This window comes from Dendrobates tinctorius, unplaced genomic scaffold, assembly GCF_039654945.1.
Source record: "Dendrobates tinctorius isolate UK_male_01 unplaced genomic scaffold, ASM3965494v1 ptg000232l, whole genome shotgun sequence".
Lineage (NCBI taxonomy): Eukaryota > Metazoa > Chordata > Amphibia > Anura > Dendrobatidae > Dendrobates > Dendrobates tinctorius.
In genome coordinates, this window is record NW_027361899.1 from 12319103 (window position 1) to 12391191 (window position 72089).

General features: G+C 46.9%; 1 protein-coding gene across 1 annotated transcript; it reads left to right on the forward strand.

Moving 5' to 3' along the window:
• The first annotated feature begins 17119 nt into the window (after window positions 1–17119).
• On the forward strand, window positions 17120–52423 carry SLC4A1AP (solute carrier family 4 member 1 adaptor protein). The gene is made up of 14 exons (XM_073556316.1): window positions 17120–19003; window positions 19727–19922; window positions 20263–20385; window positions 21448–21508; window positions 24901–25040; window positions 25582–25742; window positions 26633–26702; window positions 27429–27618; window positions 29703–29802; window positions 30853–31042; window positions 36647–36745; window positions 49229–49314; window positions 49392–49464; window positions 51893–52423. The coding sequence occupies exons 1-14, from the start codon at window positions 17261–17263 to the stop codon at window positions 51940–51942; spliced, it is 3282 nt and encodes a 1093-aa protein (XP_073412417.1). The 5' UTR covers window positions 17120–17260; the 3' UTR covers window positions 51943–52423.
• Window positions 52424–72089: the final 19666 nt, after the last annotated feature.

A 72089-nucleotide genomic window follows, 5' to 3' on the forward strand; every position in this document is an offset into this window, starting at 1 on the left:
AAAAATAATTTTTTCCACAAAAATGATCTTTTCACCGTCAATTCTTATTTTCCCAAGGGTAACAGGACCCTAAAAGTTATTGTGCAATTTGTCCTGAGTACGCTGATACCCCACATGTGGGGGTAAACCACTATTTGGGCGCATGGCAGAGCTGGGAAGGGAAGCAGCGCCATTTGACGTTTTTGGCTGGAATTGAGATCGGACACCATATCGCGTTTGGAGAGCCCCTGATGTACCAAGACAGTGAAAACCCCCCACAATTGACACAATTTTGGAAACTACACCCCCCAAGGAACTTATTTAGATGTGTGGGAGAGCACTTTGAACCCCCCAGTGCGTCACAGAAGTTTATAACGCCCGGGCGTGAAAATAAAAAAATCGTATTTTTTCCACAAATATGATCTTTTAGTCACCAATTTTTTTATTTTCCCAAGGGTACCAGGAGAAATTGGACCCCAAAAGTCGTTGTCCAATTTGTCCTGAGGACGCTGATACCCCATATGTGGGAGAAAACTACTGTATGGGCACACATCGGGGCTCGGAAGGGAAGTAGTGACGTTTTGGAATGCAGACTTTGATGGAATGGTCTGCGGGTGTCATGTTGCTTTTGGAGAGCCCCTGATGTACCTAAACAGTGGAAACCCCCCACAAGTGGCCCCATTTTGGAAACTAGACCCCCCACGGAACTTATCTAGATGTGTGGTGAGCACTTTGAACCCCCCAAGTGATTCACAGAAGTTTATAACGCCCGGGCGTGAAAATAAAAAAAATCACTTTTTTCCACAAAAATGATATTTTTGCCCCCAATTTTTTATTTTCCTAAGAGTAACAGGAGAAATTAGACCCCAAAAGTTGTTTTGCAATTTGTCCTGAGTAGGCTGATACCCTATAAGTGGGGGTAAAACACTGTTTGGGCGCATGGCAGAGCTTGGAAGGGAAGGAGCACCATTTGGCTTTTTCAACGCAGAATTGGCTGGAATTGAGATCAGACGCCATGTTGCGTTTGGAGAGCACCTGATGTGCCCAAACAGTGGAAACCCCCAATTATAACTCCAACCCTAACCCCAACACACCCCTAACCCTAATCTCATCCCTAATCCTAGCCCTAACCCTAATCTCAGCCCTAACCCTAATCTCAGCCCTAACCTTAATCTCAGCCCTAATCCTAGCCCTAAACCTAGCCCTAACCCTAATAGGAAAATGGAAATAAATACTTTTTTTTATTTTATTATTTTTCCCTAACTAAGGGGGTGATAACGGGGGGTTTGATTTACTATTTATGGCGGTTTTTATTTTTGGCAGCTGTCAGACGCTAAAAGACGCTTTTTATTGTAAAAATAGTTTTTGCATCACCACATATTGAGAGCTATAATTTTTCCGTATTTTGACCCACCGAGTCATGTGAGGTCTTATTCTTTGCGGGACGAGTTGACGTTTTTATTGGTACCATTTTCGGGCACGTGACATTTTTTGATCACTTTTTATTCCGATTTTTGGGACGCAGAATGAACAAAAACCAGCGTTTCATGAATTTCTTTTGGGTGGGTGCGTTTACACCGTTCCGCCTGCGGTAAAATTGATAAAGCGGTTTTATTCTTCGGGTCAGTACGGTTACAGCGATACATCGTATGTCTTTTTTTATGTTTTGGCGGTTTTATGCAATGAAAACAATTTTATATAAAAAATTATTTTTGCATCGCTTTATTCTGCGAGCTATAACTTTTTTATTTTTTCGCTGATGATGCTGTGTGGCGGCTCGTTTTTTGCGGGACAAGATGACGTTTTCAGCGGTACCATGGATATTTATATGCGTCTTTTTGATCGCGCGTTATTACACTTTTTGTTTGGCGGTATGATAATAAATCATTATTTTTTGCTTCGTTTTTTATTTTTTATGGGGTTCGCTAAAGGGGTTAACTAATGGGACAGTTTTATAGGGCGGGTCGTTACGGATGCGGCGATACCAAATGTGTACTGTTATTATTTTTTTTTTTTTTTTTATTTCCAAAAAATGAATTTTAGGGAATTTTTTTTTTTTTTTTTTTAATTAGCGATTTTTTTAAAAAAATTATTTTTACACTTTTTTTAAATTTTTTTTTTAACTTTATTACATTGTCCCAGGGGGGACATAACTGTCGTGTGACAGATCGCTGATCTGTCACATCACAGATCACTGTGACAGATCAGCGATCTGTCACAGGCAGTGTGCAGGTTTCCTCTATGCCTGTGCTTTGCAGGCATGAGGAAGCCAGCTCCCTGCAGGCCCCCGAAGGTCCCCGTCGCCATCTTGGATCCGGGGACCTGTAGGGAAAGAGCCCCCAGCAGCAGCGCTGCACATTGCGCTGCCGTGGGGGGCTCAGTCCTAACTCTTGTATTTAAAACCTATGCTTTTACTGGTGGTTCAGTCGCTCTGTCCTTGTTCACATTTACGTCACTTGACAAGTGGAAAGGTTTTAATACAAGGGTTGCCGTGACGTGGCGGGATGGCTTGTACGTTCTTTTGATCAAAATTATGTTTACTAAATACCCTTATTATTACTATTATTACTACCTTCATGCAATTTTTGCAATTTATTTTTTACTTTTTTATTTCAGGATATTTGTTTTTGGATTTCTCTGTGTAAAGGTCATGTGTTTATATGCATTTACATTTTGCATACACATTAATTTACTTTTTCAGCTCAGACCTAGTTTCTCTGCCCTCAACAGGGCAGAGCAGTGTGCCTGCGCCGGAGCCGCGACGGGCAGAAATGAAGAGGACGTATCGCTGCAAGATGGGAGGCGCCGGACCGGACAGCGACTCCCTCCGAACCGGACCGCCCCCGGGTGAGTGTAATATAACTCGTTTTTCTTATCTTTCAGGTTACATCGGGGGCTTATCTACAGCATTACAGAATGCTGTAGATAATCCCCTGATGGTGGTGGCCGCAGCTGATAGGCGAAAAATAGGTGACAGATTCCCTTTAACACAGTCGACTTGCAAAGGTTCAAAGATGATAGCCGTCTCAGAATGCTGCGGAAGGACGGAGCCAGACGCAATGGTTTCCACTCGCGCTTTACCTCTTTGGACCGATTCTGGAGCCTGAGGTCTATTCGGATTTCCAGGGAAATCAGGTCATCTAAGGTAGCAGGAATGTATCAACCGGACAGTTCGTCCTTAATCCTTCCAGACAATCCATCCGAGAAGACGGCTACCAGTGCCTTGGCATTCCAGCCAAGTTCGGAAGACGGTGCGGAATCGGACAGCATATTGGCGTACAGTTAGACCTCCCTGATGCAGTCTGAGAACAGAAAATGCTGCAGAAGACAACAACCTTATAGAATGCCCCCAGGAAGGCTGGAAATTTGATATCACACTATCCCCTCTATGCCACAATGGGATGAGCCACTCCACTAGGTCCTCTCCAGCTAGGTGGGTCTTCAGGAATCCCACTTTAGCCGGATCAGAGGGAAATTGATGTGCTAACATTTCATAGTACAGTGAGCACTGTTAAGAAACCCAAGGCACTGCTTTGGATCCCTGCCTTAACGTGTCGGAGCAGACAGACTAGGCCTGGCTCCAGAGGCACAAGTTGCAGGCTGGGTACTCACTGCCGAGGTTGCTACAACTTGGACTGGAGCGGATGAAGCAGCCAAAGTTAGGGCATGTAAACGGATATTCACTGTTTGCTGATAGGAGAGAATCTCATGGTACAACTCCGAGAGCAAAGGGGTATTGGGATCAGAGGGGTCCATGGCATGAGCAAACTGTTACGCATGTGGATCGTAGACCCAATGTGGCAAGGCATGGGCTTAACCTGGAGGGGCATGGCTACGTGGCTACCTGGTTTTCGCTAAAGCTCCTGATGGTGGAGGTAGGTTTGAGGTAAAGGTAAGTGCCAGGTACCACTCCAAGGGCAGTCCCAAGTACTGCGGCAGCTGACCCCAAGGGTCAGGATTGCAGTCACAGATATGGACTCGGAATCACTGGCAGGACAGGATTCAGAATCACAAGTAGGCTATATGTCAGAACCTGTTGAGACAACATGGATTCTGGGTCACAAGACGGGATGGACACTAGTGCTGGTTCAGGTACTGCCGAGCTGTTTAAAGTTCAGGTACCACCGGAGCGGTTTCAGGCTCAAGTACAACCACAGCAGTTTAAGGTTAAGGTGTTGCCGAAGTGTCAGACTCAGGTACCACTGGAGTGGTTTCAGGTCCAGTACTGCAGGAGCGGTTTCAGGCTCAGGTACCGCCGGAGTGGTTTCAGGTCCAGTACTGCAGGAGCGGTTTCAGGCTCAGGTACCGCCGGAGTGGTTTCAGGTCCAGTACTGCAGGAGCGGTTTCAGGCTCAGGTACCGCCGGAGTGGTTTAAGGTCCAGTACTGCAGGAGCGGTTTCAGGCTCAGGTACCGCCGGAGTGGTTTCAGGTCCAGTACTGCAGGAGCGGTTTCAGGCTCAGGTACCGCTGGAGTGGTTTCAGGTCCAGTACTGCAGGAGCGGTTTCAGGCTCTGGTACCGCCGGAGTGGTTTCAAGTTCAGTACTGCTGGAGCCGTTTCAGGTTTGGCCAACATGGGTAACAGGAACAGGTTCTGGTTTAGACAACATGGTTCACTAGAACAGGGACAGGGGCCTGTCAAATGACTAGATGCACCAACACTAACCAAAGGGGAAGCATTGCTCAGGTTCCTCCCTACAGGGGAGCATGCATTAAATACCTTCAAGAGTGTGCTTGCGGCCCCTATAAGAAGTGGGGAGCCCGCACACTCTAGCGCGTCGCCAGGGAACCTGTGGGTCGGGTGCAGGTCCTATTAAGCAAGAGGTCACAGCAGAGCAAAAACACACCACAGTGTGGCTGGAGCGGTGAGTATGGTGACGTCCCTGCCAGGAAGAGGGAGGTGGACCATGCAAGAATGCCGGAATTAGCGTTATAATATTCAAATTACCTATCCAGATAATTTCTCAAAACCGTCCAGCAGCATAACCAGACATTTAGAAATTGTCACACGGTGGTATAGAGAGGCAAAACTTGCATTTTATGGGCCCCAATGCAGAATCTCCAGCAAGGCTTAGAAATGACACAGATATTTAATAGCAATAGCTCTTTCATATGGGGCAAAGGGACCTTTTGCCCCCCATCCCTATTCTCCAGGATTGGGTACGATTGCAACCCCTGCACCTATTATAGTTACACCCCAGGTGTTATAACAGAGGAAAAGAATATTGCTAGAGCAAACATACCACAGCTTAGCCCAGAGGTAACTGTCCACATTATTCAGCGGGTTATCATATGCCTGTGATGAACCAATTAAAGGCATTAGAGTCTCAAAGCATGTAGAGTAAGTGCAGGCTAGATGATCTGGTTTTCACTAATGTACAGTGTGTCTTATCACCTAGACTTGTCTCACCGAGGCGCTGCTCCCCTAGACTGACAATGCGCACACAGTCCTGTCAATCAAAGGGGATGTGCTAAACACTTCACGGATGCAAAAATTAAGACTTTAGAAGGCACTCCGAGTCGGACTGTACAAGGTGTTCTTCGAGGAACACAACCTCATGTGCTGTGACTCATAGTTCCATTCTTATATAATGACATACAGGGCACCAAAAGAGGGCTCGATCAATATGTGCATTGTATACCAGCTGCAAGTATTTATTAGGATAAGTGCCAAGCGTTTTTGTAACATTGATAAGGCTGTTGGCAATATTTCAGCTTTCAAGCTTGAAAATATCCTCATTGAGGAGTTGAAATGTTGCTTTTATTAAAATAGTTAAATTCACTGTTTTCACTTGATTCTTTGGTGTGTAGCTTCCTTTGCAGAGAGCGGGGTATTTCCTATCAGCCTCTGTAGTGAAGCTCATCATCGAATTTTCCTATGTTAGGTCACGTCGTTGTGCTGAGTTCTATTCACTGCGCTATCACACTTCATGTCTTCATATAGGGTTCTGTCATGGGGATACCGTGACAGAGGGGCCAGTAGATTGTGGTGTCTGATTACACAAAAATCAGCATTGATTAGAACTGCTTCACCTTCCTCTTAGCAGTGCATGTTTCATTTGCTCTGTTATTGCAAGGGTTACCCAGTTTTGTTTATTTCCTGGAGCTCTCCAACCTGAATTGTCTCAGCTGTTTTGTGTTGGCCACTCCCCTTTGGTATACAGTTAGGTCCATATATATTTGGACAGAGGCAACATTTTTCTAATTTTGGTTCTAGACATTACCACAATGAATTTTAATAAAAACAATTCAGATGCAGTTGAAGTTCAGACTTTCAGCTTTCATTTGAGGGTATCCACATTAAAATTTGATGAAGGGTTTAGGAGTTTCAGCTCCTTAACATGTGCCACCCTGTTTTTAAAGAGACCAAAAGTAATTGGACAATTGACTCCAAGGCTATTTCATGGACAGGTGTGGGCAATCCCTTCGTTATGTAATTCTCAATTAAGCAGATAAAAGGCCTGGAGTTGATTTGAGGTGTGGTGCTTGCATTTGGAAGGTTTTGCTGTGAAGGAAACATGCGGTCAAAGGAGCTCTCCATGCAGGTGAAACAAGCCATCCTTAAGCTGCAAAAACAGAAAAAACCCATCCGAGAAATTGCTACATTAGGAGTGGCAAAATCTACAGTTTAGTACATCCTGAGAAAGAAAGAAAGCACTGGTGAACTCATCCATGCAAAAAGACCTGGGCGCCCACGGAAGACAAGTGGTGGATGATCGCAGAATAGTCTCCATGGTGAAGAGAAACCCCTTCACAACGGCCAACCAAGTGACCAACACTCTCCAGGAGGTAGGCGTATCAATATCCAAATCTACCATAAAGAGAAGACTGCATGAAAGTAAATACAGAGGGTTCACTGCACGGTGCAAGCCACTCATAAGCATCAAGAATAAAAAGGCCAGACTGGACTTTGCTAAAAAAAACATCTAAAAAAGCCAGCACAGTTCTGGAAGAACATTCTTTGGACAGATGAAACCAAGATCAACCTCTACCAGAATGATGGAAAGAGAAAAGTATGGCGAAGGCGTGGTACAGCTCATGATCCAAAGCATACCACATCATCTGTAAAACACGGCGGAGGCAGTGTGATGGCTTGGGCATGTATGGCTGCCAGTGGCACTGGGTCACTAGTGTTTATTGATGATGTGACACAGGACAGAAGCAGCCGAATGAATTCTGATGTATTCAGAGCCATACTGTGTGCTCAGATCCAGCCAAATGCAGCCAAACTGATTGGTCGTCGTTTCATACTACAGATGGACAATGACCCAAAACATAAAGCCAAAGCAACCCAGGAGTTTATTAAAGCAAAGTAGTGGAATATTCTTGAATGGCCAAGTCAGTCACCTGATCTAAACCCAATTGAGCATGCATTTCACTTGTAAAGACTAAACTTCAGACAGAAAGGCCCACAAACAAACAGCAACTGAAAACCACCGCAGTGAAGGCCTGGCAGAGCATCAAAAAGGAGGAAACACAGCGTCTGGTGATGTCCATGAGTTCAAGACTTCAGGCAGTCATTGCCAACAAGGGGTTTTCAACCAAGTACTAGAAATGAACATTTTATTTACAATTATTTAATCTGTCCAATTACTTTTGGTCCCTTTAAAAACAGGGTGGCCCATGTTAAGGAGCTGAAACTCCTAAACCCTTCATCCAATTTTAATGTGGATACCCTCAAATGAAAGCTGAAAGTCTGAACTTCAACTGCAGCTGAATTGTTTTGTTTAAAATTCATTGTGGTAATGTCTAGAACCAAAATTAGAAAGATGTTGTCTCTGCCCAAATATATATGGACCTAACTGTATATGCGCACCTCTTGCACTTGAGAGTTGCCAGTCATAGTTTTACAACTACCTGGTTTGGAGTTGTATCAGGAGACATCTGTGTGAAGTTGGTTTGGGCGTTTGTCTCTTTACCCTTATTCCCATTTGATTTGCCTCCCTTTCTCCTTCCCCATTTTGCACTAGTTTGTTTGTAAGTATTTTTGTATGGTTGCTGTTCTCCCTCTGTATCTTTACATTAGAGCAGGACTAGTGATCCTGCTTTCTCACTAGCCAGGGTGTTTCTCAGGGTAAGACATTGATAGGAATTTGATTTCCACATGGGGTGAAAGAACCCGTCTATGGATGCCAGGGGAGCTCAAGGTTGCGCAGGGCAAAAATCAGGAGTGCCCCTAGTTTCCATCCCTAGTGGCAGAGCTCGCTTTCCCAATCAAATTTGCAAATGATGCAAAGCTAGGAGGGATAGCTAACACTACAGAAGACAGAGAAAGGATTCAGAAGGATTTAAATAAGCTTGAACAATGAGCAGCGACTAATAGAATGGTATTTAACAGGGAGAAATGCAAGATTCTACATCTGGGCAAGAAAAACGAAAATTACATGTACAGAATGTGAGGAATCCCTAAGCAACAGCACATGTGAAAGACTTGGGTATACTAATAGATCACAGACTGCACATGAGTCAACAGTTTGATGCAGCAGCAAAAAGGAAAACACAGTTCTAGGATGTATTAAGAGAAGCATAGAGTCTAGATCACGTGAAGTCATTATTTCCCTCTACTCCTCCTTGGTCAGGCCTCAACTGGAATACTGTGTTAAGTTCTCGGCACCACATCTTAAAAAAGACATTGAAAAACTGGAGCAAACTCAGAGAAGAGCTACCAGGATGGTGACCGGTCTGCAAAGTATATACTATGAGGAATGGTTAAAGGATCTGGGAATGTTTAGCTGCAAAAAAGAAGGCTAAGAGGAGACTTAATAGCTGTCTACCAATATCTGAAGGGCTGTCACAGTGTAGAAGGATCATCTTTATTCTCATTTGCACAAGGAAAGACTAGAAGCAATGGAATGAATATGAAATGGAGAAGATACAGATTAGAAATTAGAAAATACTTTTTGGCAGAGTGATCAATGAGTGGAACAGGCTGCCACGAGAGGTGGTAAGTTCTCCTTCAATGGAAGTCTTCAAACAGAGGCTGGACAGAGTTCTGTCTGAGATGGTTTAGTGTATCCTGCATTGAGCAGGGGGTTGGACAGGATGACCCTGGAGAGGTCCCTTCTATTTCTAACATTCTATGGTTCTATGATCTGTCTCACCATGCGTCGTCTTGCTTCCATCAAAAGTGTTACATTATCACTGGCCGCACCTTATCTGGGTCAACTATGGATCCTGTGGCTGCTCTGGCAGAGCAGTTACAAAAACTGTCTGGAGGTAGCAGTCCTGCATTCATTTGCCTTGCAGTGCCCAGCATTTACCCAAGGTTTAGGGTCTGCTGCTCTCAGGCAACACCTGTCTGAGCCTAGACTAGCCTTGCTGGATAGGTTCTCTGGAGGTCGTGACAAGTTTGTGGTATTTAGGGAGGCCTTCAGACTGTACTTTAGGCTACATCCACATTCCTCAGGTACCAAGGAGCAGCGTCTGGGGACAGTCATCTCCCTGTTTCAGGAGGCCCCCAAGCCTGGGGATTTTCTCTTCTGCCTGGTTCCCAATCGCTCCAGATGGTCAAGACATTTTTTAGTTCTCAGGGTCTCATTTATGATGATGCTGACCATGTCTCCCTGGCTGAATCTAAATTATGTCAATTTCAGCAGGGAGATTGCCCAGCGGAGGAGTTTTCTCCAAGTTCGTAGGTGGTCTAAGGACATTGGGTGGAATGAACTCACTCTCTGTAGTCAATTTTGTCAGGGATTTTCTGAGAAGATAAAAGATGCCTTTGTCCTTTGATTCCCTTGTTTCCATAAAGGCTGCCATGTCTTTAGCGTTCTGTGTAGATCGCCGTCTCTGAGACATCTCAATTTTCAGGTGGTCTTGTGTCTAAAGAACCTAGGCCTGATTTCTCTGAGAAGCCCATGCAGTTGAGGGGACTGCAGGCTATGATTGTCAAGTTTTTCTACTTAACACCTCATTTTGCTGGTGACTGGACTTCCTCCTTTTTGTGTATATGTTTGATTCACCTGGGAGTCCGTGCACCACATTCTACTAACTCAGGAGTGACCACAATTGGATTAATGTTTGGTGAGCTGAAATACTTTTTTTTTTTTTTTTTCTGTTTATCGGATTGGGATCATCCTGAAAATGGAAAAGCTTTACAGCGGCTTCTGGATTTTGCCAACTATTACTGCAAGTTCATCAAGGACTTTTCAGTAGTGGCCAAACCACTTACGGATATGACCAGGAAAGGAACAGACTTTTCTAAACGGTCTAGACTAGCCTGTTAAGCATTTGCTACCTTGAAATAATGTATGTTTTTCTTCTACTTTAATTGTCATACATACTAACATCACCCTACCGTTCGTTGTGAAGGTAGATGCGTCGCAGGTAGGGGTTGGGGCTGTATTGTCCCAGGGTTTGTCTACAAGTAAATGGCATCCGTGTGCATATTTCTCAAAAAGATTGTCGTCTGCCGAAAAGAATTATGACATTGGTAATAGGGAACTCTTGGCAACTAAGTTGGCCTTTGAGGAACGGCATAATTTTTTGGAGGGGGAAGTTCAGCCGGTCATGGTCATCACTGATCATAAAAATGTATTATAGCTGGAATCGGCTAAACATATTACACCTAGACAGGCCAAATTGTCATTGTTTTTCACCAGATTCTACTTTTTTGTGACCTATTGGCCGAGGGATAATAACATTAAAGCAGATGCATCGTCTCATTGTTTTCTGAGGGGAAGAAGTATTGGTGAACCTGTTCCCATTTTACAGAAAGGAGCAGTCATTGCTTCTACAGTGGGTACGGAAAGTATTCAGACCCCTTTAAGTTTGCACTCTTTGTTTCATTGCAGCTATTTGGTAAATTCAAAAAAAGTTCTTTTTTTTCTCATTAATGTGCGCCAGGGGTCTGAATACTTTCCGGACCCACTGTATATGTTCTGATCTTGAGAAAGAGATCTTCAAGCCCAGTGGGGCGCCCCTGCCACCTGTCCTCCAGGTAAAGTTTGTCCCTGTGAACCTCCTTCTTAGAATTTTTAGTGAACGTAACGTTTCGGTCCTGGCGAGACATCCTGGTAGTAGAGCCTCCACAGATCTACTCATTCATCATTTTTGGTGGTCAGGGTTGCTCCAGGATGTTCAGGATTATGTGTCTGCCTGCAGTACTTGTGTGCCTTCTAAGATCCCACATACTTGTCTGTGCGGCCTTCTTCAGCCTTTGGTTATTCCCCATAGACCATGGACTCATCTGTCGGTTGATTTAATCACTGATCTACCCATGTCAGCAGGAAAAACTGTAATATTAGTGGTAGTGGATAGATATAGCAAGATGGCTAATTTCATTGCACTACCTGTTCTACCAGATGCCAAGACTGACACAAGTTTTTATTAAGGAGACAGGGAAATTGCATGGGATTCCTTCTGATATTGTTTCTGATAGGGGGGTTCAATTCATATCAAAGCTTTGGAAGGGATTTTGTGCTCATTTGGGTATTCATCTTTCATTTCATCTGCCTTTCATTCACAATCTAATGGGCAAACTGAACGAGTGAACCAGAATCTTGAGACATATCTTAGGTGCGTTGTGATTGAAAATCAGGAGGATTGGGTTTTTTATTTACCATTAGAGGAGTTCGCTGTAAATAAGTTATCATGAATCTACCAGTAAGTTCCCATTTTTCGGGGAATATGGTTTTCGTCATCAATTCTGCACCTTCAATAGGAATCGTCCTTAAGGAGTACCTGAGGAGGAACGATTTTCTTTGGCTAGTACATTGGTGTGGCGAGGTGTTCTTCAGAATTTAAGGTGGATGGGGTCCAAATACAAGAGTATGGGTGATCGAAATGCTTGGTAAGTCCAGATCTCTGTGGGTGATTTGGAGTGGTTGTCCTCGAAGAACATGAAAGTGCCTTATTGGAAACTGGGAACCTAGGTTCATCAGCCTTTATAAGATAGTTGATGTCATTAATCCAGTAGCATTTTGTCTTACTTTGCCACCAACTTTCAAGATTCATAATGTGATTCATAGTTCACTACTCAAAAAATATATTGCTTCCTCAGAACTGTCTCCACCACCATCTTCCCTGGTCACTGTTAATGGTAATATGGAATTCCAGATAGCTAAGATTATCGATTCTCACTTTGTTTTCCACTCTCTTCAGAATTTGGTACATTGGAAAGGTAATGGTCCTGAGGAAACAATGTGGCTACCAGCGTCTGATGTTCAGACAATCAGGTTGGTTTGGTCTTTTCATGCCTCACATCCAGATAAACTTGGTTCGGAGTCCCCGAGGAGGGGAGTATGTCACTGGGGTACCGCAACAGAGAGGGGCCAGTGTTGTGAGTTTATTTTTCCCTTCACCATTGAGGTCTGATGAACTCCCTTCTCTAGTGAAGGAAGGTAGTGAGACTGATTACCAAACACCTGGGCAGGTAGATGATGACTGGGTGGCTGGAATTGAGGACTGGATATAAGGCTGCCGATGCCCTTCTTCCTGGCTGGTGATTTTCCTGCTGGATTCTTGGAGACCAGTCTGATTCCTGCATCTCCAAGCTAAGTTTTTCTGCTCTGCTTTGTACTCTTCAGTTTTGTTTTTGTTTTTGCCTTGTTTTTTGGGAGTTCTGCCATCCCCGGCCGGGGGTGAGCTGAATTCCTTTTTTGATTCTGTTATGATGAGTCACCGAAGGAGGAAAAAAGAAAATACCAGCTAAGTCCAGAAAAACCAGAGAGGTTGGCAGCTATCGGATTGCAGACCCCTGAACCTATCCACAACAACTAGCAGTAGCCGTGGGGGGTTCCTACGGTGCCCTAGACCCCTCGATCACAGCCGGAGAACTATATAGCCTAAAGACAGAAAGGGAAAAAACTAAACTGCCCCAGAGCAGACCCCAAAACAATAGGCAGCCCCCAACATATAATGACGGTGAAGCAAGATGAAAACACTAACACAGATAGAAAGATAGGTTGAGCAAATGATGGGGCCCAAGCTAACTACATAGGACAGGATAGGAAAGCTGCTGTCTGCCATCCGCAAAAACACTATCAAAATGAGCCAACCGACTGATAGGAAAAACAGGCCCTGAAGTCGCTAGGCTTCAAAAGACTATATCAGCACTCAGGTATATTCTGAAGACAGAGCAAAATATCAACAGATCAGAGACAAAAAAGGAATTCAGCTCACCCCCGGCCAGGGATGGCAGAACTCCCAAAAAACAAGGCAAAACAAAAACAAAACTGAAGAGTACAAAGCAGAGCAGAAAAACTTAGCTTTGAGATGCAGGAATCAGACTGGTCTCCAAGAATCCAGCAGGAAAATCACCAGCCAGGAAGAAGGGCGTCAGCAGCCTTATATCCAGTCCTCAATTCCAGCCACCCAGTCATCATCTAGCTGCCCAGGTGTTTGGTAATCAGTCTCACTACCTTCCTTCACTAGAGGAGGGAGTTCATCAGACCTCAATGGTGAAGGGAAAAATGAACTCACAACAGGCCAGTATATTGCAATGTCTGGGTACACGTAAGCTTGCACTGATTAGAACTGCTTCCATTTCCTACTAGCAGTGTAGGTTTCCTCTTCTCTGTTATTGCAAGAGTTAAAACAGTTTTGTTTATCTCCTGGAGCTCTCAATCCTGAATTGTCTCAGCTGTTCTGTTTTTTCCATTCCCCTTTGGTATATATTGTATGCTCACCTTTTGCACTTGGGAGTTGCCAGTAATAGCTTTGCAACTACCTGGTTTGGACTTGGAGAAGTGAGATGAGTTTGGAGCTGTACCAGGAAATATCTGCGTGAAGTTGGTTTCAGTGTTAGTCTCCTTATCCTTATTCCCATGTGATTTGCCTCTCCTTCCCTATATTCCGCTCATTTGTTTGTATTTTTGTATGATTGTGGTTTTCTTTGATCAGTGTCCAATTCCCCTCTTTGTCTTTACATTAGAGCAGGACTAGTGATCCTGCTATCCCATTCACTAGCCAGGGTGGTAGTCAAGACAAGACATGGATAGGAATGTAATCGCCGCACAGAATGAAAAAGCTGTCTAGGGACGCTAGGGGAGCTCATGGTGGCACAGGGCAAGAATCAGGGGTGCCCCTTGTTTTCTTCCTTAGTGGCAGATCTCCCTTTCCCTTCTGTCTCATCATGCGCCATTGTGCTTCAATCAGAAGTGTGACAAGTTCTTTGTTATATTTCCTCCGTCTCCCACAGACTCAGCAAAAAAGCATATTTTTTCCACCAGATCATGGCACAGTTGGTGTCTTGACAAATTGTATAATATAGCACCATTCAAATAAAGTGATGCAACTTCCATTTACTTCTGTAAGGTGATTCTGTCATTGGTTGTCTGGCAGTTCTAAAATGGCTATCATGAACTGGCTTGACGGAACCTACTCCATTTCCTAGAGAGAGCCCTGGGGTTGCTCTGGCCTTCACCCTTTAACTCCTATACAGGGATGTTGACTTACACAATGGTCCCTGGAAGAGTCGGCGTCACCACCTGGCAAACCCAGACAAGTGTCGCGTCCTTGGAAGAACGGCATTAGGGACACCGGGGCGCTATGGAGCCCGTGAGTCGCCCTCAAATACTCACCTGTCCTCGTTGCCCACAGCTCCAATGTCTTTAGCATTGCCATCTTTAGACTCTGTGACGTCTCACGACAGAAGGCACGATGATGTCACTACAATGCACCCTCTGTGCCTTGCAGTGCAGAGAATCAAAAGACACTGGAGACTGGACCTGCGGAGAATTTGATTTTTTTATGTATGGGGCATTATATGGGGCCCATTATACTCTATGGAGCAATATATGGGATCATTATACTGTATGGAGCAATATATGGGGCCCATTATACTGTAAGGAGCAATATATGGGGCCAATAAACTGAATGGAGTAAAGTAAGAGGCCCATTATACTGCATGGAGCTATATATGTGACCCATTATACTGTAAGGAGCAATATATGGGGCTCATTATACTGTATGGAGCAATATATGGGGCCGATAATACTGTATGGAGCAATATATGAGGCCTATAATACTGTATGAATGACTATGTGGAGCACATAATACTGTATGGAGGACTATACTGTCCGGTCTAAAAAGATGTCAGCAGTCAGTCTGTGTTGTGTGAGGATTCGCCGGTTTCTGAGCTATTGTAGAATTTTCAATAGATATCACTCATGTAATGTAAGGAGTGAAATCTTTGTTATTGTACTACACCTATATTTCTTATCTGTGCATCATGAATCGTGATATGTATTAAAGGGGCCCACTGAGATTCTTTTGCCTGGGGCACACTAAAATCTGGAGCCGTCCCAGGGCAAGGCCACAGGGTCAGTTGCTGTTTGATGGCGCAAGCTGGCAAGGATTGTCAGGTAGCTGGGTGAAAACCCAAGATGGCAGAACAGTCAATAAACAAGCCAAGGTTACAACAGGAAAGTACAAATAATACTCAAGAGCAAAAACCACAGACCTAAACCAGGGAAACAAAAAGTTATATCTGGCAGATTCCAGCAATAAGCTGGAAGCTTAACCCCTTCACCACCTTCGGTTTTTCCGATTTTGAGTTTCCGTTGTTTGCTCCCCTTCTTCCCAGAGCCATAACTTTTTTATTTTTCTGTCAACATGGCCATGTGAGGGCTTGTTTTTTTGCGGGACGAGTTGTACTTTTGAACAACACCATTGGTTTTGCCACATAATGTATTAGAAAACAGGAAACAAAAATGAAGTGCAGTGAAATTGCAAAAACAGTGCAATTCCAAAATTTTTTTTTTCACCATGTTCACTAAATGCTAATACTGACCTACAAATATGATTCTCCAGGTCACTACGAGTTCATAGACACCAAACATGTATAGGTTATTTTATATTTAAGTGGTGAAAAGAAAATCCAAAGTTTCTAAAAAAAAAAAAAAGTTGACATTTTCCGAAACCCGCAATGTCTCCATTTTTCGTGATCTTTTTTTAAATGTTTTTTGTGTGCTGAGCTGATGTTTTTATTGATGTCATTATAGTGCAGATACGATCTTTTGATCGCCCGTTATTGCATTTTAATGCAATGTTGCGGCGACTAAAAAACCTTAATTCTGACTTTTTAAAATTTTTTTTTGTTACGCCGTTTACCGATCAGATTATTTTTATATATCGATATATAAACACAGCGATAAATTTTTTTTGTTTTATTTGACTGGGGCAAATGGGAGGTGATTTGAACTTTTATATTTTTATTTTAATATTTTTAAAAACTTTTTTTTTTCTTGCTTCAATAGTCTCCCTGGGAGACTAGAAGCTGCCATCATCCGATTGCCTGTACTACACAGATTGACAGCGGCATTTAACATGTTAACAGCAGTGGGTGGATCGCGACTCCACCCGCGGCTGTTAGGGACACATGTCAGCTGATGAAAAGTTGCGGGCTCATCGCCGGAGCCCGTAGCAAACAGTCTAAGGTGGTAAAGGGGTTAAGTAGGGTGTGGTGCTCTCCAATTGGCTGGAGCAGAGAGCTGATAACTCCAGCTGGCACTACAATTACTGCCACCCAAATCTACGGGGCTGGACAGAGCCTGCGCCATTCTGAGCTTCTGGTTCCAACACCTCTTCTGGCACCACCGCTGCCTTCAGAATGAACATGATGGCGCCTGGTCACAGACGTCACAGGTGCAGGTCTTGGCGGGGATGTGACAATGTCTGTGAGTTACGGCTTGGCGCAGCTGTGGATTCTGGGGTCTCATTGCCCGTAGCTGGCGCCTGGACGCCATGTTCCTTTGGCCGCATCCAGTCTGTTCCATGGATCCCGTTGTGTCGGTGCTCCCAGCACTCCCAGTCCTCGCTTACTCTCTGCACTGGGCACATGTAGCGTCTCGTAGGCCGATCACGCATAGCGCGTGTTCCGTGTCACGTGCAGAGATGAAGCATGTAGTGACTACACTATGGCGCCGGCCGTACTGCGCACGGAGCGTCTGCGGCCAATAAGTCAGGCCTGGAAGGACATCTGTAGGACCATTCTCCATTGTGGCTCTCTACAGCTATGTACATTTGATGCTAAATGTAGCCAGACCCCCCAAAAAGTAATAATCAGCCCCCAATGTGGAATCATTCCCGGCTGGATCACTAGATCTCGCTTTCTATGTCTAGGTGAAGTGAGGAGGCTCCACAGAGGTCACTTCCGCCTGGAATTCCGTTGCCATAACAACAAAATTCTACAAAGTCAGCCGCGCCGGAAGTGAGGTCATCTCTCGGCGCCGTCATGTGACCGGAAAAGGCTCCTTCGTTTCCGGTGTGCTCCTTTTGGCTGCTTCCCGTGACCCGACCGCGTTGTGTACGAATATCAGAGGCTGTGAAAGTGGCGCTGGATATATGGAGGCCGCTCAGCTGTCCCCCCATGATGGGGAACGGCCCTGTGATCCCGGGTCCCTGGCGGCCGGGGATACGGAGCCCATTGGCGGGAATGAGGCCACCTGCCATGGCAATGGCGGGACCCAGGACAGTGAGGGGGCCCGCAATCCCGGGGCCACGGATTCCTGGAGCTGGAATGATGGGACCCCCAGGGCTCAGGATGCTGAGGGGTCCAGGAATCCCAGGGCCCGCACTGATGAGGGATCCGGTACCAGCATCTCTGAGGGGCCCCAGGATTCCGGGGCCAGGACTGGGAAGGGGTATGGGGATTCCAGGACCTGTGGGGATACCGGGGCCTGGAGCATTGAGGGGCCCAGGACCTGGAGTGATGAGACCACCAGGGCTTCCAGGTCCAGCTACTCTCCGGGGACTGATGCAACCTCCGGTGAGGGGGCTCAGACTCATGAGACCGCCTTCACTCCCAGGTCCTCCAAGGGGCCCGAAACAATCTCCAGTGAGGGGCCCCGGACTGGTGAGACCTCCTTCGCTACCAGGTTCTCTACGGGGACCTGCACAATCTCCAGTGAGGGGCCCCGGACTGAAGAGACCTCCTTCGCTCCCAGATCCACCAAGGGGCCCAACACAATCTCCAGTGAGGGGCCCCGGACTGGTGAGACCTCCTTCGCTACCAGGTTCTCTACGGGGACCGGCACAATCTCCAGTGAGGGGCCCCGGACTGATGAGACCTCCCTCGCTCCCAGGTTCTCTTCGAGGACCGATACAGTCTCCCATGAGGGGCTCAGGACTGATGAGACCACCCTCGCTGCCAGGTTCTCTCCGGGGATCGGCACAATCTCAAGTGAGGAGCCCCAGACTGTTGACTCCTGCTTCGCTCACAGGTCATTTAAGGGGGCAAGTGCGACCACCAGTAAGGGGCCCGGGAATCCTGGCGCCATCACCAGCAGCAGTGAGGAACCTGGGAATACCAGGGATGGGGCCGATGCGGTCTCCAATGATGCCAGGGACTATTCACCAGGCCAACGGCTTACCGGGTCCTGTAGGCCTAAGGGGACCTATGCTGCCACGACCTGCAATGAGAGGCCCAATGATGTTAGCTCAGCGGAATCCTGGGATGCTGGGGCCAAGGATCCCCCAAAACAACCCTTTGCAGAATCAAATATTGGGGAAAATGGGTCCAGGTGCAACACCCTGGGGAGCACCTATGAGGGGGCAGAGTCCTTTAAGAAGCCCGTCGCTCCTTTCAGGTCCAGCTGGAATGAAAAGGCCTTGGACCAACATGACAAACCCTGCAGCTCCACCCTTCACTCCATCAGCAGGGAAACGGCCCCGGATCTCAGCGCCCGGCTTCCCTCTGATGCCTACCAATCCAATCCTGCCATTCCCTATCGGGAGCCTGCCTGGTCCGGGTGGCCCGAGGCCATTTACAGCTTGGAAGTGCTGAAGGGCGGGAGCATCCTGTCAACCAAAAGCTTGAATGGCTCTAGCTGGACTGTTTTCGGCAGGCTGCCTACTTGCCACGTGTCTCTTGAACATCCATCTGTTTCACGGTACCATGCAGTCTTACAATACCGCTCGGTCCAAGGGACGGAGCCGGATCAGGAGCGAGGGTTCTATGTATTTGACCTGGGAAGCACCCATGGAACCTTCATCAATAAGCTGCGGATCAAACCCAAGACTTACTGTCGCATCCGAGTGGGGCACGTGCTGAAATTTGGTGGAAGCACCAGACTGTTCATCCTGCAGGTCTGTTAAGTTCTGACAAGATCTCTGCTTTTTTATTTTGTGTCTGGAGTCTCAACTGTCATATGTTTTTAATATTTCTCACAGCTGATTTCTTGCTACAATTGTATCACCTCTACGGAATCCTCCTGGGCTCCAGACTGATACGTTTTCTGCACAGTGATACATTGTAGCAAACCATTATGGCAGGGTTATTGTGAGAGCTCGGGGGGTACATTTAATATTATGGGGGGTGGGTGACATCAGAAGATGTGAAGAAGGGGATATTTAGGAGTATTATCATGGAGGGGTCCGGAATACAGTGCTTCACATGGCTCGGGTATGGTAGGAGAGCAGAGGCCAGATGGAGTATTAAACATTCCAGACGGTTGTCGCCCAATGTCCTCACCTCCAGCTCTGCCTGGCAGCCGGTCACTGTCCAGACTCACGATTGATTACATTTCTCTCGAGCTTCCATCGTGTCTGGCAGCGCAGCTTCCACCTTCAGAGACATCAGTGGGGCAGGAAGTGGTGAACGTCCCAGACACAACACTGTGATGTCCCCAATCGGTTATGATTTTTTCATATTGCCTTTAAATGGGGGTAAAAGGCAACCAAGAGTCTTTTCTGCAGCTGTCCTGGGACTTGGATTCTGCCTTTTGTTGAATTGTAGAGAATATCTAACCCTTTGTGGTGTAGGATTAATGGGCAAGATCTGGTTGAATTTTTTTTTGTTTGTTTGTTTAGGGTCCAGATGAAGATCAAGATGCTGAGTCCGAGCTGACAGTAACGGAGATCAAAGAAGCTCGACGGCAGAAAGAAAGTCTGCAGAAGAGGATGCTGGGAGATGATTCAGATGAAGAAGACAACCTCGAGGAGGAAAAAGAAGTTGAGAGGAAGGAGCGTGGAAGGGCAGACGAAACTGGCTGCACGTGGGGGATGGGTGAGCCAGAAAGTCACATTCAGTTTTAGTCCAACTGTGCACTTGACATTTTATATAGCAGATCCCATCAATATATGATATTTATGGGGTCTTCTATCCACATTCTACATGTTGGCGTTCATTTCCTTCAGTTGCTGCTTGCTGTCTGGATGGGAACAGCTTTGTGAATGAGACGCCTTGTCAGTGCGGGCTGAGTACAGTCAATCCAAACGCTCAGCTGTGAGATGTATTGGATCATGTTGGGTGGAATGTTTCCATTCACTGACTGCAAGCAGAGATTCAGAGTTAGTTTAGAAATTGATACTAAAAATATATTAATATTATTTTTTCCATTTTGCAGGGGAGGACGCGATGGAGGAAGAGAATGACATGAACCCCATTGCCATGGAATATCAGGCGGAGAGGGAAGCGCTGTATTCTGGAAATCCTAAGAAGGCGCTTCAGGGATTCTTTGATAGAGAAGGTAATAATCCAGTGACTCTAGTACATTTCACAGGCTGAGGACATTCATTATTGTTTGTGTTACAAATGGTGCAAGATCCACTTAAAGGGATTTTTGCTTTTCTTAAACACTATTTTTTGGGACTTTCTTTTTAATCAAAAATATATCAGATAGTACTCTGATTCTGGTTTCTGACATCCAGCACCTGCTCTCCGCTCTTGTCTCTGTGTTTTGACTGCAGCACTGACATCACAGCTGCAGCCAGTCACTGAGCTCAGCAGCTTGTTGTCTGTATTGGCAGTGCTGCTGAGCTCAGTGATCGGCTATAGTGATATGAGCTGTCGACATGACGTCACCTCTGCATTCAGCACACAGAGACTGGAGTTAAAGCAACAAACTGGTGCTGGACCTGCGGAAAGGAAATGCTATCAGATTGTTATTTTAGATGATTCTTAATTTGGGAACCCTTCACACTTGTTGTCCAGTGCCACAGATTTCCACATAATGACGTGAGTGACACTGATAACGTTGTTTCAGCAAATATTTGCCAGGATCCGCGCAAAATATCCATCGATCCTGTATTTGTCCTGGCAGTTATCTGCCTAACCAAAGTCATCGTCTGGTGCAAAAGTGAACAACGCAGGACAACATCTGCTGTGTTTTGGATTTGCATTAACACGCTGTTGTAGTGACTGATCCGGTAGCGCTGCTCTTTCCTCTTGTACTCTCATGAAAACTGTAAATTGTATTGGTCTGAACAGTCGTGCAATGTGATGTGATGCCCGTCGTGCATCAGAGATGCCGAGTTTACAGAAACCCGGATGTGACACAATATCAGGGAAGCCTAAAGTTCAGTAACATGATCCTGCCCCTCATCAATCTTTCCTGACCTAGGAGGGTAAAAAAAAATGTTGCCCCCACCACCACAAAAAAAGCAAGACATGTAATGCCTCCCCTGTCCCTCTACCCCCAAAGTGTTCCACATATTATATATAATAGACCTCAGGTGATGACGACCTCCAGTATAATTATTTTTGGGTCATTGGAGCTCATTCGTGTCTGCATTATTCTTGTATCTTGCAGGAGAAGACCTGGACTTCGAATATGAAGGACGAGGCATTGGGTCGTGGCTCTGCAGTGTAAAGTATGTCAGAGCAGTAAATATACGAAGATCTGGATATAAAGGCCCCTCTTCTTCATAGCTACCTTATACCAATGTCATTAAAGATCACAAGTTTTTTTTTTTTCTTCATCTTTTTAAATTTGTTTAATTTTAACCTTTACATGTTTTTTCTGCCTAATTGTATTACTGTGTAAAAGTTTTAGAAAGGTGTGGAAACAATGCTGCAAAGTAAAAACGCCTCAAAAAATAGAAGTTAGTAATTATTTATTAGCAAAATACAAAGCGAATGAACAAAAGAGAAATGTTAATCCTGTCAGTATCTGTCGACCGCTCGTCGCCTCCATCACTTCTTCTCTGTCACTTGTGCACAGTTTCTGAAGGAACTTGGCAGGAGCTGGACAATGACTCCCCCCCCCCCCCCCCCCCCCCGCAAACATCCAGCCAATGTTATTAAGAATGATGAGTCCTGGGGGTGATGATCCCGCTCCACAGATTCCTGGTCTCGCATCATCCCTTCTGTCTGGGATCACATGAAGAGACCGAAGGATCCACACAATCCTCATACAAAGAAGATCTGGGGTCAGGTCTCCGTGATGTTTTGCACAACCTCCTGCCGAGATCCTCCATAACCTGTGTACAAGAGACGAGAAGAAGTGATGGAGGCAACTGGCGGTCACCAGATACTGATGATGGAGGTGATGGGCGGTCACCAGATACTGATGATGGAGGCGACGGGCGGTCACCAGATACTGATGATGCAGGTGACGGGCGGCCACCGGATACTGATGATGGAGGTGATGGACAGTCACCGGATACTGATGATGGAGGTGACGGGCATTCACCAAATACTGATGATGGAGGCGACTGGCAGTTACTGGACAACGAAGGTGACAGGTGGTCACCGGGTGACGGGTAGTCGCCAGATACTGATGGGATTTACGTTTCTCTTTTCTTCATACACTTTCCAATCTGTTAATTGATAAAATAAACTATTAACACTTCTATTTTTTTATATTAAAGATTTCTTCTCTTGCAGCATTTTTCTCACCTGCCTTACTCTTGCACAATACTGTATACACACTTTTTTTTTTCTTAGAACGAGTTTTTTTTTTTCCATTTATTCTTTTTGAATTGTTTATTGACTTTCCTTAATGGGAGCTGATCATGTCCAGAAACTTTTCCTGTAGATATAGGGTTAATCTGCAGGTAAGTGGCCTTAAAAATCCTGCCTGCCTTACTTGGAGCAGTGGCTACAAAGAGAAAAATTACCTTATATCCTCCCTGCAGCTGCTCATTACCAGTGATCAGGGCGGTGCAGGGAGCGATAAGTCACCTCTCCCCATACTATGTGCGTGGCTGTAATCACTCCCTGGGGCTTTGACAGTCTTGGTCTGCAGAGTGTATGTGCACAGGGCAAGCTGTTGAAGTCCTGGGGAATGATTACAGCTGTGCACACAGTATAGTGAGGTGACTCACCTCCCTGATCCCTGGAAACGAACCGCCGCAGGGAGGTTATCTGATGTAGTTACCATATTTTTCGGACCATAAGACGCACTTTTTTCCCCAAAAAATTTTTGGGGAAAGTAGGAGGTGCGTCTTATGGTCGCAATATACTTACATCCGTCCATAGCTGGTGGCGGGTGCCGCGGAGCTTTGTGGTGCGGTGGTGGCAGCGGGCTGTGCTCCGGTGCAGGGGTAGCGGCTCTCTGTGCTCCGTGGGGGGCTCCGCCGACATTTCCTTGAAGCCCGGAGGGCCCCGCACATCCGTTGCTGGCTGCTGCCATGTTGCGGTGGCCGCCGGGAACATGGACACCAGGAAGATGGCCGCCGGTCCGGGGACGGCGCATGCGCTGTTTCAGATCTCGTCCCGAGATCTCATTGCTGAGATTTGAATCTCGTCTCCCGAGATCTCGGGATGAGATGTGAACCTGCGCATGCGCCGTCCCCGGACCGGCGGCCATCTTCCCGGCGTCAATGTTCCCGGAGGCCACCGCAACATGGCAGCAGCCAGCAACGGATGTGCGGGGGCTTCCGGGCTTCGAGGAAATGCCGGCGGAACAGCCGCCCCTGCACCGGAGCACAGCCCGCCGCCACTCTCACCCCACAGAGCCCAACTGCCCCAGCACAACCAACCTGCCCCAGCACAGAGCCGCCGCCACCGCACCAATCTGGACCACTGAATGACCACTCCACCTGTGCCGGATCCCTTCCCAGGTAAGCTGAATTCGGACTGTAAGACGGACCCCCATTTGACACATTATTTTTTTCCCTATTTTCCTTCTGAAAATTGGGGTGCGTCTTATGGTCCGGTGCGTCTTATAGTCCGAAAAATACGGTATCTTTCTCCCTCTGCTTACCATCAGTTACCTTTTTTTTACTGTGTGTCGTTATGATTGCAGATTTTGTTGTGTGGAAGAAACATGAAAAGTATTGTTTGTGTTTTTTTTTTTAATTAAAGTTTATTCATTTTTTTTTTTTTTTTACTTCAACAAATTCATGAGATCTTTTGATCGTGTTAATAATACATGGCAATTGAAAGCATTAAGGTTACACTGTTGGGTGGTCTGCTACCCTCCCAGCTGCCATAGGATTCACCCCCCCAATCCCACCCAAATGTGGTGATAAGAGGAAGGGAACTGTACGCAGTGAGGGTATTTAACCATCTCAGACTGACCATATTGATCGCTGTCATTTTTGTCGTCCGTCTGATTTGCCATCTTCTAAAGCACAGACCAGGGTTGAGCAAAATGATTTGGACTGGCATCCACGTCTGTAGTTTGTGGCCGCTGGACCAGAGCACTGCAAGCCTTCTAGTTGCCACTACCTGGCTACAGAAGAGAAGTCCAGGATGCCAGCAGGTAGAAGAAGGCTCACAGGGCTATGGTCTGGTGGCCGTTGGATCTGCAGGAGCATCAGAAGACGTCGGCTCAATGACTTCAATGAAAACCCTAATCTTCTGTCATAAAGGGTTTAGTTAATGTCAGAGCTCAGCATGGAGGGCTCAGTAATTGATCACGGTGTTGCTGCCGTCCCGACACCTTCACATCTTCATCAATTTAGGATGGGAAACGTGAGCTTTCCCAATACAATTTTTTTTTTATTAACTGGAGCCCGTTTTTGTGTCTCCTCCCCAAGCGCCAATTTACATGGCTGTAAGTAGGCGGCATTACATTTACTTCAGAGCTGCATTCACAATCCTGCGAGCTTCAGAGCTGTAATCTCCCAGCATTTCCTGCTTATTTAGGTCTGATTGAGCAGCCATCATCATAACGCAGCTGTATAGTAACCTAAGGAAATACTTTGTGTTTTTGTTGGGGCTCCCGTCTTCACCTCACTTTTCTATGCAGGTTAGCGCTGTGTTTTATGTTCTGTGACGGAGGCTCTTTATGCTCCTTGTCTCCTTTTGTACACAGGCTGCCCGTGGATGATTCTTCTGGGAAGCAGCTGGTAGCGGAGGTGGTACATTCAGGAAAGAAAAAGGACGCCATGAGGCTGTGCGCCCTGGAGGCCTGCCGCATGCTGGACATGAGAGGGTTACTCCGCCAGGAGGCCGGTGAGTACCAATGCTGTCCAGGAGTGTGTTACAAAGGCTTCTCCATGGATTTAGATATTAAAGCTGAATGTCCGATCTCTTGGACCCCCTGAGATTGGTAGTTGAGGACCCTCACCATATCGACTCGGCCATACAAGGCTGTCATTCTATGGAGCTATTCACATGATAAAATCTGTGGGAGAGTGATGTTATCGGCTCTGCACACAATTTTATTGTTGTTTTAATCCATTCCTCTTTGTTATCAACCATATCAGACTAGGGAGATGCAGAAAAAAAAAGAAAATTCACAACTCACATTCTCTCCAGTGCCAAGAACTATAAAAAAAAAAAGTGTCCATCTGATCAGCCTAACTTCCTCCCATCTCCAGCTTGCAATGGCTGATAACAGAGGACAGCAGACCGCATACCATTACTATTTGTTGCCACTTTTCTCGCCATCTTTTGCTTTTTCCGCAGTTGTAAATTCATGTAAATGCGTTGTATTCTTCCATGTTGGTTGTCTCTTCCCAACAAGAATGATCTAACCTGCCGTTTTCTCTAGTGTCGCGCAAGAGAAAAGCCAAAGAGTGGGAGGCCGAGGATTTCTATGACAGCGACGACGACACTTTCCTCGACCGCACGGGTGTCGTGGAAAAGAAACGACTGAATCGTATGAAGAAAGCCGGGAAGATTGATGAAAAACCAGAAACCTACGTGTCCCTGGTGGGTAATGAAGGAAGACGTGGGCCAGATGTAGGTTCACTCCAATCACATACAAAGCTGCAGTTATGACTAGAGATGAGCAAATCGACTTATAGGACACTCGTTCATCACCACATGAGCGGTCCCTGATCGGTGGACGGGGGAGTCTTGTGAATCGCCTTACACCTGACGGCATCCCGTCACATGTAGTAGGTGGTCTGCAGGACTCCCGTCTGAAGGTCACAGACCACTAATGTGGTCCTGCAAAGTAAGTCACCCCTCTTCTAGTTCTGATAAATGCTAGTTCACCTACCAACATGGAAGTTTTATTCTTGCCCGGAGATGCATCATGTCTTACACTCCAGTCACACTCAAAGCTGCTGCTTGCTTATTCAGTGTGGGCACTGAGCAACCCTTGCTGCAGTGCAGAGTGTGAGGTGTAGGTGGCCATTGTACAGTTTGGAAGCAAAAAGTGTTTAGGGGATCACAGCTGAGGCCAGTCATAGTCTGTCAGAGATGTGCAGCTTTGGATATGACTGGAGTATAAAACACAATGTAGCTGAAGATCAGCATAAGGCAGGTAAAAATAATGCCCAGCAAGTAACACCATGATTGTAGGGAGATTCTTGTAATATTTTGTGCTAATGTCTTTATTATTGTTCTCGTCATTTTTTCAGAGGCAAATGCAGAACTCCAAATCTGCATAGATATTAGAAATCGTTCTGCCTTCATCCAACACTAGGGGGCGTGTATTGCTTTGTGTCTTGTCACTGATGGCAATGTATGCAGGAGGCTCCCCCTAGTGGTGGGGGTCATAAAAAGGGACTAGAACTTGTCATGTTTGAATCCATCGGGCGCCGATCCCGGAACAGATTTTACGGCCAATGATCTGATTTTATGTTTGTCTTTAGATTTCAAAACTGGATGTTGTCGAGAAAGAAATGGAGGAAATAGCGACAAAGCTAAAAGCAAATCGGCAAGGTAATAAATAATGGAGGACCCCACCCTAAATGATTTAGGTCGGGCGCCCTCTAATAATATAGGAGGGAGTCATCCCCCCACTCCCAAATACTACAGGACTGATTTTCTTCCCTCGCTCTGCACCACATTTATATGAATGTATATATGATAGATGAGCGCTTCATAGGACAACACTGATTAAGAGGGCAGTGTATGGTTATCTTGTGGGGCCATGCTGGGAGCATAACACCTGATGCCTGACACCACAAAGGTACGGACCTCCTCCTCCCAAATTCCCGCCGGGGTTCACCGTTAACAAAGAATGGAGAATGAAGGTTACCGGCCGGTATGTGCCTCGTCGAACCAAGAAATGGACAGCGGCGCTTCTTCATCATATTTTATTTATCCACGTGTGCAATAAACGCATTTCAGAGCCGGACTTTCCCTTTTGATTTAAAACGCCATCAAAGCCAGTTTGGCGTACTGGTGTTCTTTACCCTGAAGATGGTCAATCTCCAAAATGCGTTTTTTACTGCACAGCTGGATAAGTAAAAGATGATGGAGGCACCGCAGTGTCAGTAACTATAACAGGGTGGGTAATAAATGTCTGATCACCACCGTGGTGGGAATTGAGTAACGTCGGCGTGATTGCTCGTGCCCCACTATAACCGAGAGCCTCCAGTTCTCTGAGGATCCAGACTCTTGTGACTGTGACCTGGTGTCTCTCACGTGTTTCTTTCCCCCCAGATGAAGCCCAGACGTCCACCCAAGACTCCCTTGACGCCTTCATGACCGAAATGAAATCCAGCTCCTCTTTCGACAGCGTAACTCGCAAGAAGCTTCACTTACAATCCTTGGATCTGAAGAAGGAGCAGCAGAGGCTAAAGAGCCTCATAAAGATCGTTCAACCGACCAAACTCCCTGATCTCAAGCCTAAGTAAGTAATGGCCATTAAAGGGAACCTTACAGAAGACTCGAGACTCGTGTTGCCCGAACCACAGGCAGCATGAACTGTGGACGGCGGCATTATGGCAGCCAAGGATGTTTTACTCTGAAATGCGGCAGCTTCTATGTATTCTCGTTTGGGAACCATGTGTGGATGACTAGTCTGAGGCCGGTCCATCGAGCCTCAGTTTCAATGACTGACTGGTCTCTCCCTATGCACACACACATACGGAGAGACCTGTGTAGAGAAGCCACCGGGACTGGCCTCTAGTACTGGTCATCTGAGACTCGCGGCCCCCGGCCTTTAGTACTGGTCATCAGAGACTCACGGTCCCCCGCTTCTAATACTGGTCATCAGAGACTCATGGTCCCCCGCTTCTAATACTGGTCATCAGAGACTCACGGTCCCCCGCTTCTAATACTGGTCATCTGAGACTCGCGGTCCCCCGCTTCTAATACTGGTCATCTGAGACTCATGGTCCCTGGCCTCTAGTTGTGGTTATCTGAGACTCACGGTTCCCCGCTTCAAATACTGGTCATCTGAAGCTCACGGTCCCCGGCCTCTAGTACTGGTCATCTGAAGCTCACTGTCCCCGGCCTCTAGTACTGGTCATCTGAGACTCACTGTCCCCGGCCTGTAGTACTGGTCATCTGAGACTCACTGTCCCCGGCCTGTAGTACTGGTCTTCTGAGACTCATGGTCCCCGGCCTCTAGTACTGGTCATCTGAGACTCATGGTCCCCGGCCTCTAGTACTGGTCATCTGAGACTCATGGTCCCCAGCCTCTAGTACTGGTCATCTGAGACTCATGGTCCCCAGCCTCTAGTATTGGTCATCTGAGACTCATGGTCCCCAGCCTCTAGTACTGGTCATCTGAGACTCATGGTCCCTGGCCGGTAGTATTGGTCATCTGAGACTCACTGTCCCCGGCCTGTAGTACTGGTCATCTGAGACTCGCTGTCCCCGGCCTGTAGTACTGGTCATCTGAGACTCACTGTCCCCGGCCTGTAGTACTGGTCATCTGAGACTCACTGTCCCCGGCCTGTAGTACTGGTCATCTGAGACTCACTGTCCCCGGCCTCTAGTACTGGTCATTTGAGACTCATGGTCTCCAGCCTCTAGTACTGGTCATCTGAGATTCATGGTCCCCGGCCTCTAGTACTGGTCATCTGAGACTCATGGTCCCCAGCCTCTAGTACTGGTCATCTGAGACTCATGGTCCCCAGCCTCTAGTATTGGTCATCTGAGACTCATGGTCTCCAGCCTCTAGTACTGGTCATCTGAGACTCATGGTCCCCGGCCTCTAGTACTGGTCATCTGAGACTCATGGTCCCCGGCCTCTAGTACTGGTCATCTGAGACTCATGGTCCCCGGCCTCTAGTACTGGTCATCTGAGACTCATGGTCTCCAGCCTCTAGTACTGGTCATCTGAGACTCATGGTCTCCAGCCTCTAGTACTGGTCATCTGAGACTCATGGTCTCCAGCCTCTAGTACTGGTCATCTGAGACTCATGGTCTCCAGCCTCTAGTACTGGTCATCTGAGACTCATTTTCCCCAGCCTCTAGTATTGGTCATCTGAGACTCATGGTCCCCAGCCTCTAGTATTGGTCATCTGAGACTCAAGGTTACCGTCTTCTAGTTCTGGTCATCTGAGACTCATGGTCCTCGGCCTCTAGTACTGGTCATCTGAGATTCGGGGACCCTGGCATCTAGTACTGGTCATCTTAGACTTATGGTCCTCACTGAACTGTTAGAAGTTTGTTTTCTTGAGACAAGCAGCTTTTCAGAGTAAAGCACATGGATTAAATCCGCTGCAGTGACACAGAGGGACGTACCCTAAATGTGTTATTACACAAAAACAAGTTATGACATATTCCCTCACACCCCTAAATACTCTGCGCTACTGCGGAGTCAGTCACTATATTGATCACTTTCTAGAATTTGGCACATTCGCATCCTGAAATACTCTGCACTGCTGAGCTGCCCCAGTCACATTACCGTCCTGTCCTTGGTAACATTACACGTTGGACAAGTCACTGACCGAGCTTTAGTGAAACCTGACCTTGTCATTTCAGCCCTGTATCTCAGGACCTCAAAACAAAGAAGCCGACGTTACCAATGTTTGGAGCGATGAAAGGAGGAAGCAAATTCAAGCTGAAAACTGGGACGGTCGGGGTAAGAGGCGCAGTGTGACTGCAGGTTTATAGTTGGCGCTGGTGAGATTGAGATCTGAGCAAAAGTAGGAAAATTTATTATTCCAAAGTCCTTAATTTAAAGGGGGTAGTCCGGCTCAGCTCCCTGCCGTATCGGGAAGTGAGCTGGGTCAGTGCGGTTAGAAACCCATAACGATGTCTGCTGGTGTCGCTCCCCCAGTCCGGGACGTCACTGGCCTCATTACTTGTGTCTGTTTCTGGGAAAGCTGGGTGCCTAGCAAAGTGCCGACACGTCAGGTCAAGTCACCTTTAAAGGTGTTTTCCATTGTTAGAGATCTTAAAGGTACCCGTAAAATAAGCTCCAATTGTACCCGTCCTCCCCAGATCCAGTATCGGGGCCCTCCACGCTCCGGTTGTAGTATTTGGCTGCAGTGGTGATATCCCATTGACTGCTGCAGCCAATCACAGCTCGTGCCGTCTACATGAGCTGCTGTGGTGATGTGAGCTGGCGAGTGATGTCACTGCTAACACCAATCACTGAAAATGGAGAATTGACGTATTGCGAGTTTCCGACCCCGGGAAGGTGAGGACTACCGGAGCTTATTAGATATCTCAGGAAACGTGGGCTCCAGGAGACCCCTTTATCCCAATATACAGGCCCTTCTATGAGCCACATTACATTGACCGTAGCGCTAATAATGCGCACTGACGCTCTTCTGAAAATGGTCCGTCAATATGACAGCGCCAGTCTAGGTTCTGCGGCTGCTTTATACCGTCCAGTAAAGTAGATTTGCCCTCCAGGACCCTGGGAAAGCTGGGTGACAACACTTATGTTACAGTAATGGTTTACTTGGCAGTTTTCCCAGATATTTTTCTTTAGTGCTTCAGACGCCTCGACATGGTCTAAAGTACTGGTACCCCCCCATCCCCAGACCCCAAGCATTCCTGTACAGCAACTTGTATTCAGCTAAACAGGGAACCACAAGTCCCAGCCAGTTCTGCACATTAGCTTAGCAGTGACTAAGACCCTCCAAATGTTGGATAATTAGATATTCGTATATTCCTGTTACAGAGGCTGCCCCCAAAACGGACTGACCTTCCCTCCAGTCTGTTTACCATGAAAGGCAACGATAACGAGCCAGAAGAGGAGGAGGACGAAGATGACAACATGGAGACCACCAGCTGCACAGAGAACCGACCGGTACAGAGCAAAACTATGGAGCAACCGGAAGACCGCAAACACCCCATCCGGGGGAATGAAGGTACGCCATGCTTGTGAACCTCTCCCAGGACGGGGGCATTATGATGAACTTGCTCACCATTTTTAACCCCGGTATTCATTAAAACTGTGATCAGAAATAAGGGTGTAGCGCACCCCAGAATCGGAAAATCTCCGGGGTTCCAGCTGCCAGGGGTAGCTGAGACAATGGACCTCATGTTCAGAGGAGAAAGAAATGATGTCCCTGAGCTCCCCCCACTGTACCGTTATACCGGATTCATGATCCGCCTCCCAGCACCTTTCCTTCTGCTGCTGAAAGAAAATGGCAGGTTCATGCGCAGTGTGCTCGCCAACATCTACAAGTGTTAGATTAGGTTTAGGTCTCATAGTATTAGATTAGGTTTAGGTCTGGTGGTGTTAGATTTGGTTTAGGTCTGGTGGTGTTAGATTAGGATTAGGTCTGGTGGTGTTAGATTAGGTTTAGGTCTGGTGGTGTTAGATTAGGTTTAGGTCTGGTGGTGTTAGATTAGGTTTAGGTCTGGTGGTGGTAGATTAGATTTAGGTCTGGTGGTGTTAGATTAGGATTAGGTCTGGTGGTGTTAGATTAGGTTTAGGTCTGGTGGTGTTAGATTAGGATTAGGTCTGGTGGTGTTAGATTAGGATTAGGTCTGGTGGTGTTAGATTAGGATTAGGTCTGGTGGTGTTAGATTAGGTTTAGGTCTGGTGGTGTTAGATTAGGTTTAGGCCTGGTGGTGTTAGATTAGGTTTAGGTCTGGTGGTGTTAGATTAGGTTTAGGCCTGGTGGTGTTAGATTAGGTTTAGGTCTGGTGGTGTTAGATTAGGATTAGGTCTGGTGGTGTTAAATTAGGTTTATGTCTCGTAGTGTTAAATTAGGTTTAGGTCTGGTGGTGTTAGATTAGGATTAGGTCTGGTGGTGTTAGATTAGATTTAGGCCTGGTGGTCTTATTTAGGTTTAGGTCTGGTGGTGTTAGATTAGGTTTAGGTATGGTGGTGTTAGATTAGGTTTAGGTATGGTGGTGTTAGATTAGGTTTAGGCCTGGTGGTGTTAGATTAGGTTTAGGCCTGGTGGTCTTATTTAGGTTTAGGTCTGGTGGTGTTAGATTAGGTTTAGGTCTCGTAGTGTTAGATTAGGTTTAGGTATGGTAGTGTTAGATTAGGTTTAGGTCTGGTGGTGTTAGATTAGGTTTAGGTCTGGTGGTGTTAGATTAGGTTTAGGCCTGGTGGTGTTAGATTAGGTTAAGACCTGGTGGTGTTAGATTAGGTTTAGGTCTGGTGGTCTTATTTAGGTTTAGGTCTGGTGGTGTTAGATTAGGTTTAGGTATGGTAGTGTTAGATTAGGTTTAGGTATGGTAGTGTTAGATTAGGTTTAGGTCTGGTGGTGTTAGATTAAGTTTAGGTCTGGTGGTGTTAGATTAGATTTAGGTCTGGTGGTGTTAGATTAGATTTAGGCCTGGTGGTCTTATTTAGGTTTAGGTCTGGTGGTGTTAGATTAGGTTTAGGTCTGGTGGTGTTAGATTAGGTTTAGGCCTGGTGGTGTTAGATTAGGTTTAGGCCTGGTGGTCTTATTTAGGTTTAGGTCTGGTGGTGGTAGATTAGGTTTAGGTCTCGTAGTGTTAGACTAGGTTTAGGTATGGTAGTGTTAGATTAGGTTTAGGTCTGGTGGTGTTAGATTAGGTTTAGGCCTGGTGGTGTTAGATTAGGTTTAGACCTGGTGGTGTTAGATTAGGTTTAGGTCTGGTGGTCTTATTTAGGTTTAGGCCTGGTGGTGTTAGATTAGGTTTAGGTCTGGTGGTGTTAGATTAGGTTTAGGTCTGGTGGTGGTAGATTAGGATTAGGTCTGGTGGTGGTAGATTAGATTTAGGTCTGGTGGTGTTAAATTAGGTTTAGGTCTCGTAGTGTTAAATTAGGTTTAGGTCTGGTGGTGTTAGATTAGGATTAGGTCTGGTGGTGTTAGATTAGGTTTAGGTCTGGTGGTGTTAGATTAGGATTAGGTCTGGTGGTGTTAGATTAGGTTTAGGTCTGGTGGTGTTAGATTAGGATTAGGTCTGGTGGTGTTAGATTAGATTTAGGCCTGGTGGTCTTATTTAGGTTTAGGTCTGGTGGTGTTAGATTAGGTTTAGGTATGGTGGTGTTAGATTAGGTTTAGGCCTGGTGGTGTTAGATTAGGTTTAGGCCTGGTGGTCTTATTTAGGTTTAGGTCTGGTGGTGTTAGATTAGGTTTAGGTCTCGTAGTGTTAGATTAGGTTTAGGTATGGTAGTGTTAGATTAGGTTTAGACCTGGTGGTGGTAGATTAGGTTTAGGTCTGGTGGTCTTATTTAGGTTTAGGTCTGGTGGTGTTAGATTAGGTTTAGGTATGGTAGTGTTAGATTAGGTTTAGGTCTGGTGGTGTTAGATTAAGTTTAGGTCTGGTGGTGTTAGATTAGATTTAGGTCTGGTGGTGTTAGATTAGATTTAGGTCTGGTGGTGTTAGATTAGATTTAGGTCTGGTGGTCTTATTTAGGTTTAGGTATGGTGGTGTTAGATTAGGTTTAGGCCTGGTGGTGTTAGATTAGGTTTAGGCCTGGTGGTCTTATTTAGGTTTAGGTCTGGTGGTGTTAGATTAGGTTTAGGTCTCGTAGTGTTAGATTAGGTTTAGGTCTGGTGGTGTTAAATTAGGTTTAGGTCTCGTAGTGTTAAATTAGGTTTAGGTCTGGTGGTGTTAGATTAGGTTTAGGCCTGGTGGTGTTAGATTAGGTTTAGGTCTGGTGGTCTTATTTAGGTTTAGGTCTGGTGGTGTTAGATTAGGTTTAGGTATGGTAGTGTTAGATTAGGTTTAGGTCTGGTGGTGTTAGATTAGATTTAGGTCTGGTGGTGTTAGATTAGGTTTAGGCCTGGTGGTGTTAGATTAGGTTTAGGTCTAGTGGTGTTAGATTAGATTTAGGTCTGGTGGTGTTAGATTAGGTTTAGGTCTGGTGGTGTTAGATTAGGTTTAGGTATGGTGGTGTTAGATTAGGTTTAGGCCTGGAGGTGTTAGATTAGGTTTAGGTCTCGTAGTGTTAGATTAGGTTTAGGTCTGGTGGTGTTAGATTAGGTTTAGGTCTCGTAGTGTTAAATTAGGTTTAGGTCTGGTGGTCTTATTTAGGTTTAGGTCTGGTGGTGTTAAATTAGGTTTAGGTCTCGTAGTGTTAAATTAGGATTAGGTCTGGTGGTGTTAGATTAGATTTAGGTCTGGTGGTCTTATTTAGGTTTAGGTCTGGTGGTGGTAGATTAGGTTTAGGTCTGGTGGTGTTAGATTATGTTTAGGTCTCGTAGTGTTAGATTAGGTTTAGGTCTGGTGGTCTTATTTAGGTTTAGGTCTGGTGGTTTTAGATTAGGTTTAGGTCTGGTAGTGTTATATTAGGTTTAGGCCTGGTTATGTTAGATTAGGTTTAGGTTTTTTGGTAGGCAGGCGTGTACAATGTAATAATGGCCCTCAGAACATTCACCGTGGAGCAGGCGTTCTCCCTGCTGTACTCCGGCAGTGACACAGAATCTGGCTCTGACGCAGAATAGTTTTCAGCCAGTGATGACGACTCTTCCTCCACGGGATCTGACATCCCTATGGTAGTGGAGTCGGTCATCACTGCTGAAGCGTCAGATTCAGGACCAAGTACCGCAGTCCATTGTGGTATCCTGACAATCCCTTTTCCCCGCACATTCCCCCTTTTTCAGCTGCTCCTGGTGTAAAAGTTGATGTAACTAATTTTACCCTCTTTTGTCTTTTTCAAAATTTTCATTACTCCAGAAGTCTTACAATTTTATATTCCCATCAATAAATTTCCTAAAAACCCACTGCCTTTAATTCCTGTTCCTGGATCCCCACAAATGTCCCTGATATTAAAAGATTTTCAGACATTACCCTCAACATGGGATTAGTAAAATTAAAAACCCACCACACTCCACGCCTACTGGGCAACAACAATCTGTCCCCAGCTCCCTGTATCTGCGGCTGTCATGTCCCGAGCCCGCTATGAATGTTACATTCGACGATTCCTTCATGAGTTTAAAGGGCCGTCTGCCATTTAGCTAATTCCTTCCCTTCAAGCTTCAAATACGGCGTCAAGCTCTACAAAAAATGAGAGCGTGCATCAGGCTAGACATGCATCTTCCTAATATATGAAGTTAGGGGCCACCAAGTTAGCCCCCAAATCTGCCCCAGACAATTTGCACCCCAGGTAAAATAGTCTGGGAGCTGATGACGTCTTTTGTTCATCAAAGTTACCATGCGTATACCGACCACTATTACACGAGTAGCCCCCTATATCAGTCCTGCCACTCTGCAAATACAGGGGCCTGGGGGACAGTCAGGGAAAATCCGAGTGGGGTTTCCATCACAGTTGGTGTCCAGACGTTTGGAGAAGGGGACGTCATTCTCACTCACAAGTGACCAACTTTTTGGAGTGAAACAGAATGACAAGAAGGATATTTACATGCTGTATGTGGACCCCACTGTGATGGACTGAGATGGGGGGCACCACCAGGGACAAGGAAAATGCAGTCTGCATCATAGATTACAATAAATTCATGAGAGGTGTTAATCTGTCGGACCAGGTGCTGCAACCGTATCGGGTAAACCCAGGGCCTGATGTAAAAAGGTGGCGCTCTACCTCATCCAGATTACCTACAACAGCTTCGTCCTCTATAAATGTCACAAGGAGCGCTGCCATGTCTGCAGGTCCAGGAGAAAATTGTGCTGTCGAGTCAAAAAGGAGACACTACAAGAGGCAGTCTGCGAGTCAGAGGATGTCCGGGGACTGTTAAACCGACATTTTATTTGCCTTGTCCCTGCTGCTCCCACCCAAAACCGTCCCCAAAAAAGATGTCGGGTTTGTAGGAAGCACGGTAGAAGGAGTGATTCCCGGTATTATTGCCCCAGGTGCCCATCCCAACCAGGCCTTTGTATCTCCCCCTGTTTTGAAATCTATCACACAACTTCCCATTATTAATTTGACATGAATAACACCAAATCGGGTGGTAGCGTCTTTTTGTTTTTTTTTAATATGTATAGTTTATTTTGCAGATTATAAAACTTACCAGTTTATAAAATGCACCTCAAATTTTGGGGAGGAAAATAGGAAAAAAATGTTTTGTCTTTTTTAATTAAATTTTTCGTCTTATACTTCTCTTTTGTGGTAGCTTACCTGGGGGGCACTGGTGGTGGAGTGAGGTCCCGGGTGGTAGGGTCACTGCTGGCGGGGGCAGGAGATGCTGTGGGCTCCAGGCTGGTAGGACTGGGTGTTCGGTGGCAGCAAGTGATGGCTTGCGAGCCCCAGGCTGGTACCATGAGGTGATAAGTGGTGCGGGGCTCCGCCGACATTTTGTGAAAGCCCAGAGCCCCGCACCTTCCATACTTTCTAATGATCCTCACAGCCCCGCCCATAAATGCGAATCTCAACTGAAAACTGCAAATAAAGATTACACAAGAACCACAAGGCGAATTTCATGACCAGGTATCATTATAATCAGTATAGTGGTGCCGACCTGACTGTCAGTAGATTACTGAGCGGAGGCGGTGCGGTCGCATATTGGGGTGGGGGTGCGGCCATCAATGCTTTTCGTGAGGCGGATGTATGTAACGTCCCATCATCTGTTCTCGTGGTGTTGCAGCTCATGATGTGGAATTGAAAATCCAAAGTCAAGAGCCAAAGAAAAAATCAGAGTCCCCCAGCGCTAGTCCGAGGGCCCTGAAGGGACACAGTCTTTCTGGTAAGCAACAGCTAAAATCGCTCGCATAAAATGTAATTCGCTGTGTGCAGATTATATATGTGAGGTTCCTCTAATCCAGCATCTGATAATCCTGCACATAATGTATACAAAGAGGTTCCTGTTACCTGGCCACTTTGTCCTCTGTGTTGTTCGCGCATTGGTCGCTCTATCCTCTGTGTTGTTCGCGCATCGGTCGCTCTATCCTCTGTGTTGTTCGCGCACCGGCCGCTCTGCCCTCTGTGTTCTTTGTGCCCCGGCCGCTCTCTGTCCTCTGTTGTTTGCGCATCGGTCGCTCTATCCTCTGTGTTGTTTGCGCACCGACCGCTCTGTCTTCTGTGTTGTTTGCGCATCGGTCGCTCTATCCTCTGTGTGGTTTGCACACCGACCGCTCTGTCATCTGTGTTGTTTGCGCATCGGTCGCTCTATCCTCTGTGTGGTTTGCACACCGGCCGCTCTGTCATCTGTGTTCTTTGTGCCCCGGCCGCTCTCTGTCCTCTGTTGTTTGCGCATCGGTCGCTCTATCCTCTGTGTGGTTTGCACACCGACCGCTCTGTCTTCTGTGTTGTTTGCGCATCGGTCGCTCTATCCTCTGTGTGGTTTGCACACCGGCCGCTCTGTCATCTGTGTTCTTGTGCACCGGCCGCTCTGTTCTCTGTGTTCTTTGCGCAGTGGCCGCTCTGTCCTCTGCGTTGTTGGCGCACTGGCCGCTCTGACCTCTGTGTTGTTTGCGCATCGGTCGCTCTATCCTCTGTGTTGTTTGCGCATCGGTCGCTCTATCCTCTGTGTTGTTTGCGCACCGGCCGCTCTGCACTCTGCGTTGTTCGCGCACCGGCCGCTCTCGGCTGCTCTGTCCTCTGTTGTTTGCGCACCGGGCGCTCTGACTCTGTGGTGTTTGCGCACCGGGCGCTCTGACTCTGTGGTGTTTGCGCACCGGGCGCTCTGACTCTGTGGTGTTTGCGCACCGGGCGCTCTGACTCTGTGGTGTTTGCTCTCCGGCCGCTCTGACTCTGTGGTGTTTGCTCACCGGCCGCTCTGTCCTCTGTGGTATTTGCTCACCGGCTGCTCTGTCCTCTGTGGTGTTTGCTCACCGGCCGCTCTGTCCTCTGTGGTGTTTGCTCACCGGCCGCTCTGTCCTCTGTGGTGTTTGCTCTCCGGCCGCTCTGTCCTCTGTGGTGTTTGCGCATCGGTCGCTGTGTCCTCTGTGTTGTTTGCGCATCGGTCACTCTATCCTATGTGTGGTTTGCGCATCGGTCGCTCTATCCTCTGTGTGGTTTGCGCATCGGTCGCTCTATCCTCTGTGTGGTTTGCGCATCGGTCGCTCTATCCTCTGTGTGGTTTGCGCATCGGTCGCTCTATCCTCTGTGTGGTTTGCGCATCGGTCGCTCTATCCTCTGTGTGGTTTGCGCATCGGTCGCTCTATCCTCTGTGTGGTTTGCGAACCGGCCGCTCTGTCCTCTGCGTTGTTGGCGCACCGGCCGCTCTGACCTCTGTATTTGCGCATCGGTCGCTCTATCCTCTGTGTTGTTTGCGCACCGGCCGCTCTGCCCTCTGCGTTGTTCGCGCACCGGCCGCTCTCGGCTGCTCTGTCCTCTGTTGTTTTTGCGCACCGGGCGCTCTATCCTGTGTTGTATGCGCAGCGGCCGCTCTGTCCTGTGCGTTGTTTGCGCACCGGCCACTCTGACCTCTGTGTTTGTGCATCGGTCGCTCTATCCTCTGCGTTGTTTGCGCCCCGGCCACTCTGTCGTCTGTGTTGTTTGCGCCCCGGCCGCTCTATCCTGTGTTGTTTGCGCATCGGTCGCTCTATCCTCTGTGTTGTTCGCGCATCGGCCACTCTGTCTTCTGTGGTGTTTGCTCACCGGCCGCTCTGACTCTGTGGTGTTTGCTCACCGGCCGCTCTGACTCTGTGGTGTTTGCTCACCAGCCGCTCTGTCCTCTGTGGTGTTTGCTCATTGGCTGCTCTGTCCTCTGTGGTGTTTGCTCACGGCCGCTCTGTCCTCTGTGGTGTTTGCGAACCGGCCGCTCTGTCCTCTGTGTTGTTTGCGCATCGGTCGCTCTATCCTCTGTGTGGTTTGCGCATCGGTCGCTCTATCCTCTGTGTGGTTTGCGAACCGGCCGCTCTGTCCTCTGCGTTGTTGGCGCACCGGCCGCTCTGTCCTCTGTGTTGTTTGCGCATCGGTCGCTCTATCCTATGTGTGGTTTGCGCATCGGTCGCTCTATCCTCTGTGTGGTTTGCGCATCGGTCGCTCTATCCTCTGTGTGGTTTGCACACCGGCCGCTCTGTCATCTGTGTTCTTTGCGCAGTGGCCGCTCTGTCCTCTGCGTTGTTGGCGCACCGGCCGCTCTGACCTCTGTGTTGTTTGCGCATCGGTCGCTCTATCCTCTGTGTTGTTTGCGCATCGGTCGCTCTATCCTCTGTGTTGTTTGCGCACCGGCCGCTCTGCACTCTGCGTTGTTCGCGCACCGGCCGCTCTCGGCTGCTCTGTCCTCTGTTGTTTGCGCACCGGGCGCTCTGACTCTGTGGTGTTTGCGCACCGGGCGCTCTGACTCTGTGGTATTTGCTCACCGGCTGCTCTGTCCTCTGTGGTATTTGCTCACCGGCTGCTCTGTCCTCTGTGGTATTTGCTCACCGGCCGCTCTATCCTCTGTGGTGTTTGCTCATCGGCCGCTCTGTCCTCTGTGGTGTTTGCTCTCCGGCCGCTCTGTCCTCTGTGGTGTTTGCGCATCGGTCGCTGTGTCCTCTGTGTTGTTTGCGCATCGGTCGCTCTATCCTCTGTGTGGTTTGCGCATCGGTCGCTCTATCCTCTGTGTGGTTTGCGCATCGGTCGCTCTATCCTCTGTGTGGTTTGTGAACCGGCCGCTCTGTCCTCTGCGTTGTTACCGCACCGGCCGCTCTGTCCTCTGTGTTTGCGAACCGGCCGCTCTGTCCTCTGCGTTGTTGGCGCACCGGCCGCTCTGACCTCTGTGTTTGCGCATCGGTCGCTCTATCCTCTGTGTTGTTTGCGCACCGGCCGCTCTGCCCTCTGCGTTGTTCGCGCACCGGCCGCTCTCGGCTGCTCTGTCCTCTGTTGTTTTTGCGCACCGGGCGCTCTATCCTGTGTTTTTTGCGCAGCGGCCGCTCTGTCCTGTACGTTGTTTGCGCACCGGCCACTCTGACCTCTGTGTTTGTGCATCGGTCGCTCTATCCTCTGCGTTGTTTGCGACCCCGGCCACTCTGTCGTCTGTGTTGTTTGCGCCCCGGCCGCTCTATCCTGTGTTGTTTGCGCATCGGTCGCTCTATCCTCTGTGTTGTTCGCGCATCGGCCACTCTGTCTTCTGTGGTGTTTGCTCACCGGCCGCTCTGACTCTGTGGTGTTTGCTCACCGGCCGCTCTGACTCTGTGGTGTTTGCTCACCGGCCGCTCTGTCCTCTGTGGTGTTTGCTCACCGGCCGCTCTGTCCTCTGTGTTGTTTGCGCATCGGTCGCTCTATCCTATGTGTGGTTTGCGCATCGGTCGCTCTATCCTCTGTGTGGTTTGCGCATCGGTCGCTCTATCCTCTGTGTGGTTTGCACACCGGCCGCTCTGTCATCTGTGTTCTTTGTGCACCGGCCGCTCTGTTCTCTGTGTTCTTTGCGCAGTGGCCGCTCTGTCCTCTGCGTTGTTGGCGCACCGGCCGCTCTGACCTCTGTGTTGTTTGCGCATCGGTCGCTCTATCCTCTGTGTTGTTTGCGCATCGGTCGCTCTATCCTCTGTGTTGTTTGCGCACCGGCCGCTCTGCACTCTGCGTTGTTCGCGCACCGGCCGCTCTCGGCTGCTCTGTCCTCTGTTGTTTGCGCACCGGGCGCTCTGACTCTGTGGTGTTTGCGCACCGGGCGCTCTGACTCTGTGGTATTTGCTCACCGGCTGCTCTGTCCTCTGTGGTATTTGCTCACCGGCTGCTCTGTCCTCTGTGGTATTTGCTCACCGGCCGCTCTATCCTCTGTGGTGTTTGCTCACCGGCCGCTCTGTCCTCTGTGGTGTTTGCTCTCCGGCCGCTCTGTCCTCTGTGGTGTTTGCGCATCGGTCGCTGTGTCCTCTGTGTTGTTTGCGCATCGGTCGCTCTATCCTCTGTGTGGTTTGCGCATCGGTCGCTCTATCCTCTGTGTGGTTTGCGAACCGGCCGCTCTGTCCTCTGCGTTGTTGGCGCACCGGCCGCTCTGTCCTCTGTGTTTGCGAACCGGCCGCTCTGTCCTCTGCGTTGTTGGCGCACCGGCCGCTCTGACCTCTGTGTTTGCGCATCGGTCGCTCTATCCTCTGTGTTGTTTGCGCACCGGCCGCTCTGCCCTCTGCGTTGTTCGCGCACCGGCCGCTCTCGGCTGCTCTGTCCTCTGTTGTTTTTGCGCACCGGGCGCTCTATCCTGTGTTGTTTGCGCAGCGGCCGCTCTGTCCTGTACGTTGTTTGCGCACCGGCCACTCTGACCTCTGTGTTTGTGCATCGGTCGCTCTATCCTCTGCGTTGTTTGCGCCCCGGCCACTCTGTCGTCTGTGTTGTTTGCGCCCCGGCCGCTCTATCCTGTGTTGTTTGCGCATCGGTCGCTCTATCCTCTGTGTTGTTCGCGCATCGGCCACTCTGTCTTCTGTGGTGTTTGCTCACCGGCCGCTCTGACTCTGTGGTGTTTGCTCACCGGCCGCTCTGACTCTGTGGTGTTTGCTCACCGGCCGCTCTGACTCTGTGGTGTTTGCTCACCAGCCGCTCTGTCCTCTGTGGTGTTTGCTCATTGGCTGCTCTGTCCTCTGTGGTGTTTGCTCACGGCCGCTCTGTCCTCTGTGGTGTTTGCTCACCGGCCGCTCTGTCCTCTGTGTTGTTTGCGCATCGGTCGCTCTATCCTATGTGTGGTTTGCGCATCGGTCGCTCTATCCTCTGTGTGGTTTGCGCATCGGTCGCTCTATCCTCTGTGTGGTTTGCACACCGGCCGCTCTGTCATCTGTGTTCTTTGTGCACCGGCCGCTCTGTTCTCTGTGTTCTTTGCGCAGTGGCCGCTCTGTCCTCTGCGTTGTTGGCGCACCGGCCGCTCTGACCTCTGTGTTGTTTGCGCATCGGTCGCTCTATCCTCTGTGTTGTTTGCGCATCGGTCGCTCTATCCTCTGTGTTGTTTGCGCACCGGCCGCTCTGCACTCTGCGTTGTTCGCGCACCGGCCGCTCTCGGCTGCTCTGTCCTCTGTTGTTTGCGCACCGGGCGCTCTGACTCTGTGGTGTTTGCGCACCGGGCGCTCTGACTCTGTGGTATTTGCTCACCGGCTGCTCTGTCCTCTGTGGTATTTGCTCACCGGCTGCTCTGTCCTCTGTGGTATTTGCTCACCGGCCGCTCTATCCTCTGTGGTGTTTGCTCACCGGCCGCTCTGTCCTCTGTGGTGTTTGCGCTCCGGCCGCTCTGTCCTCTGTGGTGTTTGCGCATCGGTCGCTGTGTCCTCTGTGTTGTTTGCGCATCGGTCGCTCTATCCTCTGTGTGGTTTGCGCATCGGTCGCTCTATCCTCTGTGTGGTTTGCGCATCGGTCGCTCTATCCTCTGTGTGGTTTGCGAACCGGCCGCTCTGACCTCTGCGTTGTTACCGCACCGGCCGCTCTGTCCTCTGTGTTTGCGAACCGGCCGCTCTGTCCTCTGTGTTGTTTGCGCATCGGTCGCTCTATCCTCTGTGTGGTTTGCGCATCGGTCGCTCTATCCTCTGTGTGGTTTGCGAACCGGCCGCTCTGTCCTCTGCGTTGTTGGCGCACCGGCCGCTCTGTCCTCTGTGTTTGCGAACCGGCCGCTCTGTCCTCTGCGTTGTTGGCGCACCGGCCGCTCTATCCTCTGTGTTGTTTGCGCATCGGTCGCTCTATCCTCTGTGTTGTTTGCGCACCGGCCGCTCTGCCCTCTGCGTTGTTCGCGCACCGGCCGCTCTCGGCTGCTCTGTCCTCTGTTGTTTTTGCGCACCGGGCGCTCTATCCTGTGTTTTTTGCGCAGCGGCCGCTCTGTCCTGTACGTTGTTTGCGCACCGGCCACTCTGACCTCTGTGTTTGTGCATCGGTCGCTCTATCCTCTGCGTTGTTTGCGCCCCGGCCACTCTGTCGTCTGTGTTGTTTGCTCCCCGGCCGCTCTATCCTGTGTTGTTTGCGCATCGGTCGCTCTATCCTCTGTGTTGTTCGCGCATCGGCCACTCTGTCTTCTGTGGTGTTTGCTCACCGGCCGCTCTGACTCTGTGGTGTTTGCTCACCGGCCGCTCTGACTCTGTGGTGTTTGCTCACCGGCCGCTCTGTCCTCTGTGGTGTTTGCTCACCGGCCGCTCTGTCCTCTGTGTTGTTTGCGCATCGGTCGCTCTATCCTATGTGTGGTTTGCGCATCGGTCGCTCTATCCTCTGTGTGGTTTGCGCATCGGTCGCTCTATCCTCTGTGTGGTTTGCACACCGGCCGCTCTGTCATCTGTGTTCTTTGTGCACCGGCCGCTCTGTTCTCTGTGTTCTTTGCGCAGTGGCCGCTCTGTCCTCTGCGTTGTTGGCGCACCGGCCGCTCTGACCTCTGTGTTGTTTGCGCATCGGTCGCTCTATCCTCTGTGTTGTTTGCGCATCGGTCGCTCTATCCTCTGTGTTGTTTGCGCACCGGCCGCTCTGCACTCTGCGTTGTTCGCGCACCGGCCGCTCTCGGCTGCTCTGTCCTCTGTTGTTTGCGCACCGGGCGCTCTGACTCTGTGGTGTTTGCGCACCGGGCGCTCTGACTCTGTGGTATTTGCTCACCGGCTGCTCTGTCCTCTGTGGTATTTGCTCACCGGCTGCTCTGTCCTCTGTGGTATTTGCTCACCGGCCGCTCTATCCTCTGTGGTGTTTGCTCAACGGCCGCTCTTTCCTCTGTGGTGTTTGCTCTCCGGCCGCTCTGTCCTCTGTGGTGTTTGCGCATCGGTCGCTGTGTCCTCTGTGTTGTTTGCGCATCGGTCGCTCTATCCTCTGTGTGGTTTGCGCATCGGTCGCTCTATCCTCTGTGTGGTTTGCGAACCGGCCGCTCTGTCCTCTGCGTTGTTGGCGCACCGGCCGCTCTGTCCTCTGTGTTTGCGAACCGGCCGCTCTGTCCTCTGCGTTGTTGGCGCACCGGCCGCTCTGACCTCTGTGTTTGCGCATCGGTCGCTCTCGGCCGCTCTGTCCTCTGTGTTTGCGAACCGGCCGCTCTGTCCTCTGTGTTGTTTGCGCACCGGCCGCTCTGCCCTCTGCGTTGTTCGCGCACCGGCCGCTCTCGGCTGCTCTGTCCTCTGTTGTTTTTGCGCACCGGGCGCTCTATCCTGTGTTGTTTGCGCAGCGGCCGCTCTGTCCTGTACGTTGTTTGCGCATCGGCCACTCTGACCTCTGTGTTTGTGCATCGGTCGCTCTATCCTCTGCGTTGTTTGCGCCCCGGCCACTCTGTCGTCTGTGTTGTTTGCGCATCGGTCGCTCTATCCTCTGTGCTGTTCGCGCATCGGCCACTCTGTCTTCTGTGGTGTTTGCTCACCGGCCGCTCTGACTCTGTGGTGTTTGCTCACCGGCCGCTCTGACTCTGTGGTGTTTGCTCACCAGCCGCTCTGTCCTCTGTGGTGTTTGCTCATTGGCTGCTCTGTCCTCTGTGGTGTTTGCTCACCGGCCGCTCTGTCCTCTGTGGTGTTTGCTCACCGGCCGCTCTGTCCTCTGTGGTGTTTGCGCATCGGTCGCTCTATCCTATGTGTGGTTTGCGCATCGGTCGCTCTATCCTCTGTGTGGTTTGCGCATCGGTCGCTCTATCCTCTGTGTGGTTTGCGCATCGGTCGCTCTATCCTCTGTGTTCTTTGTGCACCGGCCGCTCTGTTATCTGTGTTCTCTGTGTTCTGAGCAAACACCACAGAGGATAGAGCGGCCGGTGAGCAAATACCACAGAGGACAGAGCAGCCGGTGAGCAAATACCACAGAGGACAGAGCAGCCGGTGAGCAAATACCACAGAGTCTGTTCTCTGTGTTCTTTGCGCAGTGGCCGCTCTGTCCTCTGCGTTGTTGGCGCACCGGCCGCTCTGACCTCTGTGTTGTTTGCGCATCGGTCGCTCTATCCTCTGTGTTGTTTGCGCATCGGTCGCTCTATCCTCTGTGTTGTTTGCGCACCGGCCGCTCTGCACTCTGCGTTGTTCGCGCACCGGCCGCTCTCGGCTGCTCTGTCCTCTGTTGTTTGCGCACCGGGCGCTCTGACTCTGTGGTGTTTGCGCAGCGGGCGCTCTGACTCTGTGGTGTTTGCGCACCGGGCGCTCTGACTCTGTGGTGTTTGTTCACCGGCCGCTCTGTCCTCTGTGGTGTTTGTTCACCGGCCGCTCTGTCCTCTGTGGTGTTTGCTCACCGGCCGCTCTGTCCTCTGTGGTGTTTGCTCACCGGCTGCTCTGTCCTCTGTGGTGTTTGCTCACCGGCAGCTCTGTCCTCTGTGGTGTTTGCTCACCGGCCGCTCTGTCCTCTGTGGTGTTTGCTCACCGGCCGCTCTGTCCTCTGTGGTGTTTGCGCATCGGTCGCTCTATCCTATGTGTGGTTTGCGCATCGGTCGCTCTATCCTCTGTGTGGTTTGCGCATCGGTCGCTCTATCCTCTGTGTGGTTTGCACACCGGCCGCTCTGTCATCTGTGTTCTTTGTGCGCTCTGACTCTGTGGTGTTTGTTCACCGGCCGCTCTGTCCTCTGTGGTGTTTGCTCACCGGCCGCTCTGTCCTCTGTGGTGTTTGCTCACCGGCCGCTCTGTCCTCTGTGGTGTTTGCTCACCGGCTGCTCTGTCCTCTGTGGTGTTTGCTCATTGGCTGCTCTGTCCTCTGTGGTGTTTGCACACCGGCCGCTCTGTCATCTGTGTTCTTTGGGCGCTCTGACTCTGTGGTGTTTGTTCACCGGCCGCTCTGTCCTCTGTGGTGTTTGTTCACCGGCCGCTCTGTCCTCTGTGGTGTTTGTTCACCGGCCGCTCTGTCCTCTGTGGTGTTTGCTCACCGGCCGCTCTGTCCTCTGTGGTGTTTGCTCACCGGCTGCTCTGTCCTCTGTGGTGTTTGCTCATTGGCTGCTCTGTCCTCTGTGGTGTTTGCTCACCGGCCGCTCTGTCCTCTGTGGTGTTTGCTCACCGGCCGCTCTGTCCTCTGTGGTGTTTGCTCACCGGCCGCTCTGTCCTCTGTGGTGTTTGCTCACCGGCTGCTCTGTCCTCTGTGGTGTTTGCTCACCGGCAGCTCTGTCCTCTGTGGTGTTTGCTCACCGGCCGCTCTGTCCTCTGTGGTGTTTGCTCTCCGGCCGCTCTGTCCTCTGTGGTGTTTGCGCATCGGTCGCTGTGTCCTCTGTGGTGTTTGCGCATCGGTCGCTCTATCCTATGTGTGGTTTGCGCATCGGTCGCTCTATCCTATGTGTGGTTTGCGCATCGGTCGCTCTATCCTATGTGTGGTTTGCGCATCGGTCGCTCTATCCTCTGTGTGGTTTGCGCATCGGTCGCTCTATCCTCTGTGTGGTTTGCGCATCGGTCGCTCTATCCTCTGTGTGGTTTGCGAACCGGCCGCTCTGTCCTCTGCGTTGTTACCGCACCGGCCGCTCTGTCCTCTGTGTTTGCGAACCGGCCGCTCTGTCCTCTGTGTTGTTTGCGCATCGGTCGCTCTATCCTCTGTGTGGTTTGCGCATCGGTCGCTCTATCCTCTGTGTGGTTTGCGAACCGGCCGCTCTGTCCTCTGCGTTGTTGGCGCACCGGCCGCTCTGTCCTCTGTGTTGTTGGCGCACCGGCCGCTCTGACCTCTGTGTTTGCGCATCGGTCGCTCTATCCTCTGTGTTGTTTGCGCACCGGCCGCTCTGCCCTCTGCGTTGTTCGCGCACCGGCCGCTCTCGGCTGCTCTGTCCTCTGTTGTTTTTGTGCACCGGGCGCTCTATCCTGTGTTGTTTGCGCAGCGGCCGCTCTGTCCTGTGCGTTGTTTGCGCACCGGCCACTCTGACCTCTGTGTTTGTGCATCGGTCGCTCTATCCTCTGCGTTGTTTGCGCCCCGGCCACTCTGTCGTCTGTGTTGTTTGCGCCCCGGCCGCTCTATCCTGTGTTGTTTGCGCATCGGTCGCTCTATCCTCTGTGTTGTTCGCGCATCGGCCACTCTGACTCTGTGGTGTTTGCTCACCGGCCGCTCTGACTCTGTGGTGTTTGCTCACCAGCCGCTCTGTCCTCTGTGGTGTTTGCTCATTGGCTGCTCTGTCCTCTGTGGTGTTTGCTCACCGGCCGCTCTGTCCTCTGTGGTGTTTGCTCACCGGCCGCTCTGTCGTCTGTGGTGTTTGCGCATCGGTCGCTCTGTCCTCTGTGTTGTTTGCGCATCGGTCGCTCTATCCTCTGTGTGGTTTGCGCATCGGTCGCTCTATCCTCTGTGTGGTTTGCGCATCGGTCGCTCTATCCTCTGTGTGGTTTGCGCATCGGCCGCTCTGTCCTCTGTTGTTTGCGCACCGGCTGCTCTGTCCTCTGTGTTGTTTGCGAACCGGCCGCTCTGTCCTCTGCGTTGTTGGCGCACCGGCCGCTCTGACCTCTGTGTTGTTTGCGCATCGGTCGCTCTATCCTCTGTGTTGTTTGCGCACCGACCGCTCTGCCCTCTGCGTTGTTCGCGCACCAGCCGCTCTCGGCTGCTCTGTCCTCTGTTGTTTGCGCACCGGGCACTCTATCCTGTGTTGTTTGTGCAGCGGCCACTCTGTCCTCTGCGTTGTTTGCGCCCCGGCCACTCTGTCCTCTGTGTTGTTTGCTCCCCGGCCACTCTGTCCTCTGTGTTGTTTGCGCCCCGGCCGCTCTATCCTGTGTTGTTTGCACATCGGTCGCTCTATCCTCTGTGGTGTTTGCTCACCGGCCGCTCTGCCTCTGGTGTTTGCTCACCGGCCGCTCTGCCTCTGTGGTGTTTGCTCACCGGCCGCTCTGCCTCTGTGGTGTTTGCTCACCGGCCGCTCTGACTCTGTGGTGTTTGCTCACCGGCCGCTCTGACTCTGTGGTGTTTGTTCACCGGCCGCCCTGTCCTCTGTGGTTGTTGGCTCACCGGCCGCCCTGTCCTCTGTGGTGTTGGCTCACCGGCCGCTCTGTCCTCTGTGGTGTTTGCTCACCGGCCGCTCTGTCCTCTGTGGTGTTTGCTCACCGGCCGCTCTGTCCTCTGTGTTGTTTGCGCATCGGTCGCTCTATCCTCTGTGTGGTTTGCGCATCGGTCGCTCTATCCTCTGTGGTGTTTGCTCACCGGCCGCTCTGCCTCTGTGGTGTTTGCTCACCGGCCGCTCTGCCTCTGTGGTGTTTGCTCACCGGCCGCTCTGCCTCTGTGGTGTTTGCTCACCGGCCGCTCTGACTCTGTGGTGTTTGCTCACCGGCCGCTCTGACTCTGTGGTGTTTGCTCACCGGCCGCTCTGTCCTCTGTGGTTGTTGGCTCACCGGCCGCTCTGTCCTCTGTGGTGTTGGCTCACCGGCCGCTCTGTCCTCTGTGGTGTTTGCTCACCGGCCGCTCTGTCCTCTGTGGTGTTTGCTCACCGGCCGCTCTGTCCTCTGTGGTGTTTGCTCACCGGCCGCTCTGTCCTCTGTGGTGTTTGCTCACCGGCCGCTCTGTCCTCTGTGGTGTTTGCGCATCGGTCGCTCTGTCCTCTGTGTTGTTTGCGCATCGGTCGCTCTATCCTCTGTGTGGTTTGCGCATCGGTCGCTCTATCCTCTGTGGTGTTTGCTCACCGGCCGCTCTGCCTCTGTGGTGTTTGCTCACCGGCCGCTCTGCCTCTGTGGTGTTTGCTCACCGGCCGCTCTGCCTCTGTGGTGTTTGCTCACCGGCCGCTCTGACTCTGTGGTGTTTGCTCACCGGCCGCTCTGACTCTGTGGTGTTTGCTCACCGGCCGCTCTGTCCTCTGTGGTTGTTGGCTCACCGGCCGCTCTGTCCTCTGTGGTGTTGGCTCACCGGCCGCTCTGTCCTCTGTGGTGTTTGCTCACCGGCCGCTCTGTCCTCTGTGGTGTTTGCTCACCGGCCGCTCTGTCCTCTGTGGTGTTTGCTCACCGGCCGCTCTGTCCTCTGTGGTGTTTGCTCACCGGCCGCTCTGTCCTCTGTGGTGTTTGCGCATCGGTCGCTCTGTCCTCTGTGTTGTTTGCGCATCGGTCGCTCTATCCTCTGTGTGGTTTGCGCATCGGTCGCTCTATCCTCTGTGTGGTTTGCGCACCGGCCGCTCTATCCTCTGTGTGGTTTGCGCACCGGCCGCTCTATCCTCTGTGTGGTTTGCGCACCGGCCGCTCAGTCCTCTGTGGTGTTTGCTCACCGGCCGCTCTGTCCTCTGTTGTGTTTGCTCACCGGCCGCTCTGTCCTCTGTGGTGTTTGCTCACCGGCCGCTCTGCCCTCTGTGGTGTTCGCTCACCGGCCGCTCTGTCCTCTGCGTTGTTCGCGCACCGGCCGCTCTGTCCTCTGTGTTCGCGCACCGGCCGCTCTGCCCTATGCGTTGTTCGCTCAGCGGCTGCTCTGTCCTCTGTGTTGTTCGTGCACCGGCCGCTCTGTCCTTAGTTCTTTCTTTGGTATTTCACATTTTTAGGTGCCAAGAATGAAGATGGAGAAGAGGAGACGGTGGCTCCGGAGGCCTCAGTAGTGAGACAGAAGAAGGTGCTCGGGCCGAGCCGGGTGAGTATGACTCTGTACTGATAGATATCATCAGTGTGTAATAGAGAATAATTATCCAGAAATGTCCCTGTCTGCAGCCCCCACCAGGAACCCTCTCCTCCAGGTACCCCGAGGACGACCCTGACTATTGTGTGTGGACCCCACCGACAGGTAACGACCGCCTATAAAAGGGGCTGATAACATTCTATTTAATCTTGTTCTCATTTGTGTTATAATGGACGAGTGCAATCTGATAGAAAAAATCTGTATAGCACTCCGCAGTACCGGCTGTATTACACAGTCCACCCCGTACGCCGAAATGCTGGCTGTGTTATGCAGTCCGCCCTGTACTCCGTATTGCCGGCTGTGTTATGCAATCTATCTTGTATTCCACTGTGCCGGCTGTGTTACGCAGTCCGCCCCGTACTCTGCAGTGCTGACTGTGTTACGCAGTCCGCCCCGAACTCTGCAGTGCCGGCTGTGTTACGCAGTCCGCCCCGAACTCTGCAGTGCCGGCTGTGTTAGGCTAGTTTCACACTAGCGTTTATGAGCGCAGCGACGGCCTGCGCACGGCCGCCGCTAAGCCGCGCCCCGCCGGTAGCTCCGCCCACGGCGCATGACGCTGCATGCGCCCTGCGTCCCCTATCTTTATCACAGGGGGCGCAGGCCGTGCGCAGTATGCGTTTGGCGGCGCATGCGTCCTTTTGACGGTGTGCCGACAAGCGCCAAACGCAACCTGCTGCAGTTTGGTTGCATCGGCGCACCGTCAAAAAGGCGCATGCGCCGCCAAACGTATACTGCGCACGGCCTGCGCCCCCTGTGATAAAGATAGGGGACGCAGGGCGCATGCAGCGTCATGCGCCGGTGGGCGGAGCTACCGGCGGGGGCGGGGCTTAGCGGCGGCCGTGCGCAGGCCGTCGCTGCGCTCATAAACGCTAGTGTGAAACTAGCCTAACGCAGTCCGCCCCGTACTCTGCAGTGCCGGAGCCCTGTGTTACGCAGTCCGCCCCGTACTCTGCAGTGCCGGATGTGTTATGCAGTCCGCCCCGTACTCCACAGTGCCGGCTGTGTTACGCAGTCCGCCCCGTACTCCGTGGTGTCGGCTGTGTTACGCATTCCGCCCCGTACTCTGCGGTGTCGGCTGTGTTATGCAGTCCGCCCCGTACTCTGCAGTGCCGGATGTATTATGCAGTCCGCCCTGTACTCCGTATTGCCGGCTGTGTTATGCAATCTACCTCGTACTCCACAGTGTCGGCTGTGTTACGAAGTCTGCCCCGTATTCCACTGTGCCGGCTGTGTTACGCAGTCCGCCCCGTACTCTGCAGTGCTGGCTGTGTTACGCAGTCCGCCCCGAACTCTGCAGTGCCGGCTGTATTACGCAGTCCGCCCCGTACACTGCAGTGCTGGCTGTGTTACGCAGTCCGCCCCGTACACTGCAGTGCTGGCTGTGTTACGCAGTCCTCCCCGAACTCTGCAGTGCCGGCTGTATTACGCAGTCCGCCCCGTACACTGCAGTGCCGGCTGTGTTACGCAGTCCGCCCCATACTCTGCAGTGCCGGCTGTGTTATGCAGTCCGCCCCGTACTCCGCAGTGCCGGCTGTGTTACGCATTCTGCCCCGTACTCTGCGGTGTCGGCTCTGTTACGAAGTTCGCCCTGCACTCCGCAGTGCCGGCTGTGTTACGCAGTCCGCCCCGTACTCCGCGGTGTCGGCTGTGTTACGCATTCTGCCCCGTACTCTGCGGTGTCGGCTGTGTTACGAAGTTCGCCCTGCACTCCGCAGTGCCGGCTGTGTTACGAAGTTCGCCCCGTACTCCGCAGTGCCGGCTGTGTTACGAAGTTCGCCCCGTACTCCGCGGTGTCAGCTGTGTTATCCAGTCCGCCCCGTAGTCCGCAGTGTCGGCTGTGTTACGCATTCCGCCCCGTACTCCGCGGTGTCGGCTGTGTTACGCACTCCGCCCCGTACTCCGCGGTGTCGGCTGTGTTACGCATTCTGCCCCGTACTCTGCGGTGTCGGCTGTGTTACGAAGTTCGCCCCGTACTCCGCAGTGTCGGCTGTGTTACGAAGTTCGCCCCGTACTCCGCGGTGTCAGCTGTGTTATCCAGTCCGCCCCGTAGTCCGCAGTGTCGGCTGTGTTACGCATTCCGCCCCGTACTCCGCGGTGTCGGCTGTGTTACGCATTCCGCCCCGTACTCCGCGGTGTCGGCTGTGTTACGCACTCCGCCCCGTACTCCGCGGTGTCGGCTGTGTTACGAAGTTCGCCCCGTACTCCGCAGTGCCGGATGTGTTACGCAGTCCGCCCCCTACTCCGCGGTGTCGGCTGTGTTACGCATTCCGCCCCGTACTCAACGGTGTCGGCTGTGTTATGAAGTTCGCCCCATACTCCGCAGTGCCGGATGTGTTACGCAGTCCGCCCCGTACTCTGCAGTGCCGGAGCCCTGTGTTACGCAGTCCGCCCCGTACTCTGCAGTGCCGGAGCCCTGTGTTACGCAGTCCGCCCCGTACTCTCCAGTGCCGGATGTGTTATGCAATCTGCCCCATATTACACAGTCCGCAGTTTCTCGATATTTCTGAACGTTTCTCTGCTTTTTTTTAATCAGGACAAACGGGTGATGGACGGACCCACCTGAATGAAAAGTACGGTTACTGACCCCACCCTGCTGATCGTGATCTACTCCCCGACAGCGGGCATCTACAGGTTTGTCTGCGATTGTCCCGGGATGCTGCCGCGTTATGTGTTGCACGGACACCGTATAAACACGTCCAAAGGGACTGGATCCTTCCTCCATCAACTATGGCAGCAGAGAGGCCGGACCCCCGACAGACCACATCGTACTGATCCTCCTGCACCGCTCGCTCCCACCCCATTTTGGTTTTACTAAATTTACTAGTGATGTGTTAATTCAGTTCTTTTTATGAAAAGACTCGTTAGACGGCGCCCCCCGTAGACCCCACAGCTCCTCTAGGACGTTCAATTCTTAGTGTGGATTTGTTATTTTTGTGCTTTTTCGTTTTTATTTTATGGATTTTTTGTTATTGCCATCTTGTACAATTTGGAAGCTGTAAATACCGAATTAATTTGTAGAACTTTCTAAAAGAAGATTAAAAATGTTACATTATTCTGTTTGATATCCGTTGACTCCTCCTTTATAACCTTATTAAACAATTATTCACCGTCTGATTTTTCTTGATATGTTGAGCAAAGAAGGACTGTGTACACATACAACCTACTGGTCCCGAGTTACACCCTTTATTATCCAGAGCTGCACTCACTATTCTGCTGGTACAGTCACTGTGTACATACATTACATTACTGATCCTGAGTTACATCCTGTATTATACTCCAGAGCTGCACTCACTATTCTGCTGGTGCAGTCACTGTGTACATACATTACATTACTGATCCTGACTTACCTCCTGTATTATACTCCAGAGCTGCACTCACTATTCTGCTGGTGCAGTCCCTGTGTACATACATTACATTACTGATCCTGAGTTACATCCTGTATTATACTCCAGAGCTGCACTCACTATTCTGCTGGTGCAGTCACTGTGTACATACATTACATTACTGGTCCCGAGTTACACCCTTTATTATCCAGAGCTGCACTCACTATTCTGCTGGTACAGTCACTGTGTACATACATTACATTACTGATCCGGAGTTACATCCTGTATTATACTCCAGAGCTGCACTCACTATTCTGCTGGTGCAGTCACTGTGTACATACATTACATTACTGATCCTGAGTTACCTCCTGTATTATACTCCAGAGCTGAACCCGAATAAAATTCCAGACTGACAGTGAAGACTGACACATGTAGCGCAGTGGATTTGTAAGCTGTTTGTCATGACATATGAACTTTCCAGTTTGCGGTGCCTAGGATGGACAGCCCCTTTAAGGAGTTCCATGCTGATATAGTATTCCTGTTACCAGGAGAGGGCGCTCCGCTTCTTCCAGCCTCTGTTTCCGGCCTCCCATGGTTCTGACTCCTTATCTGTAATCTTCTTCTTTTTCTCTGTCTTCATAGGAGAAGAATCCATAGAATTAGGGGTTGAAATTTGGTCATTGCTGCAAGTCCTAAAGCCCGATGATCTGGGCCTCTGCCTCCGTGGGGGGGGGGGTCTTATTATTTTGTATCTTACAGACTTGGAGGGTTAATCTTTGTTGGAATATTTACTATACACAATAGATATTTTCACATCAAATGTCAGATGTGGGCGCGGTGCGGCTGCAGCCGTCCGCCACTGTGTACAGTAACCAGGACGCCTCTTACCCCCCACCGCTCACACGGGACCGGGCGAACTCCAGGAATGATGGACACTGGTCTCGTCTATGGAAGGAAAGGCTTTATTTATTTTGCAATTTTCCAATATCAGCTGTCAGTATTCCTGCTTGCTGTCACTGAGCGGCGCCTGTCGTACAACATGGACGTGTAAAATATGCCGGATGTTCCAATCCTACAGCACCATCCGTTTTTCATCTGTTTTTTTTTTCCCAGCCACTCTTTTTCTACAGTCATTTACAGTGTTCTATACCACAGAATGGTGATGTATCCGTTAAACACGGATGGTCTGTTTTTGGTCCGTTTTTTTAATCGCACCCATTGACTTCTATTGATGAAAATCGCTGCAAATCGCAGCATGCTGCTTTTTTTTTTTCTCAGACCGATTTTGGCTGAGAAAAAAATCGCAAGTGAGATGTCACCCATTCACTAGGATGAGTATGAGGCCTTAGGTGCAGAATTCTAAACTGAAATCCGCAGCGTTTTTGTATCTAAAATCCTCATGTATTTTCTGCACTTATTCAGATGTTTTAATGTGTTCTTTTTTGTTTTTTGTTTTCTCTGTTTTTTTTATAGAAATGCACTCAATATCGCAACCAGGGTCTCCACTGGAATGGAGTCAAATCTGCACCAAAAATGTGCGTTTCTGCAAAATAAATTGGAATGTTGAAAATTTAATAAACGCAACATCAACCATTTGTGCCCAGAGAAAAACGCCGCGTGTGAATGAGATGAAGTTACAACTTGTGCATTTTACTAGTACTCTAAAATGCAGAAAATCTGCGCCAAATACGTCACGCGTGAACCTGCCTTAGAGCTGCAGACGGTTTGTAACGTCTTTATTGGTGCGTTTCCAAGAAGAAAACCCCATGAATAATGCACGGATTTTAGCTGCAGATTTCAGCTTAGAAATCTGTGAGTAAAATCCACATCAATCAGAGATCTCACTGCGGGGAGACAATGGAGCGTTAGAGCAGTGCAGGACCCTGGCGAGTGTGTTGGCTCTGTGTTTTATAGTATTATATTGACTCCCTGTATAAGAATTTTTGAGGGTTGTACAGGATTTCAGGATATTACGGTATTATTTAGGAACTGTGTGATGTAATTATATGCACAGTTTGTTACTAATATACAAAAATCATGTAACAGATAGTTGAGGGGCCGTGTAGCACTGTGACTCTCAGAATATTATGGCACTATTATATGGACACTTTGGTAGCATTTTGTTTTAACTCGTTTTTTGGGGGGCTATATAGCAGTGTTAGTTTGTCATGATTTTACAGTATTATCTAGGCACTATGTGGTGGTGTTATATTAATACTGTTTGCTATTATATAGACAGTGTTTATTACTTTTGTGGGGCCCTATATGACTGTGACTCAGGATATTACAGTATTATTTAGGAACTATGTGCTGGTATTACATGGCCACTGTTTGGCTCTATTACATGGACACTGGTACTATTACTTGAGCACTGTTTGGTACTATTACATAATGCATATGTGGTGATTGGTACTATTACATGGTCACTGGTAGTATTACATGGACACTGTTTGGTACTAATACATAGACATTGTTTGGTACTGTTACATGAGCGCTGTTTGGTACTATTACATGGTCACTGTTTGGTACTATTACATGGGCACTGTTTGGTACTATTACATGGTCACTGTTTGGTACTATTACATGGACACTGTTTGGTACTATTACATGGGCACTGTTTGGTACTATTACATGAGCGCTGTATGGTACTATTACATGAGCGCTGTTTGGTACTATTACATGGACACTGTTTGGCACTATTACATGGGCGTTGTTTGGTACTATTACATGAACATTGTTTAGTACTATTACATGGACACTGTTTGGTACTATTACATGGACACTGTTTTGTACTATTACATGGACACTGGTACTATTACATGGGCACTGTTTGGTACTATTACATAGACATTGTTTGGTACTGTTACATGAGCGCTGTTTGGTACTATTACATGGTCACTGTTTGGTACTATTACATGGGCGCTGTTTGGTACTATTACATGGTCACTGTTTGGTACTATTACATGGACACTGTTTGGTACTATTACATGAGCGCTGTTTGGTACTATTACATGGACACTGTTGGGTACTATTACATGGACACTGGTACTATTACATGAGCGCTGTTTGGTACTATTACATGGACACTGTTGGGTACTATTACATGGACACTGTTGGGTACTGTCACATGGGCACTGTTGGGTACTGTTACATGGGCACTGTTGGGTACTGTTACATGGGCACTGTTGGGTACTGTTACATGGACACTATGGTAATATTACATGGGCACTGTTGGGTATTATTACATGGGTACTGTTTGGTACTGTTACATGGGCACTGTTGGGTACTATTACATGGTCAATGTTTGGTACTATTACATAAGCACTGTTTGGTACTATTACATGGGCGCTGTTTGGTACTATTACATGGTCACTGTTGGGTACTATTACATGGTCACTGTTGGGTACTATTACATGGTCACTGTTTGGTACTATTACATGGGCGCTGTTTGGTACTATTACATGGTCACTGGTACTATTACATGGACACTGTTTGGTACTATTACATGAGCGCTGTTTGGTACTATTACATGGACACTGTTGGGTACTGTTACATGGGCACTGTTGGGTACTGTTACATGGGCACTGTTGGGTACTGTTACATGGGCACTGTTGGGTACTGTTACATGGGCACTGTTGGGTACTGTTACATGGGCACTGTTGGGTACTGTTACATGGGCACTGTTGGGTACTGTTACATGGGCACTGTTGGGTACTGTTACATGGACACTATGGTAATATTACATGGGCACTGTTGGGTATTATTACATGGGTACTGTTTGGTACTGTTACATGGGCACTGTTGGGTACTATTACATGGTCAATGTTTGGTACTATTACATAAGCACTGTTTGGTACTATTACATGGGCGCTGTTTGGTACTATTACATGGACACTGTTGGGTACTATTACATGGACACTGTTGGGTACTATTACATGGACACTGTTGGGTACTGTTACATGGACACTGTTGGGTATTATTACATGGACACTGTTGGGTATTATTACATGGACACTGTTGGGTATTATTACATGGACACTGGATATTATTACATGGACACTGTTGGGTACTGTTACATGAACACTGTTGGGTACTATTACATGGACACTGTTGGGTACTATTACATGGACACTGTTGGGTACTATTACATGGACACTGTTGGGTACTATTACATGGACACTGTTGGGTATTATTACATGGACACTGTTGGGTATTACATGGACACTGGATATTACATGGACACTGTTGGGTACTATTACATGGTCACTGTTTGGTACTATTACATGGACACTGTTGGGTACTATTACATGGACACTGTTGGGTATTATTACATGAGCACTGTTGGGTATTGTTACATGAGCACTGTTGGGTACTGTTACATGGACACTGTTGGGTACTATTACATGAGCACTGTTGGGTATTATTACATGGACACTGTTGGGTACTATTACATGGACACTGTTGGGTACTATTACATGGACACTGTTGGGTACTATTACATGGGCGCTGTTTGGTACTATTACATGGACACTGTTGGATACTATTACATGGACACTGTTGGGTACTATTACATGGACACTGTTGGGTACTATTACATGGACACTGTTGGGTACTATTACATGGACACTGTTGGGTACTATTACATGGACACTTAGTTACTGTAACATGGACACTGTTGGGTACTGTTACATGGGCACTGTTGGGTATTGTTACATGGGCACTGTTGGGTACTGTTACATGGGCACTGTTGGGTACTATTACTTGGACACTGTTGGGTACTCTTACATGGGCACTGTTGGGTACTATTAAGAATCATAGAATCGTAGAGTTGGAAGGGACCTCCTGGGCCATCTGGTCCAACCCCCTGCTCAAAGCAGGATTCGATAAATCATCCCAGTCAGATGTCTGTCCAGCCTCTGTTTGAAGACTTCCATTGAAGGAGAACTCACCACCTCTCGTGGCAGCCTGTTCCACTCATTGATCACTCTAACTGTCAAAAAGTTTTTTCTAATATCTAATCTGTGTCTCCTCCCATTCAGTTTCATCCCATTGCTTCTAGTCTTTCCTTGTGCAAATGAGAATAAAGTTGATCCTTCTACAATGTGACAGCCCTTTAGATATTTGTAGACAGTTATTAAGTCTCCTCTCAGTCTTCTCTTTTGCAAACTAAACATTCCCAAATCCTGCAACCTTTCCTCATAAGACAGGGTTTGCAGACCGGTTACCATTCTGGTCGCTCTTTTCTGAACTTGCTCCAGTTTGTTGATGTCTTTTTTAAAATGTGGCGTCCAAAACTGGACACAGTATTCCAGATGAGGTCTGACCAAAGAGGAGTAGAGGGAAATAATGACTTCACGTGATCTAGAGTGTATGCTTCTGTTAATACATCCTAGAATTGCATTTGCCTTTTTTGCTGCTGCATCACACTGTTGACTCATATTCAGTCTGTGATCTATTAGTGTACCCAAGTCTTTTTCACACGTGCTGTTGCTTAGCCCTATGCCTCCCATTCTGTATGTACTTTTTTCATTTTTATTGCCCAGATGTAGTACTTTGCATTTCTCCCTGTTAAAAACCATTCTGTTAGTTGCTGCCCACTTCTCCAGTTTATTTATATCTTTTTGAATCCTCTCTCTTCTGTAGTATTAGCTATCCCTCCTAGCTTTGTGTCATCAGCAAATTTAATCAGTTTACCCTCAATTCCTTCATCTAAATCGTTGATAAAGATGATGAACAATACAGGGCCCAGGACAGAGCCCTGTGGTACCCCACTTGAGACATTCTTCCAACTGGATGTGCAGCCATTTACGACCACTCTTTGGGTCCGATCACTAAGCCAGTTATGAATCCACCTAACAGTTGCCTTGTCCATTCCATACTTAGTCATTTTTTCAATACGGATTGTATGAGAGACTTTGTCAAATGCTTTGCTGAAGTCAAGATATACTATATCTACAGCATTTCCCTGATCCACCCAATCAGTGATTCCGTCATAGAAGGAAATTAAGTTAGTCTGACATGACTTATTAGTTACAAACCCATGCTGACTCTGTTTAATCACTTCATTCTTATCCAGGTACTGACATACATGTTGTTTAATAATTTGTTCAAAGATCTTTCCTGGTATAGAAGTCAGACTCACCGGCCTATAGTTGCCTGGGTCCACCTTCTTCCCCTTATTACATGGACACTGTTGGGTACTGTTACATGGACACTGTTGGGTACTGTTACATGGACACTTGGGTACTGTTACATGGGCACTGTTGGGTACTATTACATGGGCACTGTTGGGTACTATTACATGGACACTTGGGTACTATTACATGGACACTTGGGTACTATTACATGGACACTTGGGTACTGTTACATGGACACTGTTGGGTGCTATTACATGGACACTGTTGGGTACTATTACATGGACACTGTTGGGTACTATTACATGGACACTGTTGGGTACTATTACATGGACACTTGGGTACTATTACATGGACACTTGGGTACTGTTACATGGACACTGTTGGGTACTGTTACATGGACACTGTTGGGTACTGTTACATGGACACTTGGGTACTGTTACATGGGCACTGTTGGGTACTATTACATGGGCACTGTTGGGTACTATTACATGGACACTTGGGTACTATTACATGGACACTTGGGTACTATTACATGGACACTTGGGTACTGTTACATGGACACTGTTGGGTGCTATTACATGGACACTGTTGGGTACTATTACATGGACACTGTTGGGTACTATTACATGGACACTGTTGGGTACTATTACATGGACACTTGGGTACTATTACATGGACACTTGGGTACTATTACATGGACACTGTTGGGTACTGTTACATGGACACTGTTGGGTACTATTACATGGACACTGTTGGGTACTGTTACATGGGCACTGTTGGGTACTATTACATGGGCACTGTTGGGTACTATTACATGGGCACTGTTGGGTACTATTACATGGACACTTGGGTACTGTTACATGGACACTGTTGGGTTCTATTACATGGACACTGTTGGGTATTATTACATGGACACTGTTGGGTACTATTACATGGACACTGTTGGGTACTGTTACATGGACACTTGGGTACTGTTACATGGACACTGTTGGGTACTATTACATGGGCACTGTTGGGTACTATTACATGGACACTGTTGGGTACTATTACATGGACACTTGGGTACTGTTACATGGGCACTGTTGGGTACTATTACATGGGCACTGTTGGGTACTATTACATGGACACTGTTGGGTACTATTACATGGACACTGTTGGGTACTATTACATGGACACTTGGGTACTGTTACATGGACACTTGGGTACTGTTACATGGACACTGTTGGGTACTATTACATGGACACTGTTGGGTATTATTACATGGACACTGTTGGGTACTATTACATGGACACTTGGGTACTGTTACATGGACACTTGGGTACTGTTACATGGACACTGTTGGGTACTATTACATGGACACTTGGGTACTGTTACATGGGCACTGTTGGGTACTATTACATGGACACTGTTGGGTATTATTACATGGACACTGTTGGGTACTGTTACATGGACACTGTTGGGTACTATTACATGGACACTGTTGGGTATTATTACATGGACACTGTTGGGTATTATTACATGAGCACTGTTGGGTATTGTTACATGAGCACTGTTGGGTACTGTTACATGGACACTGTTGGGTACTATTACATGAGCACTGTTGGGTATTATTACATGGACACTGTTGGGTACTATTACATTGACACTGTTGGGTACTATTACATTGGCGCTGTTTGGTACTATTACATGGACACTGTTGGATACTATTACATGGACACTGTTGGGTACTATTACATGGACACTGTTGGGTACTGTTACATGAACACTGTTGGGTACTATTACATGGACACTGTTGGGTACTGTTACATGAACACTGTTGGGTACTATTACATGGACACTGTTGGGTATTATTACATGGACACTGTTGGGTATTATTACATGAGCACTGTTGGGTATTGTTACATGAGCACTGTTGGGTACTGTTACATGGACACTGTTGGGTACTATTACATGAGCACTGTTGGGTATTATTACATGGACACTGTTGGGTACTATTACATTGACACTGTTGGGTACTATTACATGGGCGCTGTTTGGTACTATTACATGGACACTGTTGGATACTATTACATGGACACTGTTGGGTACTATTACATGGACACTGTTGGGTACTATTACATGGACACTGTTGGGTACTATTACATGGACACTTAGTTACTGTAACATGGACACTGTTGGGTACTGTTACATGGGCACTGTTGGGTATTATTACATGGGCACTGTTGGGTACTGTTACATGGGCACTGTTGGGTACTATTACTTGGACACTGTTGGGTACTCTTACATGGGCACTGTTGGGTACTATTAAGAATCATAGAATCATAGAATCGTAAAGTTGGAAGGGACCTCCTGGGCCATCTGGTCCAACCCCCTGCTCAAAGCAGGATTCGATAAATCATCCCAGTCAGATGTCTGTCCAGCCTCTGTTTGAAGACTTCCATTGAAGGAGAACTCACCACTTCTCATGGCAGCCTGTTCCACTCATTGATCACTCTAACTGTCAAAAAGTTTTTTCTAATATCTAATCTGTGTCTCCTCCCATTCAGTTTCATCCCATTGCTTCTAGTCTTTCCTTGTGCAAATGAGAATAAAGTTGATCCTTCTACAATGTGACAGCCCTTTAGATATTTGTAGACAGTTATTAAGTCTCCTCTCAGTCTTCTCTTTTGCAAACTAAACATTCCCAAATCCTGCAACCTTTCCTCATAAGACAGGGTTTGCAGACCGGTCACCATTCTGGTCGCTCTTTTCTGAACTTGCTCCAGTTTGTTGATGTCTTTTTTAAAATGTGGCGTCCAAAACTGGACACAGTATTCCAGATGAGGTCTGACCAAAGAGGAGTAGAGGGAAATAATGACTTCACGTGATCTAGAGTGTATGCTTCTGTTAATACATCCTAGAATTGCATTTGCCTTTTTTGCTGCTGCATCACACTGTTGACTCATATTCAGTCTGTGATCTATTAGTGTACCCAAGTCTTTTTCACACGTGCTGTTGCTTAGCCCTATGCCTCCCATTCTGTATGTACTTTTTTCATTTTTATTGCCCAGATGTAGTACTTTGCATTTCTCCCTGTTAAAAACCATTCTGTTAGTTGCTGCCCACTTCTCCAGTTTATTTATATCTTTTTGAATCCTCTCTCTTCTCTAGCATTAGCTATCCCTCCTAGCTTTGTGTCATCAGCAAATTTAATCAGTTTACCCTCAATTCCTTCATCTAAATCGTTGATAAAGATGATGAACAATACAGGGCCCAGGACAGAGCCCTGTGGTACCCCACTTGAGACATTCTTCCAACTGGATGTGCAGCCATTTACGACCACTCTTTGGGTCCGATCACTAAGCCAGTTATGAATCCACCTAACAGTTGCCTTGTCCATTCCATACTTAGTCATTTTTTCAATACGGATTGTATGAGAGACTTTGTCAAATGCTTTGCTGAAGTCAAGATATACTATATCTACAGCATTTCCCTGATCCACCCAATCAGTGATTCCGTCATAGAAGGAAATTAAGTTAGTCTGACATGACTTATTAGTTAGAAACCCATGCTGACTCTGTTTAATCACTTCATTCTTATCCAGGTATTGACATACATGTTGTTTAATAATTTGTTCAAAGATCTTTCCTGGTATAGAAGTCAGACTCACCGGCCTATAGTTGCCTGGGTCCACCTTCTTCCCCTTATTACATGGACACTGTTGGGTACTGTTACATGGACACTGTTGGGTACTGTTACATGGGCACTGTTGGGTACTATTACATGGACACTTGGGTACTGTTACATGGGCACTGTTGGGTACTATTACATGGGCACTGTTGGGTACTATTACATGGACACTGTTGGGTACTATTACATGGGCACTGTTGGGTACTATTACATGGACACTTGGGTACTATTACATGGACACTTGGGTACTGTTACATGGACACTGTTGGGTACTATTACATGGACACTGTTGGGTACTATTACATGGACACTGTTGGGTACTATTACATGGACACTGTTGGGTACTATTACATGGACACTGTTGGGTACTGTTACATGGACACTTGGGTACTATTACATGGACACTTGGGTACTGTTACATGGACACTGTTGGGTTCTATTACATGGACACTGTTGGGTACTGTTACATGGACACTGTTGGGTACTGTTACATGGGCACTGTTGGGTACTATTACATGGGCACTGTTGGGTACTATTACATGGGCACTGTTGGGTACTATTACATGGACACTTGGGTACTGTTACATGGACACTGTTGGGTTCTATTACATGGACACTGTTGGGTATTATTACATGGACACTGTTGGGTACTATTACATGGACACTGTTGGGTACTATTACATGGACACTTGGGTACTGTTACATGGACACTGTTGGGTACTATTACATGGGCACTGTTGGGTACTATTACATGGACACTGTTGGGTACTATTACATGGACACTTGGGTACTGTTACATGGGCACTGTTGGGTACTATTACATGGGCACTGTTGGGTACTATTACATGGACACTGTTGGGTACTATTACATGGACACTTGGGTACTGTTACATGGACACTGTTGGGTACTGTTACATGGACACTGTTGGGTACTATTACATGGACACTGTTGGGTATTATTACATGGACACTGTTGGGTACTATTACATGGACACTTGGGTACTGTTACATGGACACTGTTGGGTACTATTACATGGACACTTGGGTACTATTACATGGACACTTGGGTACTGTTACATGGGCACTGTTGGGTACTATTACATGGACACTGTTGGGTATTATTACATGGACACTGTTGGGTATTATTACATGGGCACTGTTGGGTACTGTTACATGGACACTGTTGGGTACTATTACATGGACACTTGGGTACTGTTACATGGACACTTGGGTACTGTTACATGGACACTTGGGTACTGTTACATGGGCACTGTTGGGTACTATTACATGGACACTGTTGGGTACTATTACATGGACACTTGGGTACTATTACATGGACACTGTTTATAACATTTTCAGTGGCTGTGTTACTTTACCCGGATGTTCAATATGATTTGAGGACGTGGTAGTTCATTATATGGACACTGTGTATAGCTGCTTTTTGGAGATTATATAGCACTTCCTCTTTCAGGACAGTGCGGAATTATTTGGCGTCCATGTGGCGCTGTTTCCCTTGGACCTGTCCTCGTGCTCTAGTTGATTCCAGCATGTTCTAATGATCAGTTATGATCTATCCCCCATTACATCCCGGATGTGTGGTTAATACACACCAGAGCTCCGATAATCCGAGGTTCATCTTTTACTTCTTTTTTTTTTGCTGAAGCAGAAATCTTGGAGGTGACATTGTCGTAAAACAGATGAATTTTTAATACTTTTGAATGTTTTTGCATTTAGCTTACAACTTGAAGCCCTTCATTTCCTGGCCAGAGAGGTGCGCGGGATCCACAGACGTCCGGGGAGGATTTCTGGCTGAGGACTGACGCCGAGTCCGAGACACTTTATATCTAAACACTGAGACGAAGCATAAAATTGTCGTCAACATTACGGTTTTCATCCACAAATCATGTTCTGCTCCAAACACTTCTGCTACACTTTTGGAGACACGTAATATTTTTCTCTCCATTCACAACCCAAGCAGCGGCACACACCTCCATCCACATCCAAAGCTGCATGCTTTTTTTTTTTTTCTGCTTACCTTTGTTTTATAGGATTATGTGCTGGGGGTCACGTTTACGATCTGTGTGCTGCTCTGTTGGACAGGAGGATATACACAACTTGTATGATGAGGGTCCAGGTCTTTCCCTTGCCCTTGATAACATTGAGCCCATCTAGGTCATCCCTGCTGAGAGAATTGTGTATGCAGCTCTGGATGTAACTAGAGTATTAGAATGCTCCTATGTCTAAACGCATGATATAGAACAGCGGTCAATGTGAACGGAGTCATATGTCACTTAATAGACATTAACACAACACAATCCTGGAGCAACAAATGACGTCTGGTCACTCGGCCAAAATAGGCTGGAATTCAATTTAATGTGGGAATTTAGATTTAAAATAGTTTATTCTCCTGCAGAAACCAGAAACATAAAGACAACCTGACATTACCCTGGGAAATACCACCAGCAGAAAGTACATGGAGCAGCGAGAATATCCACAATCTGTGCAACAAGAGTGACCCACGGTGCCAACATCACCCACTCACCTTCATCATAGCGATCCGACTGTACATAGGGGGCAGTATTATAGTAGTTATATTCTTGTACATAGGGGCAGTATTATAGTAGTTATATTCTTGTATATAGGGGGCAGGATTATAGTAGTTGTATTCTTGTACATAGGGGGCAGTATTATAGTAGTTATATTCTTGTACATAGGGGCAGTGTTACAGCAGTTGTATTCTTGTACATGGGAGCAGTATTATAGTAGTTATATTCTTGTACATAGGGGGCAGGATTATAGTAGTTGTATTCTTGTACATAGGGGGCAGTATTATAGTAGTTATATTCTTGTACATAGGGGGCAGGATTATAGTAGTTATATTCTTGTACATAGGGGGCAGTATTATAGTAGTTATATTCTTGTACATAGGGGGCAGGATTATAGTAGTTGTATTCTTGTACATAGGGGGCAGTATTATAGTAGTTATATTCTTGTACATAGGGGCAGTATTATAGTAGTTATATTCTTGTATATAGGGGGCAGGATTATAGTAGTTGTATTCTTGTACATAGGGGGCAGTATTATAGTAGTTATATTCTTGTACATAGGGGCAGTGTTACAGCAGTTGTATTCTTGTACATGGGAGCAGTATTATAGTAGTTATATTCTTGTACATAGGGGGCAGGATTATAGTAGTTGTATTCTTGTACATAGGGGGCAGTATTATAGTAGTTATATTCTTGTACATAGGGGGCAGGATTATAGTAGTTATATTCTTGTACATAGGGGGCAGTATTATAGTAGTTATATTCTTGTACATAGGGGGCAGGATTATAGTAGTTGTATTCTTGTACATAGGGGGCAGTATTATAGTAGTTATATTCTTGTACATAGGGGCAGTATTATAGTAGTTATATTCTTGTACATAGGGGGCAGTATTATAGTAGTTATATTCTTGTACATAGGGGCAGTATTATAGTAGTTATATTCTTGTACATAGGGGGCAGTATTATAGTAGTTATATTCTTGTACATAGGGGGCAGTATTATAGTAGTTATATTCTTGTACATAGGGGCAGTATTATAGTAGTTATATTCTTGTACATAGGGGGCAGTATTATAGTAGTTATATTCTTGTACATAGGGGGCAGTATTATAGTTATATTCTTGTACATAGGGGCAGTATTATAGTAGTTATATTCTTGTACATAGGGGCAGTATTATAGTAGTTATATTCTTGTACATAGGGGCAGTATTATAGTAGTTATATTCTTGTACATAGGGAGCAGTATTATAGTAGTTATATTCTTGTACATAGGGGCAGTATTATAGTAGTTATATTCTTGTACATAGGGGGCAGTATTATAGTAGTTATATTCTTGTACATAGGGGGCAGTATTATAGTAGTTATATTCTTGTACATAGGGGCAGTATTATAGTAGTTATATTCTTGTACATAGGGGGCAGTATTATAGTAGTTATATTCTTGTACATAGGAACAGTAGTATAGTAGTTATATTCTTGTACATAGGGGCAGTATTATAGTAGTTATTCTTGTACATAGGAGCAGTATTATAGTAGTTATATTCTTGTACATAGGGAGCAGTATTATAGTAGTTATATTCTTGTACATAGGGGCAGTATTATAGTAGTTATATTCTTGTACATAGGGGGCAGTATTATAGTAGTTATATTCTTGTACATAGGGGGCAGTATTATAGTTATATTCTTGTACATAGGGGCAGTATTATAGTAGTTATATTCTTGTACATAGGGGCAGTATTATAGTAGTTATATTCTTGTACATAGGGGCAGTATTATAGTAGTTATATTCTTGTACATAGGGACAGTATTATAGTAGTTATATTCTTGTACATAGGGACAGTATTATAGTAGTTATATTCTTGTACATAGGGGGCAGTATTATAGTAGTTATATTCTTGTACATAGGAGCAGTATTATAGTAGTTATATTCTTGTACATAGGGGCAGTATTATAGTAGTTATATTCTTGTACATAGGGGGCAGGATTATAGTAGTTGTATTCTTGTACATAGGGGGCAGTATTATAGTAGTTATATTCTTGTACATAGGGGCAGTATTATTGTAGTTATTCTTGTACATAGGGGCAGTATTATAGTAGTTATATTCTTGTACATAGGGAGCAGTATTATAGTAGTTATATTCTTGTACATAGGGGCAGTATTACAGTAGTTATATTCTTGTACATAGGGGGCAGTATTATAGTAGTTATATTCTTCTACATAGGGGCAGTATTATAGTAGTTATTTTCTTGTACATAGGGGGCAGTATTATAGTAGTTATATTCTTGTACATAGGGGCAGTATTATAGTAGTTATATTCTTGTACATAGGGGCAGTATTATAGTAGTTATATTCTTGTACATAGGGGCAGTATTATAGTAGTTATATTCTTGTACATAGGGGGCAGTATTATAGTAGTTATATTCTTGTACATAGGAGCAGTATTATAGTAGTTATATTCTTGTACATAGGGGCAGTATTATAGTAGTTATATTCTTGTACATAGGGGCAGTATTATAGTAGTTATATTCTTGTACATAGGGGGCAGTATTATAGTAGTTATATTCTTGTACATAGGAGCAGTATTATAGTAGTTATATTCTTGTACATAGGAGCAGTATTATAGTAGTTATATTCTTGTACATAGGGGCAGTATTATAGTAGTTATATTCTTGCACATAGGGGAAGTATTATAGTAGTTATATTCTTGTACATAGGGGGCAGTATTATAGTAGTTATATTCTTGTACATACGGTAGGAGCAGTATTATAGTACTTATATTCTTGCACATAGGGAGCAGTATTATAGTAGTTATATTCTTGTACATAGGGAGCAATATTATAATAGTTATATTCTTGCACATAGGGAGCAGTATTATAGTAGTTATATTCTTGTACATAGGGGCAGTATTATAGTAGTTATATTCTTGCACATAGGGAGCAGTATTATAGTAGTTATATTCTTCTACATAGGGAGCAGTATTATACTGTAGTAGTTATATTCTTGTACATAGGGGCAGTATTATAGTAGTTATATTCTTGTACATAGGGGGCAGTATTATAGTAGTTATATTCTTGTACATAGGAGCAGTATTATAGTAGTTATATTCTTGTACATAGGAGCAGTATTATAGTAGTTATATTCTTGTACAAAAGGGCAGTATTATAGTAGTTATATTCTTGTACATAGGAGCAGTATTATAGTAGTTATATTCTTGTACATAGGAGCAGTATTATAGTAGTTATATTCTTGTACATAGGGGGCAGTATTATAGTAGTTATATTCTTGTACATAGGGGCAGTATTATTGTAGTTATATTCTTGTACATAGGGGCAGTATTATAGTAGTTATATTCTTGTACATAGGAGCAGTATTATAGTAGTTATATTCTTGTACATAGGAGCAGTATTATAGTAGTTATATTCTTGTACATAGGGGGCAGTATTATAGTAGTTATATTCTTGTACATAGGGGCAGTATTATTGTAGTTATATTCTTGTACATAGGGGCAGTATTATAGTAGTTATATTCTTGCACATAGGGAGCAGTATTATAGTAGTTATATTCTTGTACATAGGGAGCAGTATTATAGTAGTTATATTCTTGTACATAGGGGCAGTATTATAGTAATTATATTCTTGTACATAGGGGCAGTATTATAGTAGTTATATTCTTGAACATAGGAGGCAGTATTATAGTAGTTATATTCTTGTACATAGGGGGCAGTATTATGGTAGTTATATTCTTGTACATAGGAGCAGTATTATAGTAGTTATATTCTTGTACATAGGGAGCAGTATTATAGTAGTTATATTCTTGTACATAGGAGCAGTATTATAGTAGTTATATTCTTGTACATAGGGGGCAGTATTATAGTAGTTATATTCTTGTACATAGGGGCAGTATTATTGTAGTTATATTCTTGTACATAGGGGCAGTATTATAGTAGTTATATTCTTGTACATAGGAGCAGTATTATAGTAGCTATATTCTTGTACAAAGGCGCAGTATTATAGTAGTTATATTCTTGTACATAGGGGGCAGTATTATAGTAGTTATATTCTTGTACATAGGGGCAGTATTATTGTAGTTATATTCTTGTACATAGGGGCAGTGTTATAGTAGTTATATTCTTGCACATAGGGAGCAGTATTATAGTAGTTATATTCTTGTACATAGGGAGCAGTATTATAGTAGTTATATTCTTGTACATAGGGGCAGTATTATAGTAATTATATTCTTGTACATAGGGGCAGTATTATAGTAGTTATATTCTTGAACATAGGAGGCAGTATTATAGTAGTTATATTCTTGTACATAGGGGGCAGTATTATGGTAGTTATATTCTTGTACATAGGAGCAGTATTATAGTAGTTATATTCTTGTACATAGGGAGCAGTATTATAGTAGTTATATTCTTGTACATAGGAGCAGTATTATAGTAGTTACATTCTTGTACATAGGAGCAGTATTATAGTAGTTATATTCTTGTACATAGGGGCAGTATTATTGTAGTTATATTCTTGTACAAAGGGAGCAGTATTATAGTAGTTATATTCTTGTACATAGGGAGCAGTATTATAGTAGCTATATTCTTGTACAAAGGCGCAGTATTATAGTAGTTATATTCTTGTACATAGGGGGCAGTATTATAGTAGTTATATTCTTGTACATAGGGGGCAGTGTTATAGTAGTTATATTTTTGTACATAGGGTACATAGGAGCAGTATTATAGTAGTTATATTCTTGTACATAGGGGCAGTATAGTAGTTATATTCTTGTACATAGGGGGCAGTATTATAGTAGTTATATTTTTGTACATAGGAGCAGTATTATAGTAGTTATATTCTTGTACATAGGGGCAGTATAGTAGTTATATTCTTGTACATAGGGGGCAGTATTACAGTAGTTATATTCTTGTACATCGGAGCAGTATTATAGTAGTAATATTTTTGTACATAGGAGCAGTATTATAGTAGTTATATTCTTGTACATAGGGGGCAGTATTATAGTAGCTATATTCTTGTACATAGGAGCAGTATTATAGTAGTTATATTCTTGTACATAGGGGGCAGTATTATAGTAGTTGTATTCTTGTACATAGGGGGCAGTATCATTATAGCTATATTCTTGTCCATAGGGGCAGTATTATAGTAGTTATATTCTTGTACATAGGGGGCAGTATTATAGTAGTTATATTCTTGTACATAGGGGCAGTATTATAGTAGATATATTCTTGTACATAGGGGCAGTATTATAGTAGTTATATTCTTGTACATAGGGGGCAGTATTATAGTAGTTATATTCTTGTACATAGGGGGCAGTATTATAGTAGTTATATTTTTGTACATAGGAGCAGTATTCTAGTAGTTATATTCTTGTACATAGGGGCAGTATTATAGTAGTTATATTCTTGTACATAGGGGGCAGTATTACAGTAGTTATATTCTTGTACATAGGAGCAGTATTATAGTAGTTATATTCTTGTACAAAAGGGCAGTATTATAGTAGTTATATTCTTGTACATAGGAGCAGTATTATAGTAGTTATATTCTTGTACATAGGAGCAGTATTATAGTAGTTATATTCTTGTACATAGGGGGCAGTATTATAGTAGTTATATTCTTGTACATAGGGGCAGTATTATTGTAGTTATATTCTTGTACATAGGGGCAGTATTATAGTAGTTATATTCTTGTACATAGGAGCAGTATTATAGTAGTTATATTCTTGTACATAGGAGCAGTATTATAGTAGTTATATTCTTGTACATAGGGGGCAGTATTATAGTAGTTATATTCTTGTACATAGGGGCAGTATTATTGTAGTTATATTCTTGTACATAGGGGCAGTATTATAGTAGTTATATTCTTGCACATAGGGAGCAGTATTATAGTAGTTATATTCTTGTACATAGGGAGCAGTATTATAGTAGTTATATTCTTGTACATGGGGCAGTATTATAGTAATTATATTCTTGTACATAGGGGCAGTATTATAGTAGTTATATTCTTGAACATAGGAGGCAGTATTATAGTAGTTATATTCTTGTACATAGGGGGCAGTATTATGGTAGTTATATTCTTGTACATAGGAGCAGTATTATAGTAGTTATATTCTTGTACATAGGGAGCAGTATTATAGTAGTTATATTCTTGTACATAGGAGCAGTATTATAGTAGTTACATTCTTGTACATAGGAGCAGTATTATAGTAGTTATATTCTTGTACATAGGGGCAGTATTATTGTAGTTATATTCTTGTACAAAGGGAGCAGTATTATAGTAGTTATATTCTTGTACATAGGGAGCAGTATTATAGTAGCTATATTCTTGTACAAAGGCGCAGTATTATAGTAGTTATATTCTTGTACATAGGGGGCAGTATTATAGTAGTTATATTCTTGTACATAGGGGGCAGTGTTATAGTAGTTATATTTTTGTACATAGGAGCAGTATTATAGTAGTTATATTCTTGTACATAGGGGCAGTATAGTAGTTATATTCTTGTACATAGGGGGCAGTATTATAGTAGTTATATTTTTGTACATAGGAGCAGTATTATAGTAGTTATATTCTTGTACATAGGGGCAGTATAGTAGTTATATTCTTGTACATAGGGGGCAGTATTACAGTAGTTATATTCTTGTACATCGGAGCAGTATTATAGTAGTAATATTTTTGTACATAGGAGCAGTATTATAGTAGTTATATTCCTGTACATAGGCCAGTATTATAGTGGTTATATTCTTGCAGATAGGGGCAGTATTAAAGTAGTTATATTCTTGTACATAGGGGCAGTATTATAGTAGCTATATTCTTGTACATAGGAGCAGTATTATAGTAGTTATATTCTTGTACATAGGGGGCAGTATTATAGTAGTTATATTCTTGTACATAGGGGCAGTATTATAGTAGTTATATTCTTGTACATAGGGGGCAGTATCATTATAGCTATATTCTTGTCCATAGGGGCAGTATTATAGTAGTTATATTCTTGTACATAGGGGGCAGTATTATAGTAGTTATATTCTTGTACATAGGGGCAGTATTATAGTAGT

Coding starts and splice junctions, on each gene's coding strand:
- SLC4A1AP (XM_073556316.1), top strand. CDS start 17,261: ATGGAGGCCGCTCAGCTGTCCCCCCATGATGGGGAACGGCCCTGTGAT. Junction 20,386..21,447: donor GGGATTCTTTGATAGAGAAG/GTAATAATCCAG, acceptor TGTATCTTGCAG/GAGAAGACCTGGACTTCGAA. Junction 36,746..49,228: donor GAAGGGACACAGTCTTTCTG/GTAAGCAACAGC, acceptor TCACATTTTTAG/GTGCCAAGAATGAAGATGGA.